Here is a 60,948-nt window from a genome sequence, read left to right as displayed (position 1 = left end):
TTGATGCGGTGAGGTGATGTAGACCCCCCCCCCCCCACCACCCCCGCCGCCCATTTAAAAAAAAAATCGATGCTACTCAGGTGAGCTTTATGGCAGATGACAATCGTCGCGAAATAAAATGCCAAAACCTCAAAACAGTGAGTGTGCTTGCCATTTGAATACACTGTAAAACATTAAAATCTTTAAAATATATTTAAAAAAAAAAACAAGAACAAGCAAGAAACAAAAACTTTCACTCGAGTAAGCAAGCATGCACTGGCGGATTTCGAGGGACAGACCCCTCTCCTATTCTCTTTAGAGAAGTGGACAGGCTTTCGCCTACATCCACTTCGTGGATGTAGGCGAAAGCCTGTCCACTTCTCTAAAGAGAATACTGGATCCACCACTGGCATGGTAAGAAGTGACTAGAGGAGTTCCGAATCGTACACTGTAAACATGGCTGAAAAACTTCAGAAAGGTAAACACGTGTGTCACTGTGTGTGAGATATTATTTTTTCCTGGATTGTTACTGATAAGTTTGTGTTGTTTTAAAATAACGTTATTGATAGTGTTTCCAAAAAAAATAAACAACCTTTAATCGAGTAATTTGAATCCTCACAAAACATCCGATTTCTAATTCGTGATGCTAATATGTTAGTTCGAGTGTCCTCGATTTACTCAATAGAATTTACTATTTAAAGCTTAAATTAATTTCACACAACTTTGAATTGAAGAACACTCTGACTCATCTATAACATTAACATAATTAAATTCCATTCCAACAAGTTGATATTATACAATTATGGACTCTTTCGGTGGTGAATATGGTTTGTTGTTCACCAGAAAAATATCAATATTGACCGAGGCGAAGCCGAGGTCAATATTGATATTTTTCTGGTGAATAACAAACCATATTCACCACCGAAAGAGTCCATAATTGTTTTATTATATAGTCCGGATTTGAATAAATAAGACATTGAAGGCTGCATGACTGTTTGCGTTTGTATAGATTATATAGGGACTATAAATAGACTATATAATAATGTCCATTAATAATGATTATTATATAGTCTATTTATAGTCCCTATATAATCTATACAAAAGCAAACAGTTCATAACACTACATATTCACCGGATTTGAAGCCGTATTCACCGGAGGGTCAGTGAGCGTGCAGCGGCATTGCGACGTCACAATCAAATCCTCAAACAACGTTGTAAACGATTGGTTGCAACGGCCAGAGCCAGCTGTGTATCTGAGCAGGTAAAATGTCAGGCAAGCCTATCGCAAGATTATTTTCCAAACACGTCAATGTCTTACGCACAGCGGAAGAAAAACACAGACGTTATAACTTGTAATCTGGACATTTTTTTTATTTTTCAACGACAGAAGTTCGTAAATGAAAAGAATGTCGTCATGCATTTCAGTCATGAATGTCGTCATGCAGCCTTCAATGTCTTATTTATTCAAATCCGGACTATATAATAAAACAATTATAGACTCTTTCGGTGGTGAATATGGTTTGTTATTCACCAGAAAAATATCAATATTGACCTCGGCTTCGCCTCGGTCAATATTGATATTTTTCTGGTGAATAACAAACCATATTCACCACCGAAAGAGTCCATAATTGTATAATATTGCTAAGGACCACTTCTGTTAATTGTTAATAATTAAAACTATTTGGCACAAAAATATCCTAAGAGGCCAGAGGTTTTTGTCCAATTTATTAATCTCAAGCCGATATTGAAGACAAAGTCCAGTTTTATTTATATGCCCTATTTACTAGAATGTAAGAAAGAAATTAATTTATGTTATATGCCTCATTTTTCTATTTTGTTTATTTCTTTGCTTGATATTTTTTCTGTTTATTTATGATTTTTTTCCCAAATAAATTCACCTACTATTAATATCCATATTTATAGAGGAATTGATGGAGGATTCTGAGGAGGGTGAAGAATGGGAGGAGTTTGATGAGGACACTGAGGACAGCCAGGTCACATGTCTCTTCTGTTCCCAGAACTTTACTTCAGCCGAGGACACCTTTACACACTGTAGGACATCACATGACCTTGACCTTATCAGGTGGAGCAGGCAACATGGAGTAGACTGTATTCAGTATATCAAAATGATTAATTATATCAGACTCAAGGTTTGTACATTTCTTATTCAAACACTGAATGGTTATCAAGCTTTCTGTTCATAAAGTTGGGGAAAAATCATCCTATCCATTGTTATTTGTGATCGTTAATGCTAATTTAACGGTTGCAGTCTGAGTTTCACTGGCAACACATCAGCAGGGCCAGTAAAACAGATATGTGTGATTGCCACTGTTAAATCAGCATTAACGGTCGAAAATAACAAAGGATAAGATAGTTATTCCCATTCTAATACAATAAAAATATATTTTTGTTTGATGTTTACCCCTTATTTTATTGTGTTTCTTTATCTGAAATATGTCTTGAAGGTTTGTGTTTTTATGTCGACTCATTCTATTATGTCATCACAATCAAAAGCTTTCACTGTGGTTTAATTATACTCTTTTAACTGCCTAAAACATCAGGCAGGTCATTAGCCAATCAAATTGGGGGTTACAACACAGCTGCATTAGAATGTAGATTCTTTGTACCAGTTGATATAAAAACAAACCAGATGAGTATACATGTATAATCATGATAACAATGGAGAAGGAAGTCACATGTATTCTCAGTTTTTAAATGAATTATGATTTACAGTTTTTACATTTTGAAACTTTTTTTAAAATTTAATGTTGAACACAAGCCAGAGTCAGATATTTTGCATAGATATATACTTTAAATTTAAATGTATCCCAAGTATTAAAGAATGCTATGTAAAATAATGTAAATTAGTGACAAAAGGTAGTTAATAAAGTCATTAAACTTTAAAGTGACATAGATTACACAAGGATTGAGATTGAACTGTTTTTAACATGTTTAATGACCTATTCCTTTCATTCCAAATTTATAGAAACCTTCACCAGAAGATGTCAAATCCTCATTCACACAAGGTAGCCTGCCCTGGGAGAACAATGATTTTATGAACCCTGCAGATCCCGAGGATTTATTACTGCAGTATGGTAAGAAATTTCATTGAAAGATTTAAGAACCCTTGAACCAACATCATGAAAACAGCTGTGCATTGTTTCACTTAAAAACCTTCATATAAAAAGTTGTGTACCAATGCTGATCTTGAAAAATGCTGTCAGTTTTGGTTTAGGACAATGATCTCATTATTTTTCTTAACTTTTCATATATTGTAGTTTTTGTGGTATCTCCCAAATTTTGTTTTGTAAAGCTAATTATGTGTGATATACTATGTATATTTTTTTCAAAAAGTTAATTGTCTTTTTTTCCCTCATAGACATTGAAGATGAAGAAGATGGTGGCACATGTGGAGTTATGGGCCCTGGAGGAAGTATAACTTTTGATGGGCCTCCATTAAATATAGAAAAATTGACTAATCAGAAGGCTGCTCAGAACAGTTCTTCATCAGAGATGAATGGTGTCAGCCAGTCAGAATTGGAGTCCACTTGTGCTCGTCTTAAAGACTCTGAATGTCGAATCAAACATTTAGAGGAAGAGTTGAGCAGAGTTCTGGGAGACTTTGAGAAAGTGAAGTGAGTTTGATGGAATAAGCCAACAAAAATATCACTTGTGTACACTTAGATCAACTATATGGCTCTTACAATATCATATAGTGTTTGTTTGAAAGAAGACTCAAGTACTTATAAGAAATGTAATCCACTTTTCTCAGTTGTCAAAAGTTACAGGTAAACAGAGGATATTTTTGTCTGTAGAGACAGCAAAGGTAAAACTGAAAAGTATACACTTTTATAATTAATATTTACTATGATAGACATCAGACCCGATTTTAGGGAAAGAAAAAAATTGTGCATTTGTTTATTATCTAAACATTAGAGATAACTCAATTTTTAGAAAAGTCACTCAAGATCTGCTGATGTCACAACCAACCCAGCCAATTAAATCAGAGAATGCTGTACAGATGTTGACAGAGGATGAAGACGATGTTTACTTTGGATCTTATGCACATTTCAGCATCCATCAGGAGATGTTAAAGGTACATAAAGATAACATTCATTTTATGCATTTAAAAATATTTTTAAATTACATAAATGTAATTTAAAAATTAGAATGTATATGTACACTCATCATGCCCGTAAATGTTTATATACAAGCATCCTCAGAAAGTTACCAATAATTTAATGATTCCAAGGGTAGTACGTACCGTACATGCATTAAATAGGATGGCAAAGTTTTAATAAATTTTTTATCTCAGGTAAGAGATTCATCTTCAAGTATTTATTTATTTATTGTATTTCTTTTTTTTTTTTTTACATTTTTAAGTAAAAAAACACTTGATATTAAATCAAATCATAAGTAGTGTTACACATGTATGTTTGTCAGTCTATTATATGGATTAAAAATTTTCTAAATCATCCCTCTCATCAACATTTACAGCCACATGCATTATCCATTATCATGATTTTGTTTCTACGCAGGACAAAGTGAGAACAGAAAGCTACAGGGATTTTATGTACAAGAATCCTGACTTGTTTAAGGACAAAGTTGTGTTAGATGTCGGCTGTGGAACTGGTATTCTCTCCATGTTTGCTGCTAAGGCTGGGGCCCGAAAGGTCATTGGGGTCGACCAATCAGAAATTGTTTATCAGGCAATGGACATCGTTAGGTTTGTTTGCCTTTTTGTAAAATGTAGGATGATAGCCTCCAAGAAATACTGTTCGCTTGGAAATTTTCATGACCAATTTATTTTCCTCATAGAGTGAATTCAACAGAAACAAAGTTATCTCTCTTATTATGTCTGGGTGATGTTAAAATGGTGCAAAATCGGGTGATAAGTCAAAAATAGCACTGGTGGATATAAATTTGGGCTCTGTTTCTTTGTGGAGACATAAATGTATAAAGTTGCAAAAGATTCCAATCACACTGCGTTATGTAAAAAACTGCTGTTGTAATGGCTTTTTTTTTTTGCCAGAATATAAGCCCAGTACATGTACATGTATTTCATTACATGTACACTTGAATTCAAATCTTCATGCATCTGTTCAATTTTCTTTTGAGTTTGTGTATTGAACTAATCCATGTTCTATATGCATAAATAGCTGATAATTTAAATTTCCATGTTGCTTGTCAAAATGTTTGAATGTAATACATTTGTATGTACTAGATTCTTTTATGACTTGCAGAGAAAATGGGTTAGAAAACATTGTGACTTTAATCAAAGGACGGATTGAAGACGTGGATTTGCCTGTGGATAAAGTGGATATTATCATCTCCGAGTGGATGGGTTACTTTCTCTTGTTCGAGTCCATGTTGGATTCTGTACTTTATGCCAGGGATAAGTATCTACAGCCAAATGGAGTAGGTAAATACACAACACCACTATAAAATCCTAAGCATATGAATACGGCTTATAGGCCATCTAGTACCTGGAAAGTCTTTCACTATTTCCTGTAGTCAACATGAGCAAGACAATCTCTGAAATTCTGCTCTAGATTTTATAAATAACATAATTGTGAAAGTTAAACAGTTAATTTAATAATAAGATAATTAAGTTAATTTAGTAAAAGTTTATATTTTTCAGTCCACCCAGATAGATGTACGATTGTGTTAGCAGCTCTAGATGACCCTGACCTTCACACAAATCATGTGACCTACTGGGATGATGTGTATGGATTTAAAATGACTTGTATGAAATCTGAAGTGATCAAAGAAGCTAGCGTGCAGATTGTCAAGGCAGAGAAAATTCTGTCTGACCATGTGATCGTCAAGGTTTGTTAACATTTATTGGACCAGTTGTTTTTATTTGAACTTTCCGTAGGACAAGTACAATGATTATTTTGAGTATTGTTCAGAATCATGAGATGATATGCATGTATAGCCTTCACTTTTGAAGATAGGTAATACTTAGTTTATAAACTTAACTTTGTGAAAATTTCCTGATTTTTCTGATGCAAAATTTACGTGTCTGTCACTGTCTTAGAGGTTGACATTACAAAAGAGTATTAAGCATTTCACTGCACACAGAAAGTCTAAACTATAGATGAAATTATATCAAATGGAAAGTTTTAACTTATCACAGTCTTATTAAGAGGTGTCTATCTTTTTTTAAGTAATGGATACATGCCGAATACTGTTCTGTATGTAAAATTATCAGACTGTTTGAGACCTGTTAGGACCAAAAACAGTCTGATAATTTTACATACAGAATTGTATGAGGCATGAGAGTTACTCCCCTTGCTAAATGTTGTTAATCAAGAAATCCTTGTATACAAGGCATGACGTCACAGCAATGTTTTAAGTATAAATATTGCATGTTTGTGATCTATAAGACTATAACATATATTAACAGTTACTCACTTTGGAATAAAATTTTCACATTTGACATTCAGTCTCATTAGTCGTCAATGAGTTCAGTTAAAGGTCATGTAAATTTTTAACAGTAAGGAATTTAAACCCATTACAATATATCTCTATACATATTTTGAGCACAGTATTGTTGTTACTGTTTGTTTTGGTATGACCTACATGTAACTGTAAAAATTCATATTTTTGATTTTAGTGCTCAAATTATCTCAGTAATTTGCAAAGATATTTTACATATGTATGTACATGTATTTTATGTTTAAAAATATCAATCATTGTTATTGTAGGACTTAGACACCTGCACATGTTCCATATCAGATCTACAGTTTTCACAAGACTTCACTCTCACAGTTTCTGGGGAGGGCCAAATAAATGCTGTAGTTGGCTACTTTGACATTTTCTTTCATAAAGGTTGTTCTAACAAGGTGAGATGGCTTATTGTGAAATGTTCAAAGCTTTGTTTTAGATAAAGAACAACAGAGTTCAATAAGTGCATAAACAGATTACTACATGTATATCAATACATGTATAACCAGATGTAGGACTTTTATAATAAAAGATCCTGGTCACTGCACCAATTGTTTCAGGATAGGAGAAATATGTGACAGACCAGACCTCGATTTGAACCAGGGCTTCCTGAATCTCTAGACAGGTGCTCTAGACTACCAATTGAGCTATCTGGCCATCAGCGTTTGAACCTGTCTGACCTCTACCCGTTTGTCTTCTTATGCCATGTTAATATGTGTGACAATTGAATTAATTCATTTACTGTTTTATGCAGTTAGATGTGTAAGCAGTGTTTGGTTAGCCATTGTTGTTATTTTTCTCTTATCTCAGAGGTTAGCAACAAAAATATATAAAGATGTCACTTAAAAATTCAATAATTATTTATGCCTGTATCTTGATTTATGTTGTATGGCTTGACCGTATGGTGATGTGTATTGTACGTTATATTGGTAGCATTTGATACTCAGCCCTAATTGCAGTAGATCACAGACATCCATAATTTCAGGTGATGTTTTCCACTGGGCCACAGGCCACATCCACTCACTGGAAACAAACAATATTCCTTCTAGAGAAACCATTGAAAGTTACTACAGGTAGGTATTAAATAAACTTGAATGCATCTCAAAGATGTTGATTATATTTGAAATATATGACAGTAGTGATACAATGTAAATACTTAATACACAATATTTCCTTCGTGGCCATGTTTATATGTATTAGAAGACATAAACTTTGTCTTCTGACACATTTTCCATCAGTACTAAAATCATGTATCTGGCATGAAGGTACTGTAAGCACACTTTTTTCTACAGGGTCATAATTTAGCGGAATCACAATTTTTAGCTCAACTGAGCCGAAGGCTCAAGTGAGCTTTTCTGATCACATTTTGTCTGTAGTCCGTCTGTCCATCTGTCTGTCTAGCTGTCCGTCTGTAAACTTTTCACATTTTCGACTTCTTCTCCAGAACCACTGGGCCAATTTCAACCAAACTTGCCACAAAGTATCCTTGGGTAAAGGGGATTCAAGTTTGTTCAAATGAAGGGCCACGCATTCTTCCAAGGGGAGATAATTAAGAATTCGTGAAAAATTAATGGCATCATTAAAAAATCTTCTTCTCAAGAACCACTGTGCTTGAAAATATTAAACTTATGTGAAAGCATCCTCAGGTAGTGTAGATTCAAGTTTGTTCAAATCATGACCCCCGGGGGTCGGGTGGGGCCACAATGGGCGATCAAAGTTTTACATAGGAATATATAGGAAAAATCTTTAAAAATCTTCTACTCAAGAACAGCAAAGCCATGATTGGTCATATTTACAAGGAAGCATCCTCAGGTAGTGTAGATTCAAGTTTGTTCAAATCATGACCCCCGGGGATAGGGTGGGGCCACAATGGGCGATCAAAGTTTTACATAGGAATATATAGGAAAAATCTTTAAAAATCTTCTACTCAAGAACAGCAAAGCCATGATTGGTCATATTTACAAGGAAGCATCCTCAGGTAGTGTAGATTCAAGTTTGTTCAAATCATGACCCCCGGGGATAGGGTGGGGCCACAATGGGTGATCAAAGTTTTACATAGGAATATATAGGAAAAATCTTTAAAAATCTTCTTCTCAAGAACAGCAAAGCCATGATTGGTCATATTTACATGGAAGCATCCTCAGGTAGTGTAGATTCAAATTTGTTCAAATCATGACCCCCGGGGATAGGGTGGGGCCACAATGGGTGATCAAAGTTTTACGTAGGAACACATAGTAAAAATCTTTAAAAAAAACTATTTCTTAAGAACAGCAAAGCCATGATTGGTCATATTTATATGGAAGCATTCTTAGATAGTGTACATTCAAGTTTGTTCAAAATGACCCCTGGGGGTCGGATGGGGCCACAATGGGTGATCAAAGTTTTACATAGGAATACATAGGTAAAATCTTTAAAAATCTTCTACTCAAGAACAGCAAAGCCATGATTGGTCATATTTAAATGGAAGAATCCTCAGATAATGTAGATTCAAATTTGTTCAATTCATGACCCCCCCCCCCCCCAACCACTTTTATATTTAAACTTTTCAACCTTTCAAGACTGAACTGATTTCTGCTTTTTCCTAGCCATAGTGCTCAGGTGAGCGATGTGGCCCCTGGGCCTCTTGTTCATTCTGTTTATTTGGGGTAAAAAATTACGCTGATTTCTTGGATTGCCATTTTATTTTTTAAATGTACTTAATTAAAGTATGCTGTGACAAATTTCCAAGAAAATTTATGATGACTTGCTTAATGTAAATTAATCCCGTGCGAAAAAATGTTCGTCTACAGTATATAGCTTCTCCAAATAAAAAAAAATTCCATTTTTTTTTCTTTTTTTTCAAATAGGGCAACAGGTCAAAGGTCACATTGTTTGCAAAAAGAACAGACGGGACCCGAGGTCACTTGTAATATCATTGACTTTAGATAGTGTCACTCAGAATTTCTTAATGCAATAAATAAAAAAAAAATGTGTGTGTGTTTTTTCATTAACACTCAGTGGCACAGCCTCACTACAATGTTTCATCTTTTTACGTGATAATAAAACTTTTTTTAAAGAAAGTTTTGTCTATAATAATTAAGGCCAAAACAAAAATTACTCTATAGTTTCTCTGACACCGCCACATCAGGTCAAACACTGCCGTATTGATCAATTTTATTGACCTGTTGAAAAGGGAAATAACTCAATTTTCTTTCAAGTTGAAAAAGAGAATTGAGTTATGCCCTTTTTCATACATGCTAGAAAGACGTTTTTTATTACATATACATGTACAATATTTATCTTCTTTAAACGGTATTTTATGAATAAACGTTTTATAAAAATGTTGGAAATAACATTAGTTAAAGCTGAGTACATATTGCATCCAAAATAGGAGTACAAAAAAGTAAGAATCAGTTGACATCATTTTGTTGAACCAAGATTCCTGCTTCACAAAAAAAAACCAACCTGCCTCATTGCATTTTTGGCCCGAGAAACTAAAGATTAATTTTTTTCGGCCTATGCATGGATACACACGCAGAAGGAGAGGATGTGTTGGTCACATAAAGACTTGAACCCAAGCGCCATTCTAAACTGGACCATTGGACTGGAAGAAAATTTTATTTTAGTTACCCTGGCAACACCATACATTGAAATCAAAATTGATGTACAACTGAACTTTTTTTTTTTTATCTTGAACACCGATACTAGTATCTCAAATGCCAGGAATATGTCAAAGTAGTTGGCAATCCCAGCCACTTTTTCTTTTATGATTTTTACCTTGGTTATCTTGAATTCTCAGATTCTTGGTCCTATCAAGTTCGAGATAACGAGGTTTGACCGTACATATACATGTAACTGTATTGTTAGCTTAGTCTACTAGTGAACCAAGTTTTATGGAAATCAGACTAATACTGTTGGGGGTTTTGAAAGAATTTCTCCAAAATTTTTATTTATAGTAACCACAGCAACACTGTTTGTCAAAATCAAAAACCAGTAAATAGAATTATCTATCTTGTATCCCATGGCAGATCTCCATGTAAAAAGGTCAGAATTCAAGATCAAGGCAGATATTCGTGTAAATTCCTTTTCTGGAGAAGGTATTTTCTGCCCTTAAACCAGTGTGGTTCATATTTCACCTTGGTTAAATGGTAGGCAGTGTTAACCTAATGAAGATTTTTACTAGAAAAAAAAAACAATTTGCAATTTTTTTCCTCCTTTACAATGAAGCAAGAACTTTTCTGTGTACAAAAAGGATCACCTCCTCAATGATATCTAGTTTGCATTGGAACCCCTTAAACAAAGAAATAAAATCATCAAGAAAAACTCTGTATGTAATCAAGAGTATTGTTTTATTATAAAGGTAGCAGATATCAACAGTAAGTAATAATTTATATGTACAGTAACAATAGAGACCAACAGGAAAAAAACGTAATAAATATTACAATAGGATTTCCTCATTTCTGTAATAAATTGTAACATTTTTTTTTATTTATGATGAAGTAGAATGACCAAATTTCTACTTTGCAGAATGAATTTGGAAATTCTTACAGTTAAAAATTCAAAAAACTTGCAAAGAACAAGAAAGGATATATGTACATGTATACATGTATGCACTTTCAATTTCCATCGCATTTCAAGCTATCAAACTCTACCTCATATCTTCTCATTTACAACTATATATATGTACAACTTCAAACGGACGTTTTTGTCGCCATCATTTGCTTGTAAATTTAAAAAGTCAATGAAAGCAAAATAAGCATTCTTTTCTATACAATACTGGCCCAAATCTGGCCTACAAATGCTAGTGTTGAGCAAAGTTTCATTTTCTACATGTTATCAATTATACAATAAACACAGCACATGGAAATGGATTTAATGTAACATCTAGAAACATATTCAATAACGATAAAATATTACCCATAGTAACAGATATCAACAGGTATAAACAAAACTCAGTAAATAATTAACAGGAAGTATATAAGGTTTCAGATCTGGTGCAGGTATATGAAGCTTACCAAATAATATAAATATCAGTAAAATATTCCCCAACTGTGAATAAAAATCATTACCTTTATTACATATTTAACATAGAATTCAAAGACCGTTTGAGACAAATCAACCCTGTGGAGTCCACAATAAATAATTAATACCATAGAGTTATAACATAACATCAAATTTAATTCTACAAACCAATATATTGAAAGTGAATATTTTAAATACATGCAAGTATAATACAGAGAAAAATACTGAGAGATATACCATCATTCTGCACTGCCAATCTTTCATTTAATCTTTTAATTGTACCATACTATCCCATGGCCTTATATTACAAACATCCTTAATATCTAGACTATTTTGTTGTCTGCATATGAAATATATTATGCTTTTAATCTTTCATTGCACAAATCTAATGTAAACTTTAAACAGTCATTCAACTTTCACTTTTCCTGCACACTCAGAAATTTGAATAAAGCAATGTTTTCTCATGACATCAAAAAAAAATCATCAGTAAGACTGGAGTTCCATGTTCACATTTGAAATATATATCATACAGTATTTTCCTCTCCCCCCACCCCATCCCCCCAAAAAAGCAACTGAAGATAAAATATATAACTCTTACAGCATACTGATCTTGAACAAGTGAATGAGATTCTCACAAAGCAAACATCACTTTTGCTTAACATGCTACATTTGCAGAAGAAATATTGAATGAATTTTTTTTTAAAGTGCTATCTAATATTTGCGGTTTTCCATCCTGGATCATAGTAAAAGGACACAGTCTATCCAAATATTGGGTCTGCGATGTTGTCTATTATTTGCCTTTGTCATATGATTGAAGGCTATCCAGATATTGGGTTGGTGATAATGTCTAATATTTGCGTTTGTCCATGTTGGGTCGTAACATGAGGGCACAGTCTATCCAGATATTGGGTCGGTCTAGCATGGCCTGCCACAATGAAATCTCCTCTCCATGGGCATCCATCCAATCTACTGGCTTTCCATAACTTTTACCTGAAATGTCACCGATACTTCCAATACAAAAAAGAAGAATGACTTTGAAATATAAATATATATTATTTTAAAAACACAGGTTAAACAATGTTGTAATCTAAAATGGGCTTTGTATTTGTTTAAGTATGACCCTGACATAATTTTCTTTGAACTTGATCAAATCCCTATCTTATATATTAAGACAATGATTATAATGTCAGATGTTGTAGAAGGACATATGATGCATAAAAATATTAAAATTTAAACACTTTTAACCTCCCCCCCCCCCCCCCCATACATACACACACACAAAGCAACAAAGACCAACTCACCAACACCAAGATTAAATCTGAGTCCCCCAAGGAACTCATTACTGCTCAGTTTATCATGGTCCCATACAGTGAGTTCCAGGCACCTTTCCTTGAGATCAGATTTGGACACATCATCAAACACAAATGTGTGATTCCACATGGGATTACAGTTGCGTTTGACTACAGAAGTCTTCTGTTTCAAGCCTTTCTGTTTGTCTGGCAGCAAGTACCTGTTTCAAATCATGAAGTTAATTAATTTTGATCATAAATACTCTTGAAGCCTTGCTTCTTTTACTTCATTAAAAGACAGAAGTCTTGCATCACCTCATTATCTCGAACACCGATATCTGGAATACCATGGATATGTTAAAGTAATATAATTGAAGTCCCAACCACTTAATACAGAAGTATTTTGAGATAACAAAGTTTGACTGTACATATCTTTCCACCTTGTTAAAAAAGCTACTCACCCCTTAACAAAAGGATCAGAAAAGCCACTGCTTCTGACTGCACTCAGGTTCCTGGCCTCTTTAATAAGGACATGAAGTTGACCCTTTGGACCTCCAACCTCTGACCTTCCCCTCTTGATCTTCTTCTTGGAAGGGGAGGTCACTGTGTCCTCTTTCTTGACTTTTTCTGGAGGGACAAACTTCATGCTTAAGAATAGATCTCCCTTGTAGGTTAAATTGGCAGTTGGCTGTGACTCGATCTACAAAATACAGGGGATGCTATAAAATTTACTTTTGACTTATAGAGAAAAGAAAACAAGCATTATTACGTTCATTTAAATATCTTAGAAAAACAATTTTGTATTTAAATTTAATTTATCAAATTGATTAACCCAATAAAATCAAAATTCACTTTCATCAAGATATCAAAGAGTGCAATTAAAGCAATTTTGAATTTTGTTTTACTCCAATATCTCCCCCCCCCCCCCCCCTTTTACCCTGCAATGACCTTAAAATGAAGATTATTAATACTTTTTTTGTTGCCTATTAAATGCAACAAAGAGCAGCTGTATTTTAAATCATATTGCATCAACAAACAGAACACCATGAAATTGAACTGAGAATAAAAGTACAATGTATTCCTCATGGAATGATTATTTCCAATATGTTATGCAATTCAACAACCTCTATTATGTCAACTGAGAATATTTTTTTGCAATAGGAAGCATGCAGATGTCAATTTCTCTTTTCTGTAATTACACAATGAAATCTATGGAGATGATGCATTTCACAGTATTTCATTTGAGCAAAGTATATAATTATGCTACAGTTCACAATCAAAAGCATTGTTACGTAATAATTCTCAAAGTGGTATTGTCTCATTATATTTTAATGAAACACAAAGCTTTAACCACAGGCTTGACTGAAACAGGCTAAAAAGCAATTAACAAAAGCATGCAGTAGATGAAAAATACAGTTTTTATCACAATCATGCAAAACTTGACGATATGAAAGAAGAAAGTTTTTATCCAAAAGAGGAGTTTCCTTTTTACTCTGTAATTGTTCTGTGTCTTTTGTTTTCAAACAAATGCATAATTCATAACATTGTTCAAAACAAGCATAGTACCAGCAATGGCCTTTTTCCTTTCTACAATCAGTCATTGTTTCAATTTTTATAAAAGTTGTGTTTTGGATGAGGTAATTTTGAAAGAATACATCAACCAATGTTCTTATATAATTCTGAATTGATCAGAGGTTATAGAATGAAAATCTGCATATATTTAACACCCCCCCCCCCCCCTCTCAAAAAAAAAGAAAAAAACACACAAGCAAATATTATAAATTATATTGGTTTTTCTTAAAAGTTACATTTGATTCTTTATTCCTGATTTTATCAAGTTTAAATCCCCTTATAAACAGATTATTTTGATATATTAATTTTTTTGGAGGCACTAGTTTTCACAGGATTTATTCATTATACACTTTCATATTCATATACATGTACCATTTCCAAATAATTTTAATTTATTCTCCCTCCCCTCCCTATCCCCCAGAATACCTGATGATACTAGATGTATCCATGCATGTCTTAGTCCTACCATTAAAATTATAGTTTTTTTGAAATTTTCTGTAAAGGAAATATCATTGTGTCATTACCAAATATACATACCCTCTCTTGAAGTGGGTACCACTTGGCAGAAGAATCAGAGAACCGAAAGTAATCAAAGTTGATGGTGACCTCTCCCAGGAAGTCATTGCGTCCAAACCGGTCATTGTGCCAGACTGTGACCCAGAGAGTACGGTTCTCAAGTTCACTCTTTGAAATCAAGTACTGAAAAAAAGGCAAAAAAATGTCATACATTCATGACATGAACTTTCAAAATCATCAACTATGTAACTTAATATGCAATATTTTCATGGCATCATATTTATTAATAAGCAGAAATTTGATAAAGCTAAATTCATCCAACTGAAGCTGTTTGTAATTTTACTTAAATGCTTGATAAAATGAGAATAATTTTCAAAGAACTAAAAAGCTGAATACCCTCAAAGTCTGCTCAAATACTGGGTGTAAGGTGTTCTTCATAATTCGTGTCTTCCTTTTTCCTCCTCGGGTTTTGTCAGGAAGAAGGTAAGTTTTGACATATCTGGAATTTTTTTTTTTAAATGTGTTAAATTTTAATTCAACAACTTTCTTCTTCTGAATCAATTAAATGCTTTTTTTTTCATATTTGCATCATAGCAGTCATGAAAGATAGCCTTTTTCTAAGCAAGTGCATAGATTTATTTCACATATTTAGGTACATTGCTTATACGTTTCAGAAGAAACAGATTACTTAACCTAGCTTTGCTTGTAAAATTTAATGACAGTTATATGCATGACCACATTTTGATCATTTTCAAATGTCATCAACACCTACAATTTTTCAACATTATAAGATATTTGATTTTTTTTTTCTGTTGTAAAGTATATTCTGACTATAGAAAATCTCAGGTCAAAGAACAGCTATACATTATCTGGATGAATGTACGTACGGATCGGATCTGTTCCTTTTGGTGTCAGCTGGAGCCAGACCCTTACATTGTTTGATCTGGATCTCCAGGGTTCCAGTCCTGTAGTTATATTCCAGACCAAAACATATCTCCCCCGTAACTGGAATTTTCCCATAATCCACCTCTCCTGCATTGCTATAGAAACTGAGGATACTTTCTCGACTATCCTGTAAATATTAATGATTTAAACAATTAGAACATTTCTTTTAGGTTTAAAAATCATATGTATCTGATAGCTCAAGCTATAAAAAATTTAGTCTTAGCCTTGAACAAAAGTCTAACAAACCATCTAAAGACGTTCATGTTCAATGATTTAACATAATTATTCATTCCAAATTTCAAACTCAATTTTTGAAATAAAATCAATTTCAAAAAGCAAACTTTGTTGTATAATTTGCTCATAATGCACTTACAGCTATTGTTGATAGGAGGTTTCCACGACTACTGGCGCTAAGGCAACGATGAGAGGCCACCAGGTCATCAATGTCTGTGTCCTCTGATGAACGCTGAAATGTATAATGGAAAACATTCACATTGGATTACATAACAGTGCAAAAAAAATTGTTTTGTCAAAAACAATAGTATTAAGATCATTATTTATAACTAAATACATGTAAAATTATGCTTGTCACATTTCAGTGTACATTTGTTTAAAAAATTTCAAATAAGTTTATGCTGACTTAAGAAAATAATAATTTACAATCATAATTTCAGTCTTTTCAGATGTGTAAAAAAAAAAAAAAAATCTTTTAAGCAAAATCAATGTCACAGATGTTTGAAAACAGAAATGAAATGTTCTTCCCAATTCTGAATAATTGTGCATCATGCTAAATGAAATGCTAGATACAGTATGGTGACAATACAGTCACTTTAACATATTGAACACCATGGAAAAAGGTAATTTGGGTAATGAAAAACAAATGACTCCTCCTTATGCATCAACATTTAATGATAAAATATCTAATAAAACAAAATCCATTTCAAGGGTACTAAATTTCACTCAGCTAATTACTTTGTGTGACTTAGAAGAGCTAATATTTCGGGGGCTCTCCTGAAAACTGCATGCGGCAAAATCAATATGTTGTCTGACTTAAGTAAATCAACATTGATTAACTATGTCACTGGGCTAATGATTAACTGCAACAAAACAAATTGTGAAGTTTCACAGTGCAGAAATTTAATAAATTTTGTGCAGCCAGAGAAAGGATGTTATAGGACATAACCATAAAACAAAGAAAAAGAAAAAAAAAAACTAATTAAATAAAATCACATGATGTCTCCATTTCTATTTCAATAGGGATATTTAAAGGAGCTGGTGTGCATAGCAGAGATCTAGGCATGATAAACATTTCAGTAACTTCTAAAGTTTCACTGCAGTGTCAAAAACTAGGCCTGAGATTTGTTGGATTCTTCCATTTGTTGATGATGTACTTACGTCAGTAACAGTGGATGATGTACTTACGTCAGTAATGGTGGATGATGTACTTACGTCAGTATCTGTCAATGATGTACTTACATCAGTAACAGTGGATGATGTACTTATGTCAGTAATGGTGGATGATGTACTTATGTCAGTAATGGTGGATGATGTACTTATATATGTCAATAAGTGTGGATGACATACTTTTCGTACACATTTCAGTAACTGTGTATAATGTACTTTCGTCAGTAATGGTGGATGATGTACTTATATACATCAGTAACTGAGGATGACATTCTTTTCGTACATATGTCAGTAACTGTGGATGATGTACTTACGTCAGTAACAGTGGATGATGTACTTACTTCAGTAATGGTGGATGATGTATTTACGTCGTAACATTGGATGATGTATTTACGTCAGTAACAGTGGATGATGGACTTTAATATAAGTCAGTAACTGTGGGTGACATACTTTCCGTACATTTGTCAGTAACTGTGGATGATGTACTTATTTACGTCAGTAATTGTGGATGACGTACTTTTCGTACTTATGTCAGTAACTGTGGATGATGTACTTACGTCAGTAACAGTAGATAAGGTGGATGAAGGCACTGATAGTTGACTGATTGTACTGTCCGTGCGGCGATGTTCAGGGGTGTTTTCTGTAGAAGCACCACTAACATGACCGCTGTCCTCAAAACTCCCCGAACCCTCTGAACTTGCCCTGGGGGACAGTCGGGTGGTTCCTCCCTCTGCTCTCTCTGTGAAAACAAATTCAAGGTTAAAAATACATAATACCAAATGTTTCTTAATGCCTTGTGAAATTTGGATACAGAGTATGATGGACTGTCCTCGAGACAGTATACCGGTAGTTATTAATAAGACTTATTTATTAAAGGAAATGCCTGCCAGTGGATGTTTTCCTTTCTGAGGAATATGCAAATTTATACTGTCAGCAAGGCCAGATAAAACCATGATAATATGAATGTATTTTAAGCTAATGCATGTATTGTATGGCTTTTATTAATAAATACCTCTAGCAATTTCCAAAACATTTACTATACTCATTTGTAAGCAATACTAATAAATAAAATGAAAAATGAATGAAAGTCAAAGTTAATACTGCATCTACATGTATCTAAATTGCCAATACCTTTGCTATCATATTACATATATTACATATAGGCAAATGTCAGAGTGTTACTCATGTATATTATTTCAACTGGTACATAAAACTGGTTCTCATTGTGTTATACAATGTACATTTTATAAGGCACAGTACAGTTTTAGCTAATTGTTTTAAAATGTCTTGATCAAGACAAAACAGACAAAAAAACTGAAAAAAATTAAAAAAAATCCACAGATAACACCAAATGTTGATAAAAAGTGCAAAAAATGCATGCATGTTTTCTAATGTGCCCTTGTTAATAACTGTCAGTGCAAAAGTGAAGTTTTCTACTGTCCACCTCCCAGTAGCAATATAAAATATTTCTACTTCTCCATTGTTCTCCAGAAATCATTAATTTTTCATTGTCTCTCTATACAAGCACTGCACAGAAAACAAATGAAAATGCATATATGTTCTCTATAAATGCAAGTAAAACGAAAATATTTGAATAAAACGTTCTTCATGGTGTCTACAAGGAGTCGATAGGACACCAAGTTTGTAAAAAGAATGCAAGTAGCATCTGAGATATTGTACATGTACTTTTGAAAGTACTTTAAATTATTTAAAACCTCAACTTGTCTTCTAAATTAAATTAGCCAAAAATTTCTCAAGGTTAAAACTTTATCTATACAGTGAAACTTGTCTAATCCGGATGTTGTATAATCCATAATCTTGTCTAATATGATGTATATTTAAGTCCTTTTCAGTAAATTCCTTTATTTAAAATATTGTCTAATCTGGAATATTGTCTAATCCGGCAAACTTTTTCGGAACCGATGGTGTCCCGATTAGACAAGTTTTACTGTATATATTATTAAAAAAGATACAAAATCCATCAAGTTGCTTTTTTTTTTTACTACAATGGAGATTATAAAGGAAAAGCCGTACTTTTTTTTTTTTTAATAATTAATGGAATCTAGAGCATTTAAACTTATAGTCAACAGTTGCCTTCAAATTTTCAAGAAAAAAATTTATTTAGTATGTTAAGCACTGCCTAACACTCATTAATCTTTCTTTTTTATTCAAGAATTTCTTTTTGATTATAGAGAGCTTTTTAGTATCAAAGGATAAGGCAATCAAGAGAAAATCAATGGTTGGGAACTATAAGGAAGTATTTATAAATCATAATTAATACCTTACTTTGTGTGTACACTTATTCAAGATGACAGAAAAAAACAGAAATCAAAACCATTAATACCCATCACCTGCAGTAATTAGCCAACATCACAAAGGTCTTTGAATCTTAGCATCCAAGTCCAAATAAGTTGATTGATTTTTAGGTAAGTCTATCATGTCGACTCTATAAGAAGCTTACGAGTTCGTTGGAATTGGCCATTACATATTGCATAATGAAACTAATACCCTTGTCACAAGTTGCATAATTTTGGCACCATTAATTTGTTTTCTTGGAGGGCTGATAAAAAATTATGATTACGTAGCAATAAATGAAATGTTGCCACCTTTTGCTGCTTTGAAACGTTAAAACTAAAAACTTTGTTGATGTTGCATAATTTTGAGGCTTTCAAGTGGTTAGAAGGGAGAATTCCGAGGCTGCGAAAGTTAGCGTTGAAGTGAAATGATGTGACAAATCAATTTCCTGCATGAACTGCCAAAAGCAATGGTTTAAATTTTAAGAGAGATGTTCAATAAAATATTTGATTAAACTGTGTCTTTGAAAAATGTTCTACTCTATAAAACACCATGCTTTTAGTATATGTTTACAAAGGTCACTTCATTTCACACAACTAATGATGGATAAGGGAGGGTCTACCTGAGCAGTAGCAAGCAGAAAAAAAGTAGGATACCTGAGTGTTCCTCTAGCTGAAGAATGGGGACAAAAGGAACAGTGCTGGGGTAAAAGTCAGCAGATTTCTGACCACCTTCTGATATAGGTAGGGAGAGAGGGGCAAGGGCAGGAGCAGGTGTGGGAACAACCCCCTCAGGATCCTCCATTTCCAGCCACTCTGGACTAGGTATGTCAACAGGAACATCCTCCATTACTTCCCGGGGAACATCTGTCTGCAGCCATTCCTGAACCAACTGTTTACTTTTGGTTCTTTTCCTTACTTTTTCGGTTTGACTGTCTGGAGAAGAGTCCTGCACACTGCTGTCTTCTCTATTATTTTGGCTTTGAATGATCTGTTGTAGCAGGAGGTCCTCACTAGCCTGAGAACCTTCTTCATCTAAACTCATGTCAGCTTCTAGGGAAGACACCAAGTTTTCAGTGGAGGTGATAGACTTCTCAGCTGGAGATTCAGAGGTTTGTAAGGTCATCAATGCAATCTTGCTAGAAGTCAGCAACATCTTGCTTAGACTGCTTTCTGTATTAAGTACCTCTCTGTTTTTCTCTTTTTCAAGCACAGGAGATCTTTGCAAATCATTGCTTGTATCTTCCTCATTCATATCTTTAACATCAGTCACTTCTTCTTTAACATGGTCAGTTGATGACTGTTCATTTAAACTTGAGTCTAAAATTATCACATTGTTATTCATCAAAGTATCCATTTCCTTCTCTGCTTCTATTTTGATACTCATTTTACCAGTGTTTTCCGTGAGTATTATAATTTCATCTATTCCCTCTGAACCATCAACAATTTTCTCATCCGAAATCTTTTGACTGTCAACATGCACTTTCTCGACATTACTTTCTGCACATTCTGTTGATAATGCAGTATCTTCTTCTTCTTCAATATCATGCAAATACACTTCTACATCTTCATTGCTATTGTCACTGCTATTATTCTCTTCTTGAATAACACTAAGTGCATCTGATTCTGTGCTTAGAGAATCATTTGATGTAGCAAATGCTTTACGAAGGAATGCTCTATTCTGTGCATATGTTTGTTTGTGTGGTGACTCTTGGACACTTCCAAACACTTGCTGAAACTCATCTTTAAGTGTGTCATCTTCAAATCTCCACAGAAATGACAGATCTTCATTTTCCTTTGCTTTTTGTATTTTTTGTTTGAAACCTTCCGATTCCTGACCATTTTGATCCTGGCCTGGTGGGCTATCATCAACAGAGAACCTGAAATCATGGTGCTCTCCAAATTCCTTTTGGAAGCTTCTCGTATTATCTTCCACAATGTCCACACTGTCCTCCACATTTTCTGCAATCTCCTCAAGGTCTTTGTTGCTGCCAGTACTAGGCCTATGAGATTTTTTTCTTTTCTTTCGAACAGGTTTTCTTTTTGGTTCACTAGTTTCTAGATCAGAAATAGCTTTGTTGAAGATTTCATCAAAGTCCTCTTCAGTTGTTCCAACATTTTCTGAGCTTTCATTTGTCCAAACACTGTCATTTACAAAAGCAAAAGTATAGGTTTGTGGTTTGGTTCCAATCTTGCTGTCAGACAAAGGTGTCAGAGGAGAAAGATCAAAACTTTCAATTGACTCAAACCTATTCTTTCTGTCATCAATGGAGGATAACCTAAAATTTTGAAAAAGCGAAGACTCAAGCAATGAATCAAAGCTGTCATGTTTACCAGAATCATCCAGGACAATGTTTTCGTTGATAACCTCATGGTTTCTCTCCTGAACATCATCACAGTCTTGTAATCTGTTTGCTAAAATACCCTCTTCATCAGGACCTGGAACACTGTCCTCCTGTTCAATAGAATTTTTACTCCTCTTTGATGAAATATCTGTTTTCTGATTGGTTTGAAAATCTGTCTCTTGACTGGTTTTGCAAGCTGTTTTCTGACTGGTCGGAAGATCCATTTTTTGATTGGTTGCAAGATTTGTTTTCAGATTGGTTTGAAGATCCATTTCCTGGTTGGAATCAGTGGAGTCAGACTCCAGGTCATCTGGGTTGAACACGATTAACTTCCTTGACACTTCAGGTTCAGTTATAGTTTCTCTAGGTTTTGTTTTACTTGACCTTGAATTCCTAGAATTTATTTCTTCTTTAGTGTTAATGTCCATCATTTGTACATGGTGTACATATTCTTGTTTTGATTTCACACATTTTTCTTCACCTTCACCGACAGACTGTTCACGAACACCTGCACTTTTATGTCTCTCCTTTTTCTGTGGTCTGGGTGATTTCTTTCTTCCTGGAGGGCCCAGGTCTGACTGAGGCTGTGTCAGAATGGATCTGGAGACTTTCGCTAAATCGCTGATATCATAAACTTCAGGGTTCAAGTGACAGTCTCTCTCAATGTCAAACAATGATAAATCTGAAGACACATTGGCAGGAACTTCACAATCAGAGGTGTCAGATATTCTCACAAATTGATGATTTTCAAATACCTTTGGGGATACATTTTGGGGAGGTAGTTGGGGTGACTTAGAGGGGGGAAAATTTTTAGATGGGTCTAAAGGAGAGTTGCCCAATTGCCCCTCTCTCACCAAACCTACAGCAGTGTGATCACACCCAGGAGGTGGACCTATGAAATGAAATGAAAACATGCACACATTCACACATAATATTTAGAAAAGTTAAACCTGAGGAAGCTAATAAATAATAATAAATCAAAATGTAGGAAATATATTCATTACATGCACTTCTCTAAAAGTTAACTTCTGAACTCTATATAAATTTCTTTGTGTTACAGACTACATCAGGGACATTAATAGTTATGGATGCATCAGCTTAATATTTAAGATCACTTCACATCATGTAGAAAAATCAAAATTGAAAAAAGCAAACACTTATTAACCAAACAGCATGAACAGTGAAATAGTATAATAGTGAACACAACACCCATTTGAAACCAAAAAGACTTACTTTTTGTCTTTCTTTTCTCTACGAAATTTTTGGACATCCGTCGAAATCGAACTTTGGATAGTTCTTCTACCACATAATCCTCAGCACCACTACTGCTCTCACGAACATGAGAGGATTCTGTACCACTGTAATCCGCAGTACTCATCCGAGACGTAGAATCCGTATCGGAAGATTCTCTGCTGACATGACTGTCCCTCTTTTTCACAGGTAAAGGTGAATTAGCATGAGATGAAGGAATACTGTCAAAAGAATATGGGGAAGGGGATCTCCCTGGCATATACTTCTTTGTATCTGTATGTTGAGAATTACTCTGGTGGTTTTGATTGGGAGTTAATGAAGGATTGGTTGTTTTCATTGCCATTACAATTTCTGTAGCAGTCTGCTTCAGTGTACCTTTGGGTGATTTGTTTTTCACAAAATCCTCCACTGAATTTGCTTTCACTTCATTTGTTTTACTTACTGACAGTGTTGGCGAGTTTGATTCATCAGACTGTACATCTACTTTAATCTGTGTCTCTGTGCTACTTTTCGAAAACGGAACATCATCCGACACAAGTGTCTGATCTGAATCATCAGACAAGTTCCTCTGTAGTTTTTTATCCTTTGAAACATTACTTTTGCTGGTATCTGTCCCAGAGCTTGATACAGGAATATTTTTACTGACACTATCAACACTATCCACTTTCCTGTTGGGTGAAGACTTTCGGACTTCCTTTTGGTTTTTCTCTGTGTCAGTTGACACAGAAGAGTCTGAATCAGAATCCGATTCCTCATACTTTTTGGATGTCACTTTCCTCACTGTTGAGTGAGTTTTACTTGAAAGCTCTTTGGTTTTGGGCACTCTAAAGGCATCAAATAATTGATTAAGTTTCCTCTGATCTGATTCCTGTGGGAATTCAACCCGGTCTTTTTTTTCTTTCCCCTCTGATTGCACAGTTCCGTTGGATATAGCTTTCCCATTTCTGATTTCCTCCTTTGCTGCACTGGAGTCCAGTATTTCACTGTCACTACTTGCTCCTGAAATATACACAATGAATTGTTAACAAAAATCCAAACGAATTAAAACAGTGTGATAATTTCTTTTGATCATCTCTATGATTAAGAATAAACTTCATACGTAGATACACCTAATAAAAATACTTTTATTAAATGCAGGGGTTGAAATACACAGTGGCCCAACACCTGGGGCTAATCACTTTAAGACTCGGGCTAGCTAATTTAAATGTAATGATAGTCCGTCGGACTAGCAGAATGGAAAAAAAAATCTAATCAGTTTACTTTCTCTTTTCTGTGTCGACTGGTTTCTTTTGACCGAGAACTCGTTTAATTTGTTTCTGTCACCAAAGCGTTTGAAACTTTAACTTAATTGCTATGTTTTCATTTTGCATAAAAAAAGTTGTTGGGCTAGTTAGTTTGCGAATTGGGCAAGTAAATTTTTACTATCAGTAGCCTCTGGGCTAGTGGGATTTGCAGGAAAATTTCAACCCTGAAATATATGTTAAAATAGTTTAGAAATGTAAAGACTGAACTGATCTTAAAATAAAATTCAAAGATCTGGAAAACAAGATATACTAAAGACAACATATTGTATAAAATATCAGTTGTTATAATAATGTGTATAACTTTACTATATTTGTGATTCTGATATAATTCAAATGAATTTTTTCCACCATCCTATGTTCCCATATCTGCCTCTGCATCACGCAGTCATAAATATAATCAAACTAAGAAATATACACAATACAGGAAGAATGCTGATGACACCTGTCAAGGAAATAACAATACTGGTGCCAAAAGAATGTTTGTTACAGAGTCATCACCATAGGCCAGGGGGAAAGCTAGGCCCCTGAAAAATGATCAATAACAGGACAGAAGACTCCAGGGTTCTTAATTATGTGCTTTGGATGTCCTCATTGACAGTAAAATATAAGCGTTGCTTTGGCAGCTGTCTGGCCGACAAACAATGCATTTATCATTGCATTTACAGAAATCATTAGTAGTAAGCAATATTCCATTGTAAAGTCAATCTCTTGGTGATCATCAAAAGTTGTCCATTGTCATTCAGTGTCTCTATAGTTTTTTTTTCCTTTCTTTTATATATCTTTTCTTTTCAAAAGGGATTTTGATAATGATAGAATTTTGTCTAACAAAACTTTATACATCAAACCACAGACTCAGTTGGGAAAAAGACAAGAAAAAAAAAAACAATAAGCAATGTATATATACATGGCTCAATTCCATTAATTTGCAAACTAAAAAAAAATGTTACTCCTGAATGGCTCTCTTTGGATATTTTAATTGATCAAATCACATAGCTGTGAATTGTTCATCAAGTTCTATCCATTAAAATCCCCCCTTTTTTTTTGTGTGTGTGTGTGTGTGTGTGTGTGGGGGGGGGGGGGGGGGGGGGATTAATGTCTTGGGAAATTATAAACACGATATTGATTTTTTTCAATGTAAGATGCATCACATAAACACTGACCAATTGCTTTGATGCACCTTGACATTAGGTTCATCTAAAATTGCAGTAATAATACCCATCTTATGAAACAATTAAAACATGCTTTCCTCTGAAATCAATCAAATGTCAAAAAAGCATATGTATATAAAATTCTTGTGAAACAAAAATTCACGGTCAATTTTCTATGTTGCAAACAGTCTAATCATGAAGCATTGAGAGCAAACAAAATTATACTGTCATTAACATCATTATCAATATTTGATGAACACCTGATTAAATATGCAAATTAAACGGAGTCCACATTGGACCTGTTATTGACGAGTTTCTCGCAATTGATTTAACTAAATTTACCTTGTGTCTCCTCCGTTTTGGAAGCATGCAAATGACCAAACTGTCGGAAGCAGCACAGAAAACGTTGCAAGAATAAATTCTCGGTTTTCAACATGCCTTTTTCTTATTAATATAATTTCACCCAATGACAATGAATTATTGCAGAGAAATTCACTCTTGATAAAACATGTTGAATTCAATATATTAAGTTAGATTAAAACTTCAACAAAAAAAAAACAATTCCATTATATAGAAGACAGCTAGATTCCAAGTTCAGGGTATAAATTATCCATCTCTTAGATATCAATTTTTCCCCTTCATCGGTCTATATAATTCCCATCTGTAATACAATGTACTTCATACAGAACATATTATTACAGTCAGTCAAGGATCAACTGCTTTCCACATCAAGACACACACCAGGCTACATATTGACATCCTCAAATGGAAAGAGAGCAATTCAATTCCTATAGAGTTTGTTCACAATGTCATATCCACAGCACATATGATGTGATAGTACTAAAACTACCAATGTTGAACAGTGATAGGTTTTTAACATACTTAATATATACATATTTGTTTCTCCAAGAAAGAAACTGCACATTTATATATATGTACAGAAAATAAATTAAGGCATGACCTTCAGCTAATACTTACAAAGAGAGAAACCATGCAGTCACACAGAACCATTACTGTCGACAGTCGGTTCAAAGACTCTATTTTCATCATGGATGAACAATTGAATACTTAATGAACAGTCAACTTTTTTCTCTCTTCACTCAAACCTTAACAAAGCTCTGTTCATTTATTATCTATTTCTGCCACATTTCAAATCACAAGATGACTGATAACTATGGCAATTTTACTTTATATATCAACTTTAAAGATTGAATTAACAATTGCATGTGTTGTCTCTGTTTCTTCACTTGGAGCATGATTTATTAAGTTTTAAAAATAAGAAATTAACCCAAAAAAAAAGGCTTGTTAACAAAATCTATCTGTATTTTAAATTTAATTGTTGTCCTTTGTAAATTTCCCTAACAGATTCTTAATTGATAAAAAACAAATGTATTGAGAATTAAAGTTTACTAATCCAAAGTCTACATGACTGATTGATTACTGAATAATTGATTGAGTGATCAATTGATTAAATCATTCATTTATTTAATATGTTCTTATTCACTTATTTATTCAGATTTTATCTTATTTTCTTTAATTTGTTACTCAAAAACTTAATCCAGTTCAAATAGCTATTCAATTACATGAGACAAGTACATCCACTTTGGTTTTGATTTAATATGTCGATAAAAATCAGGTCAAGGTCAAACAATGTATCTTAAGTGTAAAGGTACATGTTACTATGGAAATTCATTTTTTACACATATGAACATATCCTTTTTAAAACAAGATGTGTATGTGAAGTACTTATGCCCCGCATGACAGCTCATTGCCATTAAGATTAAAATTTCTTAAGTACAAGTCAAACTCAAAGGTCAAGAGGTCAAACTTCTTGTACCCAATGAAAGGTCTTGTCACAAGGAATACATAAGAAATATAAAAGCTCTAGCTAGCACCAAACCATTCGAGAGTTATGGCTAAGATTATAGTTTGGTAAAAATTTTGCAAAAGTGGGCCAAACTCCAAGGTCAAGAGGTCAAATATGTTGGTACCCAAAGAATGAACTTCCAACATTCAAGAACTCAATGCAAATCTTCTGGAAATTGGGTCTTTTTTTATCTTGAAATGATGATCATAAAACCTGTCTCTTATCTGTACAAATTCACAGAAAAGTGCTATTTGAGAATGTTGACAAACATGTCTGTTCCCATGGCAACCAAATTCAATAAGTAAACAGAAAGCCAGCAGAGAGCACCATTCATTTTGAAAGGAAGTAATTTCTAACGCCATCCAGAATTCTCATTTGGCGGCTAAAAAACAATAATTATTTAATGTGTAACAATTGTGCAATTTTTTATTGATTTCTGTCTTTTGAGACGAGCCATTATCTTGACTCTTCTGACCGCAGACTTGGAGCTTTTCCCTTAAGCAAACAAATTTTTGCAGGCTTTCAATCCTAGGACTCTAGTAATACCATGTGGAAGCGATACTTCTTAGTGTGTGTTAGCATTACTTTAATTGGTTCAGATCAATTTTCATTGGACCTGACCTATAACTTACTTGATCCCGAACTCAATGTGCTGTAGTCTCACTGATCTAAATATTATGTTAGGCTAAGACAAAGTATATGAAGTGTATTATTCCTGTATAAAATTGGTTAAAGCACTTAAAGAGCCCAAGGACGTAAAGAAGATGAATTAGAAATAAATCTCTTATTAATATTTATTTCATTTAAATGACAATTTATGAAAAAGGAAGAGAAGATGTCATGAATGGAATTGATCAACAAAATATGACACAAATTTTAAATTTGTGAAGACTCCTCTTTGATTATTTTAGTTAACATCTACTCCCTCCCCGACCCATAACCTCTTACCACCCTGCAACTTCCATATCTTGACTCTTCATGAAGATGCAGTGTATGGCATGTTTTAGATACACATGTCTTTATGTTGCTACATAAAAAAGGTTATACTGAAATTGGAAAATGGTTCATTAATGAATCACTCAGGTCCTTTAAAATGTATACACACACATGCAACAGACAACTGTATGAATCTAAAGGCAAGAGGTTCCAAATCCATGAAATCTGAGGCCAAATTAAGGTCCCCAGACTGTACATGGGTCAATACCTTAAAGGTCAACTAATGGATCCTAATTACATGCAAATTGCATAATGAACTGAGTAAAATTTATGAACATAAGATTTATGCACAAATGAAATCCACAACACTTATCACATGACAACATTTATGTACCTTGGGTAGAGGCTGAGGCAGCCTCCAAAATGAGCATTCGGAACCTTTCCAGCATTATCCCTGTCAGCAACACATAAATGTTACTGCTAGGACTGTCAAAAACAAATGGTACATTTTAAGATCATAGTGAAATGTCATTATTGACTGAATATTTTAAGATATATAGAAATAAATGAGCAATTAGCCACATAATAATAATCAGATTGTAATATCCGTTACACTTTTTCCATGCACAGCTGAAAAATATACCCTTTAAAGTATTTTCCAACAAGCAATCAAAAAAAAAGCTTCTTAATTGAAAGTTATTTAACAATCAATGATGACACAAAAGTGAATGGTATCATCCCAACATAATCCGACATATTGATAAACGGTATCTGCTTAATAAAACCCTCACATGCAAACAAATGTATTGGAAAAATGACAAAACCCCTCGGCTAATAAATACTATCTGTAAAGGATATAATTTATGAAGTACAATGCAGTCTCACTGCTGTATAATTTACTCTTGTGGTTCACAGAAAGTTGAGTGATCATCATTCCAAACCAAGACAAATCAGGTCACATTTTCCACCACAAGATTGAGCTAGAAAAATACCTTTGCTGCATTTTTTTAAAAAATTGATCTTGATAGGATTACCTTTTTTTAATGAAATAAAAGATGGACATATTGCATGGTATTTTATTTTTCTTGTCCAAATGGCCTTGGATGAAGACCATGCCACACCCCATGTCAAAAGCAATCTTTGTGTCATGTATTGGTTTAATTTCCAAATTAAATCTCACTGTTACAGTTATGATAAGAATTTGTATCTATGACCTTCAACTGCCCAAATGACCTTGGATAATCATGACATACCATAAACTCATAAGGAATATGACTGATATGCAATCATCCTATAGATCTCTTTTTTGAGTTGTGGACCAAACAAAAATTTTACATTTTTATTCAAAAGACCTTGACCTACTCATATGACCTTGAGTCAATGTTAAAAAAAATATCCACTAGAACTTTTGGTTCAAAACAAAATGTAATTTTTAAACCAATTTTATTTCAGTCATGACCAAATTAAGCTGGTCTTGCTGGCATGACCGCAGTTTTCCACAGCTCTGAAGGTTTAACATGACTTATTTATACCATATTGAATATGGCTAAAAATATTTTCCTTTTTTTTTTACTGTTGGCAGCTACATACAGGATTGATATGGAGTTGTCATTTATTCAGAAGAAACATGCTAATATTGAACAATTTTCCAGTCCAAAAATGAGAAGGATCTTATTATGAAAAGACCATTCTAAAAGCTGTTCATGTTTTACCAATGCATCAAAAATCCTTTTTTTTAAGAGCTAGGTAAGTTTCAGTTCCTCATAACGTTCAAGACAAAATTTTCCTACAAGGGACAAGTGCACTTAAGCAATACTCAATGGGCCCTTTTCAGTGCCATATTACTTTAGAATATATTACTCAATCGTTCTCATTTGGTAATAGTTAAACACAAGTGGTCATTTCTAATTAAAATCACGTTAAAACACGTTAAAACATCACCTAAATCAGCATGGATTTGAAACAAATGAAGTTTTTGAAATGCCTATAGATACCCCAAATCCGGAAAAGTCATATCGAACCTATTTTTAGTTTCGTTTATTTAAATCAAGGGGAGGAGACATTTAAATCGAACACTTGAACAATCTGATGGTGGATCATTGACAGGTGCATTTGCTGAATGATACTTCTTTTATCTGAGAAACAAGAGGCCCAACGGCCTTAACGGTTACCTGAGTATGACACAATAATTTAAAGGATGCATAGAGTATAAAATGAACTGAAAGGTGAAGCTTTGTTGCCCAAAAGCAAGAAAAATAGGGTGATCATGATCAACAAAATAATTGGTCTTAATATTCATTAACAGTTCATAAATTAGGTTCTAATCTGTTCCCCATTTATCACTATCACCATACAGTATATTAACAAATCATCAATGCTTCTGTACTATTTTAATCCCTTGTTGAACTCTCTTACATTGGCCTCTCTTGGTCTTTGATGAACATTTAATAAGACAAGTTATTTTTGTCTCATTTTTATTTATCTATTATTTACAAGTCTACCTGATCATTAAAACTATGAAAGTACTTTTTGTATTATAAAATAAAAATTCTTGCATAATTCTCTTATTCTATTAACCTTTCAAGTACATTATTTACAGTGATTAACTATCACAAGTAAATGGCAAAGGGGAATAACTCCTCTCAGTAGAATACAAATTAATAGAGCCCTGGCCTGGACCAAAACACTTGACCAAATGGCCCTGATGTTCAAAAATCTGGTAAAAATACCCTTCCTCATTAAAACTTTTACTCTTTTTGCCTCTGATATGCCCAGGTGCAGAGAAGATTTTTAAAGCATTAATGCATTTTCACTCTATAATAAATAGAGCCCCGCCCAAACATCAGAACCTCTGATCCAGGGATCATGAAATTCACAATTTTGAAAGAGGCATCCTTGCTTATCATAACTATGCATTTGTTTAAATGATACCCAGTAGTAGAGAAGAAGATTTTCAAAGAAATAATGCACTTTCACTATATGATCTATATAGCCCCGCCCTAGCACCAGAACCCCTGACTCTGGGACTATGAATTTCACAATTTTGGTAGAGTCACTCTTGCTTATCATAACTATGTATTTAATTTGTTTAAATAACACCCAGGAGTAGAGAAGAAGATTTTCAAAGAATTAATGCACTTTCACTATATGATCTATATAGCCCCGCCCTAGCACCAGAACCCCTGACCCTGGGACTATGAATTTCATAATTTTGGTAGAGTCACTCTTGCTTATCATAACTATGTATTCAATTTGTTTCAATAATACCCAGTAGTAGAGAAGAAGATTTTCAAAGAAATAATGCACTTTCACTATATGATCTATATAGCCCCGCCCTAGCACCAGAACTCCTGACCCTGGGGTCATGAATTTCACAATTTTGGTAGACGGTTCAATGCTTATTACAATCATGCCAACAGTTTGACTGCTTGATGTCCAGGAGTAAAGAAGAAGATTTTTAAAGATTGCATTAATTTTGATGGTTTTGGCCCCACTCCTCTGGCCCCAGGGGGGGCAGGGGCCACGAATTTCAAAATTTTTGTTCCCCTTCACCCATAGATGCTATATGCCAAAATTGGTTGAAATTGGTTTGCTGGTTCCAGAGAAGAAGCTGAAAATGTTCAAAAGTTTACGACCGACGGACAAAGCACGACATCGGACGAAAAGAGATAGCAATAGGTCACCTGAGTGACTCAGGTGACCTAAAAACTATGAAAGTATGTTTGGTATCGTACATAAAGCATTATTGTATAATTCTTTAACACCTTTCTCAAAACAAAATAATTTAGTAGTTCTATAAGAAAAGAAAGTACTGAAAGAAATCAAGTGATTGAAATTGATCGCTAGTAAATTAAACAGGGATAATTCCAGCACTGTTCTAATCAAAATTTATTAATCAGAGTACAATTTTTTTTATGAAATCTGAAAAACACCGAATATTCGAATCTTAAATTCATATTCGAATATCAACTCATCGAATGAATATTCCAATGTTCGAATATTCGTTGACATCCCTAGTTAACACACATCGCACGATGCACGCTGACGGACAAAAACGGATAGCAATAGGTCACCTGAGTGACTCAGGTGACCTAAAAAATCGAATGAAGTTGTATAGATGCCTGTATCCATAGTGATCAAACTAAGAAATTTGCACGCTTGCATTTGAAATTATACAATATGTATTTACATTAGTTCCTTTAAATTTTAAAATGCTAAAAGCATAATTAGGTGGCTTTTAATACCGGTACCATTGTCTTGCATGAATTTTAAAATGTTTGACGCTTTTATTTATGATGACATTTTAACGACACTAAACTCTGCTAACCCTCCTGTGTCCCTAAAACCAAATACATACAAACTTCTCTATGCGGCACGACTTCGATATGATACAAAAACGGCTATCTTTCACAGTGAGCATCTTTTAGGAATGTTTACCTGGGTAGAACTCACGTGACAACCTGTATTTTAAATAATTTATTCCATGGGTGGGTTCAACATAGGTCATACAGGTAAATAGCTCTCGCTTGCTATAGGAAAAACATTGAACTTTTCACACATTTTTAATATTTTAAGTACAATCCTAATCTTGTACAAATTTCCTACTTTCACACAAGTTTTATAAATGTATAATTCGTTTTTTATCAATTACACAAGTTTGTACAACGTTAGGTTGATAGTAAACAAAAACTTTGAATAGGTTGATAGTAAACAAAAACTTTGAAATGGATGACCGTCCTCGATTTACTATGGAAAATCACGAATGTTGGCTGACCCCTACCACATTGTACACCTTCGCTCTTTGTATATTCATGAATTTCAGCGATAAAATATGTTGAATCTTATGGTTTAGATATCAATTAATGATCTGAGATGGAAAATTATGCTTAATTTGATACTTCATTTTTTCACATTTTACCAGGGCCCATAAGTGCACTCGTTCTTTGTAGTAAATATGACAAAAATAAAGAGTTTTAAGCATTCACATGATATTTGTTGATAAATGAACTTCAGAATTGCTGCTGAACAGACAATTAGCAAATTGCTTCATGTCCCTCACTCAGCAATGTGGTGGCCATATTAAAAACAGCTATGTCTCAAAGAACTGTGTTTTATGGTTTGGTTTTATTATTATTTTTAAATCAAATTCAATACTGAATCTATACATAATATTGAAAAAATTCTAGTTATTACTGCAGACTTATAAATTATTAAAACATCTGGATGGATATACCCTAGTGTCTGGACCATAATACACCACTCTGACTTGGTAATATATATGTATACAGTACACCTTACTGTCAGTCTTAATTCAGTGTGATTTTTAAGGGAAAGTAAATCTATGTCAGTAAACCTAACTTATAGATTATTCACTGCCCAGTTCTCAACTTGTCAAGCGCTATTAATCTAGAGCATATTGATCCCCTGCTAGTTTACTACTGTATATCATTTTTCATTCACAATAACTTTATTTTCTCATAAACACACGAGACTGTGTGCTCATGAAAATTTCATTCTCGCCTTTAATAGTATTATAATTTAAGATTATATAGAAAAATGAGCAGAACTTGCGAAAATTTTATCTAGCTTATGAATACAATATTACATTACAATCCTGCAAAAGTAATGTGTCGTGAAAATTTGGTGCTTTAATTACATTAGTTTGATCTCTGCCTTAACATTTTACCATGAGTTTTCAATTGTAGATACCTTTAATTTTAACATTTTTTTCTTTTTTACAATTTACAATGATTGAGTCACTATAATTGGAGCCAATGAAAGGTCCTATTCCCAATTCTAAAAAGGTAGTACCTTTTTTTCCCAATTGAATGTGATCCTTACCAACAACACCATCCCCCCAACTCCAATTAAAGAACACATATTTGGATATATAATAACTGACCTTGTTACTCATTTTCCAGTGTATTGCAAAATGAAAACAAATCAATAACAAAACAAACAGAAATCAAAAATATGATGAGTTTTAATGTTGGATAATTTTCCCGATGTTCCCTAAACTGTCGCTAATTTACCCAATTTTACCAGCCCTATCCCCATGCAGTACCAAAAAGTGGTGTAAGGGCACTGAGCCTGAAATGATTATATAAAGATCAAATATATTTATAAGGGCTCCATTTGAATGAATCCCTCTCCAACCCCAACCCCCCACCCCCCCAAAAAAAGGAGCAAAACAAAATGCCTCTATCTATCTTACAATACAAATACTTACCATAAAATGTCACAAACAGTCCACTTCAGAGAATTAGTATTAAAATCATTAGAACAAATCAAACTCTGCATTCAGTAATATTTTCAAATAAATAATTCATTTTTTTTCCCCTCTACCAAATCCCCACAGAAAATTGCAGAATTCATTCACTCAATGAGAACACAACCCAAATCCTATAGGCACAGGGTTAATGCGCTTAAGCTTCCCGAGATCTGGAAATACATCTTTGGTCCAATGTGTATTATACCGTGTCCTTGATCATCTGAGTAATATCAAATGTCCAGGCCAACTACCCATGTTCACAGTGCCTAATTACAGATATTCCAATATTATCACCAATATACATTACCCTAGAGAGATGAACTTCAGAGCAGGTAATTCAAGTCCCCCTATTATGCACATGAAAGCAGACTAGCTAGTTCATTCACCAATCAGCTTTATACTTTCTTCTTTGACAAGAATAAAAAGCTCGAATTCCTTTTTTACTTCAAAGCTATTGGTTTTCACATGCCAACTTGGCATAAGAATTTTATTTCCATATCCATTCCATAGAATGCTTTCAGAGTCAGCTAGATCACTCACTTATCCACTTAAATTTTCTGTTTTCCTCAGAGCTTACAGCAAGACATTCTTTCCCTCAACAAAATTTTCACATGAAACACCAGGCATTAATAAAAATCTATACTTTTTGCATCACTGTTGCTTCAAATGAATTGGGTATATTCCCATCCCTCATGAGAACATTTCTCTCATTCACAAGCATTAAGTGCTAACCAAAAAAGAGAAAAGCTTTTCAACAAAAACTTGAAAACAACAATAACTCTATTTTGTAGACCTTAATGTAATGGGGGTTTTCCCTAGAAAAAAAAGAGTGATCAAAATCCATATTAAGTACACCAAACGTGAAACATAACACAAATCAATATACACATAACACCAATGCAAACCCCCCATAGATGGTCTACTTAAATAGCTACTCCACATAGACTACTGAAATATGCACCTATATATTAACAGTCTTTCCTTACCAATAAATTCTTAATTAAGCGTATATCTGCCACAGTACTGATCAACATTAAGACCAAGTAATATTCCCATGCTGAGGACTCGCTGAAGCAGACTGAGGTTATGATAACTGGAACAATGAATTTCTGAGCCCTTCAGAGCAAGAAGACCTAGTAAAATCAATTATAAGCTTTTCTTTCTCCATTATTGTTACATCAAATTAGACAGGGCTCCTATGTGCCTGCACTCAGGTTATTAAAGCACACTTTTGGGCCAATTAGCAAAAATTTACATGCTCGATCAACATCACATCAAACAGCTTTGATGCTAGGCTGCATATGCTATCTTTTGTTAAGTTTTATCATTATAGACTTTTTCTACCTCCCTTTACCTGGTAAGAATAATCAAATATTCATATGCATGTTTCAACTCACAGATCATCTGAACAATATTGAAATGTTACAAGTTCTAAATCTAACATAAATATTGAATTTGTTTCAATAATTTATAGTACGGTGTATCCCTACTATTACTGTGACATATTTGTAAATATTTGTTACAATCGAAATTAAGCCTTCACCAACACTGATATTAGGAAAATGAATCAATGATGATGGATTATTTACTCTGACAAAATAACACACACTGATGGATCATTTATCTAAATATTTTATATTTTAGAAGCTTATTACATTATTCATGCATGAAGGATTTTCATGAAGTTCAATACTTTTGAAAATTAACCTTAATGAAAACTAGAAATATGTCCATAGGATATGAATCCCCCCCCCCCCCCCCCTCGAGGGTATATCAGTAATGCAACATGAAAATTTGTATTAGTGTATAGAGTTTGATGAGAATATCTTGAATAGTTTCTTTAGAATTGAAATTAAAAAAAAATTGGCTATAGGTGATAAATTCTCACCAAATTAATATTATGTATAAGTGCATAAGCTCACATAAAAATATCTTAAATTGTGTAAATGGTTTCTTTAAAACTATGCAAAATGCAAATTTATGAAAAGTAAGGTCAAGGTTACAGGAAAGTTTGAGGTAAAAAAAAAGTTTATGATGCAGTTGAATAGCTCTCACTAAAACATATCAGCATATTAAATTTGATAAAAATATCTTGAATGGTTTAATTTTGAGCTAAACACTAATTTGAGAAAAGTGAGGTCAAGGTCAAAAAAGGTCAAGGTAAAAAAAAAATGTTGATAAAGTTGGAAAGGCTACATCAGTATGTATTAGCAAATGATGTTTGATAAAAATAACATGAATGGTTTCTTTAAAACTGAGCATATTAAATTTGATAAAAATATCTTGAATGGTTTATTTTGAGCTTAACACTAATTTGAGAAAAGTGAGGTGAAGATCAAAGGAAAGTTAAAGGTCAAAAAATGTTGATGCAGTTGAATAGCTCTTATCAATATGTATCAGCATATGAAGTTTGCTAAAAATATTTTGAACATTTTCTTTGAAACTGAGCTTTGAAATGAGCAAAACGCAAAGCATGATGGAAGGCCAGATGGAGGGACAGAAAGACAGAAGGACGGAAGATGGACATGACAAACTCTATATGCCCCGGCCATATTCATGGCGGGGCATAAAAATTACAATATTCTATCTAAACCCCTCCTCCCCTCCCCCCCTTCCCAAAAAAATGGTTAACAGTAAAAACCTTATACACAGTTTTCAACAATTTGCACGTATCCATTTATGAAAAATTACATATACCTGAGATTAATCAATAAAAAAAAACTAGTATCAAATCCCTAAAATATCATAAACCATGCATATTTCACAAGCAAAGTATAAATGTCAGCCCCCCCCCCCCTTTCCACCATTTTTTTCCCCCATAAACTCTTTAGACTTCAGACAATCAAATCAAAAGCTTATCTGATAACATCACCATGCCAAAGAAACTTCATGGATGATCCATTCCAGACAAGATGAATTTTTATTGCTGATAATGAAAAGTTGTTTATAACTTGTCTTCACACAAGAAAAATTGACACTAAGCTTTATGCAGACCAATTCAGTAATTGAAAATCAATTGCGTCTGGATTCAGAGCCAGATGACAGCAGACCTGTTGTAAATTTTGCATTGACTTCTTTCTGCCATGTATAAGAATATTTATCATGACTATACTGTAGATTGCTCATTTTACTTGAGTACTAAATATCAAGAATTGACTCTTTAGACGTCAAATCGTGAAAACATAAATTCATGACTCAATGGTTGATCAAGAGATTTTACATGGATTTTAGCATCATAAAAATAAAAGCGAGTAGTTTTATTTCGCAAGTGATGCTTCTCGGGAAAATACACAATAATTCTTTGTGCATATTTAGGAATCTACTGTTTAGTATTTCAAGAATTGAAAAATATTCCATTTTTATTCAATTTTTTTTCATATGCATATATAATTTACTAAGCATGTTTCAATCGATCATCATCATTTCTTTCAGCTTTAGGCAGTTTTTCTCATCTGTTTATAACTTAGACAATATACATAAGATTTTTCTTTAACAAAGATCTTTTTTTTTTTTGCATTTCTAGTGAGGGACTGTTCAGATTGTTAGAATATGACATTAATATTTTACAAGAGAATGAGTTATCTCTTAATTTCCCACTTTATTTACCATTAGACATCTTAACTTTATTACTAGATCAGTAATAGAGGACATTTGTGAGGTATATAATTTGTATCAATCAAGAAATTCTTTGGAAAAAAAAATGATCAAAGCCAGCAAGTGCACACAGAACTTTCTTGTAGAGTTTGAAGAGACATGCTGCTTAATAAGTCAAACAAAACCAACATCGTATATAAAAACATTTGTCGTAACTTATTGAGACCAGCCAGGGGACTTCTCTGGTTAAAAGAATGGCAGAAATTATCAATTCATGAACTTTTTTTCTTAACAGAACAGCCAAAAGTTATGTACAACAGGAATTTTCTTGTAGAACTGTGCACTTTAATATAAGAGGGATAACTCTTTCTCTGCTTGGTTTACAGCACTGTTTGATGGTTCACATCACTGTTAGTTGGTTGTAACACTGTTAGTAGGAAGCAGCAGCCTTACCTTTGAACACAGACATTTTGTGGATGGAGGCTTTGACCAGATCTGCCCCTGATGGCCATCGAGACAGCTGACCAGAACTCAAGTCTCCCGTAAAAAATTTCAGCTGCCTACAAATGGATCTTGAAACTTTATGTTTGATGTAACTTGGGAATATGTATTAATTTTATATATCTACAGATAATATCTTCACCATTTGTTTATCAAATTTGGCTTTTATATACTAATTATGATGTACTCAGACAAAGATTCAGTACTGTTTCATGTGATAAGGTATTACAGTGGCTTCCATTTTATCGGATAGCGGTTTAACGAATATTTCGGCTATTTCAATATAATATCAGAGCACAAAACCATTTCTTATATATTTATTAATAATTTCACCTGATATTCTGATGAGAAAATATTGGACTTTCGTTTTATCCGATACAAAAATTTGGACTATCATAGTGTTTTTTGATAATCAGCACTTTGTTCACACCTCCAACTTCGTATGTGAAGCCTTTGTTTACACAGTTTGACACCAATTACCTTGACTGGCTTGAGTACGACAATGAAGGGGATTAGTTACGGCTGGACGCACACAGGCACCTTACCTGTGTCAATAGTGGGCATAGTAAATAGATATGTTTTGATTACAGTTGTGGTGATCAGGTTCGATGATGCACTTGTTAATTATGACAATTATTTGTATTATTTCAGCGTGAAATTTTAATTATTGAACTGATTAGCTTGTGTATGACAATTTGCTTGGATAATGAAATAAGCCTATTCAATCGTTTAACTTGGTCAATTGGCTTAATATTTATTCATTTTTCAGTGCAAAATTTATGGTAAAAATCACAAATGGCCCATTCTATAAAAATACGTCTCAAAATTCATACCATCTTTCTCCACATGGCTCTCAAAATCTCTCTTCAGCAGACAAGAACGAGACTGGTAAACTCACACACAGTATAAAATACGTAACCGTATTAAAGAAACAAATAAAAACAACAATTATATATATTTAATATTTTTGTTTATTTTTAATTTACACTCTATCCAGGGAAAAATAGTTTACGGTTATTAGTCAAGCATTTAGTCTACTTCCGTTTCCAAAATGGCGACCATCGAAGAAGGAATGTAAACATGTGCTGAAGAAAGATGGCAATAACTATCAAAGAATATATTCTATATTCAATTTATTTGAAAAAAAATTTCATATTAAATTCATAAGTAAGTGAAATAAATTATTTTTAGTAAAGTCATTAAGTAAACATGTCAAAAGAAAAAACGAAAGTGCAAGCTTGAAATTCGCTACGATGTATTATCAATACATGTAGCTCTATACATCTATCTTTGGACTCGGTATGGAGCAATCGGCTATTCTAATTTTCGGCTATTCGGATAAAACTAGGCTGACAACTTGACTATTCGATAAAACGGGAACCACTGTACCAATGAATTCCTCGATCTGTATATATTGTATACATAACATCGAGAATATTGCTCTTTTTTTTTTTTTTTAATCACGCTCAACAGCTGACAAACCTTTGTTTATAACACAGTACACAGAGCCACTGTCCCCTGAACATATTTTCTTTACACATATTGCACACTCGGAAGCGACATTTGGGACAAAGGTCACCACGATTGAAGAACATCCCGAGCTCCGCATGACAACGTGCACACATCTTAGAGAGATCATCACCAGCTCGAAGCACGCTCTTCATACGAATAGCCTGGATCTCTGCCTTCAGCTGACTACAAAAGTGTGCACAAAATTGATATCATTTTGAAATCATAGGAGTCTGATTAAAACTTAGAATTGCTAGAGTTATCTTTCCTGTTGCAAAAAGTCTTCTATATTAGATTTAAGTAATTACTTAGTGTCTCAACATTTTCAAGATCAGAAAATGCTGTTGTACAAGTATTTCCACTTTCAGAAATATGGAGGAAGGGCCATATATGTCTGATGAGTGTACTAGACAAAAAGTATCTTTCATTCCAGATTCCGCCATTTCCAGTAATTAAACATTAATTAACTTTCGTACAAATTACAGTGCCATGCATGAGATAACAAGCAGTCCCTTGCTCCTCCTGAACAAATGAATCGAAATCTTAAAATGCATGCAATTTATATTCTCATTCTGAAATCAACACTTTCGAGTTTCTCTTCAAAATATGAAAATTTATACTTAATTATCTCTATATCCAGGCCATTAAGCAAAAAATAAAATTTTCCACTTTTCATATCCTAAATCAAAATTTTTTTCAAGTCATACGTATACAATATTCAGTAAATAAATATTAAGCAATTACAGTCATGCATTATCATGACAGAAATGCATGCACAGGACAATTTTTACAAGGAATAAACATTTTTAAAAAAATGTACATTGTATACTAATTTTGTACTTTAATTATAATCTTTTATTTTCTGAGCTGCAACAACTTTCAAGTCTTTCACCTAGATCTCAAGAAATTCTCAAAATTTTGTTAAACCTTTTTAATATCGCAAATAAATATTTCATTAATTTAAAAGTTCAAAGTTTATGATGAATCAGATACGGAAGGATGCATCAAGTGCCACGTAGTAACCCATGTAACCCTAACACGTAAGTTCAAGGTTTATGAGAGTGCTTTCAACCCAGTGCATAAAAGTCCTTTAGGTATGAAGGACAATAATATGTGTTAAAATCATTTAAAGCCTATCTGTTTAAAATATGGGTGAAAAGTACAAATTTAATCCTAAAATTGTCATACAAACAATTTCCTGCAGGCAATAAACAACAATTTGTTTTCAAACCCTAGAAAGCTTTTGGACAAACTGTCTGATATCATGTACAATGTGAAATATTTATGTTGTAGTCACAGTAATATTACTTTCTTTTTTTAATATGTGATGTTACATGTAACCAAGCCTTAATTCATAAAACTGACAGTATATATATGATGCGTTTTTGTATCCTGTACAATATTTAGTCTTAATTAAGAAGAAAATTTTACATGATAGACATGCAGAAATAGCAGTCCTAGTGTCATAATCATATGGCATTTTAAACTGAATTTTCTGGAAAGTGTCTTGCTAAATTTGTATGCTAAAAAATTAATATGATAGTATCATTTACTAATATTTACTAGGTTTATCTGTATATTAACAGATATGGATGTAACTCCCCTCTCTCTCTCCCCCCCCCCCCCCTCCCCACTCCACGTAAGTTTGAAACTGTTTATAAACATGCAATATATCAATATGATAATGAATAACAAATGAATGCAATATTTTTGAGACTGTCAACATTGTTGCTTAATTATCATAGATATTACACAAGATTTGACACATTTTTACCAATAATTGAGTCGACACACTTGTATGTGTATCAGCTGTGACAGCCATCATGACACAGATGTTTCTACATCATACATCCACCTATAATCATGCATTAGTGTAAACTGATATCATATTGGTTGATAACAAAGAGGTTTAATACTTTTAAAAAAACATTTTTTTTTTCAAAAATGCCTTTTATCATGTTTATAGATGCAGTTTTATAAATTGTACTGGTTAACTTCCCCCATCCCCCCCCCCCCCCCCCCCCTCCAAAGTCATGATTTGAATTATTACAGTACTGTTCAGCTAGCTGAGACTGTATTGTTCAGCTGAGACTGAACAATCATGATAACATGTATATAGCTGATGCAAACTACTTTTTGGTAGCTACATGTAAGTTCCTCTAAATTTGACAAACATTTGACCTCCTTGTAAATTTAAATTCTTAGCTGGTATATTTCATAACCAGACAAAAATTATTCCTGGTGAGGATTGACTCTAGGAATATATGGATTCATCTCGAATGAAATGAAATTGATCTATAATTCTATATACATCACAGTGCAAAGCCATGCTAAAAAATTCCATAAAAATTCATTAACAAATTCATACGAACAGTTAAGGGAGCTACGCACCAGATTTTCTTGTCCTCGGATTGGCGGACCATCTCGTCCTTCTGGAGGACACCGAGGATCGTCTCCTTCTCCTCCTGAGACAAATTGTCCAGATTTAGAAGATCTTCCATGATTGGAGGAAAAACAATCCCCTTCAGGGATTTCAGCCAATTGTGATCTGCGTTACTACATACTTTTGAAAATTTATAAATATCCAGTAGGATGAAATGTTCAATTATTCTTGTATGGAAACAGTTAACACAGGGACCGTATGCCTTAGAATCAGCAGCTAGGTTTTGTCACCAAATGACATTTGCATTCCTGAAAGATAAATAACATAAAAATTAATATATTTTCTTGACTTTTCCATTATTTACACCTGTTTTTTAAACATAAAATTTGTGTTTATAGTTCAATTTTAAACATCCAATACCTTAACGGTAAACACAGAACCAAAACAGGAGATTTGGGAGTGTCATGCAGTTGACAACTTTTCACCTAAATCTATTCACTTGTTGTTCACAACAATCCTGAACAGACCAATTTAATTAATGTTAGCCTTAATGAGGTGTTCACATTGGTAATGAAGTATGAATTACATAATAATATTAATTAAGTACAACTACTAATAATTAAAGGTCCTAATCACTCATAATGTTTTAATTAGTTATTTAGTTTCAAAGAAACACTATATAATCCATTTATTTCTCTGCCTTCAATGAATTAAATTCCACCCATCCAGTTGCGAATGTGCTTTTAAGTTCCACCCTTTCAGTTTACTTGGCACTTATTGTGCAATTCAGAATAATGGGTCACTGACACTTGAATGACATTTAACTGGAATTTCATCTCAAATCTCCATTTTGATGACAACAATGTAGAAAACCTCCTGTAGTTCTCTGTGATCATATTTAGTACTTACAGAGAAATCTTTTAAAATTTAAAATTAAAAAGTCACTCCACATTCTGCACGTGTCACTGCAGAAGTGATTCTGTAGGAGTTAGTGCATGTATAAACTGATCACATACATACATGTACATGTTATGTTTAGGTATTACATATACATCTGCAGCTAACCTCTCTTGGACCAATGTATTACATTTGAACTTCGATATCTCACTAATATCTCGAATACCTGGGGGATATGTTGAAGTGAGTTGGCAGTCTAAACCAATTTAAATTTCTTGTTTTTTTACCCCTGCTACATCAAATCCTCAGAAATATCTTGAAGTTTAATTAAGCCTGCATATCCTGTGAGTTTGAGAAAATGCTGTTTACCTGTATTTGAAACATTTTTGATTTTTTTTTTTGTCCAATATGCGTAAAATGTGTTGATCGATTTTTGCATATCAAGTAAAAAAAAAATCTTTAACTATTTTCAGATCATCGCATGTGAACAACTCTCCCATTAGGACAAAATGATATGTGACAATTTATTGAAAAAATACAGTTATACTTCTTAAGTTTATCATTATATCTAAGACTTTTCTAACAGTAACTGTATCTAATAACTAGTCAAAGTTGAAATCATCATGATCATTGTAGTCACATAATTATTATCATAAAACTCTACAAAGCTTCTTAGTGTAATGTAAAAATTTCAATACTAAATCCTCATGTCACCTTATCTACAGGTGCACAGGTGATCTATACAAACATATAAACACATACCTCTAAAGCATTGCACCACCCACACAACAGTGCATCAAAATGCACTTTACACCGAAAAACACCACTTAATCGAGTCGATCTCCATATAAAGGTATATTCTACTGTTTGAAACGTTTCTTTACACCACGTCTTGGGACAGAAATATAAACAGATCAATAAATTTTCTGTCCAACAGATCTAGAGTCAGACTTTTTTTCAGATGTAATCGCATTCTATAATGTCAGTCACCACCTGTTGTGTATATCGCCTTTGGGTCAGTGTGTATCGATACACATTTCCCACTACTGTAACAGTTGAACTTAAGTACCACACAGCCTGGCTGTGGTACAGGAATGTACGGATGGGGACCCTGAATTCATATCATCTGATGTGTCAATGACTTTTAATTAACTTGTGTCCCAGTAACCTATACACAATACAGATATAATTCACTGAAAAAATAGTGACAACACTGCAGAATATGCCAGCTACTGGCAACATCATGCAACTTCTGAAAGCTGATTGACAAACTCTAAAAACTGCATGAAACTTCTTTTTTTTATGTAAGATGAAGCTACAGTTTTTTGAATGAAATATGATGTAATGAAACAGTTATCAAGCTCAAAAGTCCATTGGAATAATACAGATTGGGAGCAGCACAAACACAGACCTCTAAAAACATCAGTCTCAGGTGGGGTCAGGTATCATGGAGGAGTAAGCATCCCCAGTCGACCAGTCACACCCACTCTTTGTCATGATAGGGCAAACGAAAAATCCGTAGACAATTCAGGGTGAAAACAATGGCCTAACAATATGCATGACAAACACCTGTCACCATTTGACACAATAATAGATTGTATATGCTAGCCTATATGTTATATGACTTTTATAAACACAGCAGTGTTGCGCAATCTGAACAAAATCATGAAACTGTATAGAGATGACAGTACAGATAAAACAAAAATAAAGATATGTGAAGGTATAACTGATTCTTCCTATCATTTAAATAGCATTCATTTTTTTAAACTCAAAAAAAAAAATGTTCTTACCTCCAAAAACTTATGAATTCAGTAGTCCAAGCTTTCTCCCACCACAGAAATTTAAACCAACTAGGCCACGCAAGCAGTTTGACACATTTTTAAAACTCCTTTTCACTTATGAAATCGTATCCTATTATCTGAAATGAATTCAAATCTAACTTTACAAATTTTGCAATATTTCTGCCCTCACAAAATCTGTCATGCAAACACCCATGACAGACTTCACAGACAAAAATCCTTTTAGGACAGGTAAACACCAACCTTATAGGTAAACAGGTGGGATTTTCAATGGATAGACTGTATCTAAAAATAGCCTGTATTGTCACACCTGTCCAGTGACCCAAAGCAGTTACCTGCAAAATCAGGGAAAAGATCATCTACAGAGGGTACCTATCAGTAAATTTAATCTCAAACTTGAATAAGTACATGTATATACATGGTTTACCTTTAAATACTCTATCTAATATACACTTCATATGCTCTGTTATCAAGAATATTTGGAATGCAATACATTTAAGAATTATCTCATGCTTATAAAGTTAAAGGTGGCTTTTACATTAATCCACTCATAGGTTCTGCATTAAATACCTGAGATCATACATTTACAGATTCATTGAAGCACAACACTGATAAAAAGTTCTATTCATTTACAAAAGTAAGTCAGCTGATTTAGAAAAAAAAAATCAGATACATTTGCCGATGTGGAGATGCAGAAATACATACACTTTACTATGTAGAAAAATCCTGCATTAAAAGCTCAACAACAGAATATTGCTGTGAATTTAATGCATGCACTGACTCTTGAAAAAAATTGGAACAAATAAATTATAAAGATGATAATTAAAACCCCAATAAACTTTTTGAATCAAAAAATATTGTAAGATTTATACATGTATACCTGCAGTACATTGAAGTTAGGCAAGTGCTCCTGTCCTTAAAATCAAACACACTATTCATCCATCCCTTTAAATCTGAAATAAAATTCAAGATGAATATCCACAAACTGACAATATCATTTATTTGGTATGTTCTACTTGAGTGCCTGTAACACAACATGTAGATCAAAACCACAATAATCATGCACTTGCAAAATTCCTTTTCTCCTAATTCCCAATGAAAACACCTTCAAGGGGAGATTACCTCATCTAATCTAATCTTTTCTTTTTTTCCATCACAGTCAAAAACAGTGACACTAAAGAATTGAGTATAAAGGACTTGTCCTTAAGCAGGTATGGTTTGTTAGTGTGGGTGGAGCTTATATAAACCTTAGGCATTTAAATTCAATAGCAATTCTAACCTACCTGTCAGAGATTCTGTTCAAATTTATTTAAGGTTTAATACAATTTTTTTCAGTGATGCACATTGATGTATATCATGACATATAGTACAATTAAGTTCCAGTAATTTATTTACTCAGTATCTATTTTTTTCCCACCAATTTGCATCACAATCAAGAGATACCTCTTCCCTTTTCCTAGTGAACACAGTCAAAATTAGAGGAAACTCAATTTAAATTTATTGATAATTTGTTGATGACATTTGTAATTTGTTGGAAAATAATGGCTGCCGCATCTCCTTGATCTTTGCGATAACCCTAGTAGAATTTACGTCATTGTTCTAAACTCAGTCTCAGATATCAAAATTCAGTCAAAGACATAATAACAAAATTTTTACTTTAAGCTGTTTCATTTAATACATGTATAATATATCCATATTACTAAAACAAAAAACAAATTTATGAGTTTATTTAATGAATCTTCAATCATATCAAAATTTCTTCAATTCCTTTCATGAATAACATTTTAAATTCAGGTAAACAATTATTTGCTCAACAGATAGGGAAAAAAAGAATTCACACAATATAGTATTGTAAACAATATTGATGAATTTTGAACTCTGAGCTACATGTAGGTGTTGAACAAAATGTCACAACTGTGATGTACATGTACTGTTCAGGTCTATTGCATTCAAATAGTTTCATTATTTCATTCAAAACATTTCCCGTGTGGCCCAGTGGTTTGAGCGTTTGTCCTAGTGTCGTGGAATAAGGAGTTGATCCTTTGGTTCGAATCCCACTGCGGAACGTGGAGAGAGGAGATTGTATAATCGAGGTCCAGTGTCACAGTAGGTGCTGGCACAAAAAAGATCCCTCACTGCTCAATTGCCCCAAGTGCCGAGTATGGGTCTAAAATTTGCAGCCCTCCACCAGCAAGTGGTGGCATCTCATTACAATATGAGTGAAAAATTCTTGAAAGGGACGTTAAACAAACAAACAAACAAACAAAACAATCATTCAAGGTCTTCAGTGTTCTTGAATACCATATGGTAATGTGTTTGATAATTAACCTTTTTATGCGCCCAGATCGATAGATCGGGGGCGCATATTGTTTTTGTCCTGTCTGTCTGTTTGTCTGTCTGTTGTCAACTTTAACCTTCACCATAACTTTTGAACCATGAGAGAGAGAGACTTCATATTTGGTATGCATACTCCACTCATTAAGTTCTTTCAAATGACACCAAGGTCAATGACCTTGTGACCTTGACTGTGACCTATATGCTAAAAATAGCTTTTTCGAACTTTGTTGCCGCCGGGTGCATAGTGTTTCACAAACACATCTTGTTTGAAGATGTTTATGGTATTAATTTACATAATATATAGTTACTAATTAAATTCCTGTTCACCCTTTATCACCCACCCCACCCCCTTCCCATAATTAGATACGTTTGTTTTTACTGTGAGGATTGGTAAAGCTAAATGTTCCAAGAGACAATATTTGTTTAACAAGGATATTTCTATTTATAAAATTTGATATTTCTTCTGCTGTCTTTTTCCTCTTGCAAAGATTTTTATATTAAGAAAAAAAAATCCTCTACATCAAGGATATGTAATATCCACATTTAATATGTACACGTAATCAAAATTCAAATTCAACCAATCAGATCTTTTTCTAGATAATTAATGCTTACTAAACTCTTCCGCTTGTAAACATGTTGATCTTTACGATATCAATAAAATCTTCAAAGGCTATTTAACATAAATATTAAATTTCTACATCCTTTTTTGCAAGCTTTTCCTGATCATAAAAAAAAATATATATTAGCATTTTCACCTTTTTTCCTCTTTTAAAAAAAAAAGCAGTGGCAATTTAATATTACAGTGAATATCATTTGGGAGTAGCTTTTAGAAAAAAAATTCACAGAAAATTCTGTGTTAGTAACCATGGAAAGAGAGTTCATTATAAACAAAATTATGTAACTTTAATTAGTGAAGTCTACTTGTTCATCAAGTTAATTTTATTGAAATTTGACCAAAACTGTAGGAGGAGTAGCCTTTTTGAAAGAATTTCACAGAATTTTCTATCTAGTAACCATGGCAACACCATTGACTGAAATCAAAAATCATTAAAAAGAATTATGTATCTTAGTGTAGTCTGCTTGTGTACCAAGTTACACTGAAATTGTACCGAAACTGTAGGACTAAGAAGGAGTAGCCTTTTTGAAAAATTAATTGTTTACAGACAGACAACAGATGTAAGGATGATGGACATTTTACTATATCACAGAGGCTCCTCTGGTCTCTGATAATTAGTTCTAAAAACACAGAAAACAGAAATTCTTTTAAATATTACTGATTAACAAAAATACTTATATCCTTTTCAGATATTCATGCAAATTCTATCTAGACAGGGTTATAGAAGTACTAGTACCAGTGGCAGAAATATTCATGTATACATGTATGAAAGAATTTTTATCACCATTATAACCAAGGTCAAGATAAGGGTAATATCAATGAAACTTTTTTTTCACAATTTTACATTTAATTTACTGTTTTTATATAGATTGCCGCTAGCCTTTTAACAATTAACAAGTCTTGATCTTAATGGTGAAATTTCTTAATGGTGACACACAGGTGAAAACTAAACAATTAACACTAATATGTTTACACATTTTATAGCAGGGTAGGAGTGCCAAAGGCCATATATACAGCTACTGAAATTGGATCCTTTGTACTTTTGAAAGTATGTAAAGCACATAACCAACAAAAACAATCAAGCATTAAATTCCCATGTGTTAAAACCATAAAGAAGTATGAATTCAAGGTCCAAACATTCTATTTAACAAGTCTAATATGCATACAATTTTGAGAATAATTATGGAAATGATTGGTACTATATATGTTAGTTATGTAAAATCAAAGACTGAACACAACCATACATTAAATTGGAAAAAAGTGCACTTAGGCCAGGTAAAATTAATCTTTAGATTCTCATCCCCGCCCGCCCCTCTCAAAGTGCCCCGCCCCGTTGTTTTTTATTTTGCTTTTTGGGTGCCAAACGTATTATTTTCATGTATTTTTATTCCGCAAGAATCTGGGTCAAAATTTAAGAGTTATCTCCCGTCTGTATTAAAAGTCGCGTGGCGCTATTTATAGCCAAAAAACTATGTGAAGAATGGAGAAAAATCGGCAATAAAAGCAGTTTAAATATATGTAAGGAAAAGATAATTTGTCAGTAGAGAGAAGGCAGAAAAGCAAAAATAACATAAACACATCTAGATACCATCACTGGCATGGGCAAGTTTTTAAAGAGATTTTAACCAAGTAAAAACAGACGAAGAAAATACACATGGTCAAGACTCAAGTTTTAAATAACGATCTCCGGTTGTATGTGATTTTGCATTAAAAAAAAATAAAACATCGTCCAAAGACTTTAGAGAATAATAGTGCTAAGGAAATGTTAAATCTTAAAACTGTTCAGGCCTAGGCTTTTCAGTAGACTAGAATATTTTACAGATTTACACAATCCTGTTTTGCAAATATGATATATTTTAATGTCGAACATGTCAAGTCTCAAGAACGATTGAATGTATCAGGACAGTGTAAATCTGTGATATCTGTATATCACATAGAACAGGAGTTGTTGGTAAAACTATAAGGTATTTGGGAAAAGGCCGATGAGAAAACATGCATATGCAATTTATTAGGATCAGCACCTCATTTTTTTGGCGTGTGCCGTATCCGTGTACTTGATAATTTGTTAATAAAACTAACGTTATATATAATTAATTTTCTATAACAAGAATCTTCTGTAGATATTTAAAAGAATATGAAAACAATAAAATCTATTCATATTGGCATTAACATATGCTAAATTTACGTGTACGAATGTTTTGTTGATACTTTCATCTATAAAAAATAAAAAATAAAATCCGCCCACCCGCCCCAATTTTTTAGCAAATTAGGATGAGAATCTAAATTTTAAATTTATATGGCCTTACTGATGAAAGATATCCCTAAAATTAAATATGCTTCAATTCAATTTACCCTTTCATGCCTTTTAAATATGTCCAAAAGAGATGGAGGAAGAGTTAATATTTCAACACCAGCTACATTCAACCATAAAAATTATCGGACTTTTCAGACCTAAATGTACAAACTGGAAAAAAAATAGACAGTTAATTAAGTCTAATACCTAATACTTCAATGTTCAGAGAAATGAACACAATAAAACTGCATGAAAGTCATTTAATAAAAAAAAAAAAACAGTTTTTTTTTACAATCATGATAATGAATAAAATGACTCAAGTTCTGCATATATATGCATCATGTGCATAATGATATGCATAAATAACTTCTAGAATATACAACCAGCTATATATTTGTCTACCTATGGGTTACAATATTAAAGTTAATAACATCCAAAATACTTTTGAGTACTCAATACTTAAGTTTGTGAGAAAGCAATTTTCAGTTGTGTATTGTATATATATATATATATATATCTTTGCATATGTGACTTTGCCATACATTGCCATATGAAGTAATCTGATACACAAACAACTTTACATTTGTATTATTTCAAATTCTTACCTCCATTATCTTTAGAACACTATCCTTGTTGAGGTGCCTCTGCAGTCATATTTCCAAACAACTTTCTACAATGAAAATGCAAAAAAATTCAGAATTTATATACGTGTTGCATATAACAATTTAAACAATTCATTTGATCATGTATATAATGATCAACAGTGCAGTCTGCATACATACATGATTATTCAATTGCTTTAATTGTGAAGTGTTAGCTGCTAGCGACACAAATTGTGCCTGCAATTACATATTACCGGTATGTACATTAATGCATTGACCTTTTTTTCATGCAGTGTGCATATACATATACAAATGTTTGCTTTTCCATGGAACCACAATCACAGCTGTTCAAAGTATTTAATTTTTATTCACTTGATTGCTCATTTCTGAAATTGGTTTTGATTGCATAAATGAAATTTCAACTCCCATTATCTACCTTATTACAACTAGGATATTAGAAAATTCTACGTACATTACAGTTTCTCACATGTAATATATCATGCTTTAAAAAAGCATAACCAGCATATTCTATATTGATGAAAATTACCTTTAAAGTTTTATTTCTTTTTAATCTTTCTATAAATGCATTCTTATTATAATAAATACCCAAGAGAAAAACAGGGGGAAAAGGTCAATTTTTCGACATCGTTTCCACCATGAAAATTACAAAATTAATCATGCTAATACAAAACAGACTTAATAGTAACAACAGGCAGCTAAATTATGTGATTCTGCAGATATACTCAACATACTAAAAAACAACATTTATGAAAAATACTGACCTCTTTTTTAAACATATATATAGGCCTTCTATATATTCTTATCAACTGAAAAAACCAAATTGTGCATACTTAAATACGGAAGCCGGTAGGTGCCAGGTAGAAAAATATTTTATCTGGCGGCCGCCAGATAAGTTTCTGGCGGCCGCCAAATAATTATCTGGCGGCCGCCAGATAAATAACTGGTGGCCGCCAGAAACCTATCTGGCGGCCGCCAGAAACTTATCTGGCGGCCGCCATATAATTTTCTGGCGGCCGCCAGATAAAAAGATCTGGCGGCCGCCAGATAACTTATCTGGCGGCCGCCAGAAACCTATATGGCGGCCGCCAGAAATTATCTGGCGGCCGCCAAATAATTATCTGGCGGCCGCCAGATAACTTATCTGGCGGCCGCCAGAAAGTTATCTGGCGGCCGCCACATAATTTCTGGCGGCCGCCAGATAATTATTTGGCGGCAGCCAGATAATTTCTGGCGGCCGCCAAATAACTTTCTGGCGGCCGCCAGATAACTTATCTGGCGGCCGCCAGATCTTTTTATCTGGCGGCCGCCAGAAAATTATTTGGCGGCCGCCAGATAAGTTTCTGGCGGCCGCCAGTTATTTATGTGGCGGCAGCCAGATAATTATTTGGCGGCCGCCAGAAAGTTATCTGGCGGCCACCAGATAAAATATTTTTTCTACCTGGCACCAACCGACTTCCGTACTTAAATACACCCAAGTGTGCAATTTTTCAACGATAAATTTTATTTAAGATATGAATTTAATAGCTACCATGGCAAGTTATACTGTATAACCTGAGTTGGGACAGTTTATGCTTTATAAACCATGAGGCGTTTTTATATATATAAAAAAAAAAGCGTATACTGTTCCAACCTGGTTAAACAGGTATAACTTGGATAGCTATTAAATTGATCCTTATAATTTTATTTTCCATCTTTAAGTGTTTTTGAAATAAGACAATTTTTCCTTAAAAAATGCCTTCAAATTGTACATATATCAAATGCAACATGAAATGGATTGATACGTTTTTGACGTAAGTGATAGTGACGTAGGCAACACAACGATAGAAACTAATTTTTTTATCCAATCAAATGACGCGCTACAACCAAAATTAAATCAAACTTTCCACTCATATGAAGGGCCTTGACAATGTCACTTTGGTTAATTTAGGAATGACTCTAATTCTTGGCCAAATTATTCAAGTATAACCTGGTTTGGGTCAGTTTACGCTTTATAATCCGCGAAGCGGATAATTTGGCCAAGAATTAGAGTCATTCCTTATAATTTAATTATAAAATCATTAAACAACTGTGGTTGTAAAATTTCGTTGCTTTTTATTAGTTCAAATTTGCCGCTCAATAATACAACCGTAGTAACGGAAGTGATGGGAAGCGAGGGGAGGTAAAAACTGATACATAGTCCTAGCAGCCATGTTGTTTGATTACATGTGGTAAGATCCGAGTTACTGTTCGAAGTAAAAGGTACATTTATTAAATCTGGAATTTTCCATGAATCCCGAGGACTAGAAATGAGATGATTGCATGGATACAGACGATTCAGCTGGTTGTCAGGGGGGGGGGGGGGGGTGTCCCCATACCAAACCAGGTTATACAGAAATAATTTGTGTTCCTTTTTGGATATTAACCAATCAGAGGCTAGAATACAAACAAAATTAAATTATATTAGATTAAACACAAAAAGCTTTTTACCAGATTTCTTGAGGCAATGAATATCCAACCTCAATTTTTCAAATAAAAAAAACAAAACAAAACAATTAAACAAAAAACAAAAAAAAACATCAGAAGGCTGTCCTTTGAGTTGCCTGAGAATTCCAGAACTTGTACATGTTGTATGTAATCAGTGTAAGGACTGCAAGCATAATTCTTTGCATGTTTTGTGAAATATTGCCTTTATGGAAAATGCATAGGCACTTTAACAGATGACATACATGTAATCATACGGATACAAAGTGTTAATTAGGCAGAATAAATTCTTTCCATGGTTATACATACATCAAAACAGTTGTATATGTAATATTGTACAGTTATATCCACAAAATCCAGTCATGTAATCTACCTGTAGGCAAATATATTGAATCAAGCAAGAGGAAATGTGTTTATCTGACTGGTGCACTGTGACATTCCCACAAAACATCAATATTTAACAATGGGTCTAGGTCCAGCTGTTGCCACTTGTTGCCTGTAGAATGTGTTAAATACATGAGGGAAGTTTGATGATTCAAGTGTGGGTTAATAGCATGCAAAGAAAGATTAAGTAATGAATACTTCACTTGTTGTTTATTCCTTAAAATGTGGAATAATAGTTAATGAGGTTAAAATAAACGTAAAATAAATGTCATTTTTTGATATGACAGAAAATTACTCTTTGTTCTATTTCTACGCTATCTTTCTCAATTGAATGCATATACTGGAACCATTCCAAATGAGTAGAAAAAATCACTGGGCTGTATTATTTAAAAAAAAGTTTTAAAACGTGTCCGCTACTTTTGTTGTTACAGCCTAAAGTCTACTGTACTTAAACAATTTCCAGTCATACTTGTAAATTTATTAAAGTTATTATGGCTGCATATTTTCAACACCATACATGTATAATTACAAACACTTATAAAAATATACAGTTGAACTTCAGTATCTCGAACACGGATATCTCGAATACCATGGATATGTCGAAGTGATTTTTAAGTCCCCATCCCTTATTCCTTGAGTATTATATATAAGGATATCTCTCAGTTTTTTCTCGGTCCCATGGAGTTCGAGATAACAAAGTCTGACTGTATATATCAGGGCTCTAATTGGCGACTAATTTAGTCGCCATGGCTCCTAAAAATTTTGATTGGCACCTAAAATTTCTCTGTAAGTTGCCAAATTGGCGACCAGTTTAAATTAAGTTGGCGATCATTAAATTCCAAAACTCTAAATATTTTCAACATTTTTTTTCTGAAGAGGAGAAAAAAATCTTTATGATTGCAATAGACCCCCTCCCCTTCCTGGGACTAACCCAATGAATCCGTATATCTAAATTGGCACCTAAGAAAAATTTGCCTGGCAACTAAAAATTTGCACTGACGACTAAATTTTTTTTATTAGGAGCCGGCTGGCGCCTAAATTTTAGAGGTCACATAGAGGCCTGTATATAACACTGCCAGCTAGGTGCGAAAAGAGCACTCATCTTGGACGAGTGAAAATCAACTGAGGACAAGTAGATATGTCATAATCTGCTTGTTACTGGTGAAGAGTAAAATTTTTGGTATCACATGATAATTTTCTTCTCTTTATATCCCCAGTGATAACGACAAGCAAATGAAACAAAGTGCTTCCTGATTCGACAAGATCTGGACTTAGAGTCTGAATTAAAATATTCATTTATATATAAAGTTAATGTCTATCCCTGTGATTTATTTCTCACCCTAAATTGCCCATCCTTTTGTGAATTAGTATGCTTGATGTAAAAAGTTACTTTTGGCGGATGGCTTTGTCTAGATGTCTCCGATGCAATACGTGAGACGACACATTTCATAACAAGCTCCCCTGCTTAGACGCCATTGTTTCTAATTACTGAAATATTTATAGACACTGGTAAGATACTATATCTCACATTGCGAGTCGTAATCTTCCTGTATACAATCTCTTGAAGACTACCGAAGGCGAAGCTACCTGACTCAGCATCGAGTTGACACTTTGCCGCAAGCGGTTCAAAACAAAGCATTTGACTGGTCTTTCAAAATTGGCGCAAAGAGTTGAAGATACATCGAACCCGATCTACTGCAATGCGAGTCAAACAATGCTCACAGTCTATGCAGTAATCAAAGATCTTCGAAATCAAACTTTGCTTGATGATCATGAAAAAGTTTTCACATGATGACTTCGTTTACTCTAAGCATAATTGAAAGGGCATTTTTAGATATCTCTTTAGAAATGTCGAGAGAAAAAAAAAAGCAGGCTCGTAGGAGAAATGTCAGTTGGGGAAGGGGGGGGGGGCAAATGAACAGAAATTAGAAATTCCTGGACAAACGAAACGGCTGCATCATTAAAGACTTAATTTTTTTAGGGGCACACCTGTAGTCTGTTAATTTTCAACAGTTATTAATGTTGGGAAAATACCCTCCAGAAGAGTTTATTTTTTCAGTTCTGAAATAAACTTTCAAAATTTTCGGTAATGCAATGCAGTCTCTAGGTTACTTAGACTGAGGAGTTTAACTGATTGTTTATTATTATTATTTTCGTGAATAAATTCTTTTTCAAATATAAATGTATTGATCTAAAGATAATCGAGACTTGGGAACAGCTCAGAACAATAAGCACTTTTTTAAGAGGAAATTGTCCTTCATGGTATATATCACAGGAAAAGTTTTCACATCTGTTTCAAATTAATTTTAACATGCGATATAATTATTTGGCAGCATGTGAGATCTATCTAATTTCATATTTACTGGACCAGGTATATATATAATAGGGATATAATTTATAAGCTAGTAAAGTATCTTTAATTTGAATTTTTGAATGTCCTCGACAAAAGGGTTTGTTATACTGTATGACTTCAAAATGACAAAGATTTAATTTTTAAAATATCTTTTATCTCTTTTATAAATCTTTTATATAATTCAAAATGCAATTTTGATATTAAACTTGAAAAGAAAGAATTAATTTCGAATCTGATGTTGGCATCTCGAACTCAATAGGGCCGAGAAAAAAAAATTAATACAAAAAGAAAAAAGGACTCCCAACTCGATCACTTCTTCAAATCATGGTATTCGAGATAGAGATGTTCGAGATACTGAAATTAGCTGTACCTGCAAAACATTTAGTTCTCTTTATCTTTTACAGGATGACGCTCTTGATAGTTTATCTCCTTTTTATGCTGAGTTTTGTCCAAGCAAAAGAAAAAAGGTTGCAGCGTGAGAAATTAAAAGACATTGTGGATGACATAACCAGTTTGTCCACTGCGTGTAAGGCTGTAGGATACGTAAAAACCAACTGTGTAATCTCTAAAAGTAAGTAACACGTTAACCGATTACTCGGTCGGAACGATGGTAATAGTTAGAAAATCTGTAATCTGTTAGTCAAAAAATTAATCATAGTACATGTATATGTACATTTGAACGCAATTTTCTTGAAATTCAATTAAAAAAAAACTGTATGATCGCGAATAAGTCAGTGTTCTCACACATCTATCTAATAAGCTGATTTGGATTGAGATTGTGATCGAGTAATTGGTCATTTTACGAAGTGTTAAAGCTGAACATGATTCGTAAAAGTAAGAGTAATCTGTCTATACTAGCGCACGGTGAGATGACGCTAGGCTTTGTTTCAACACAATATGAACAAAAGCAATACAATGCATGTATAAAATTATACAAAAATAAAATGAATAAATCATGCTGATTTATGCTGAAAAAACTATGTATGGAAACCTGTAAGTCCGCAGCAATATTACTTAGATCTAGAACGACGTCGTGGTAATTATCATTTTTGCTTCACCATTTCTTCATCAATGTAGACAATCTGCTTTGCTTAGTCACAAAATGAAAAGGAAGGGGGGGGGGTGTTGTTAATCATGTAAAATACATGTATTTGACAAGCCAAAAAAAAAACAAACTAAGAAACAAAAAACAAAAACAAACAAACAAAAAATAACGAGAGAGAGAGAGAAAGAGAGAGAGCTTGAGCTTGCTTTGATAACCATAATCCAACTACGAGTATTAGCCATTATTTTCGGGATGTACAATGTATTTAAAAAGAAGCCTATGGAACACAACGCCCACCTGAGTAACTATGGCCCCTCTGTTCTCTAGCAGCAGATTTCTTCCTAATATATTCCTGTGTAAAATTAAGATAATATATGGTGGCCTCGCCCTACCCCCATCCCATCTACCCCCTGGTGTCATGATTTGCACAATATCTTGATGTTTGAAGGATAATAAAAATTATCGGGAAACTATTATGTATAGTTTCAGTTTCAGGAAATTGTGTTGATTTTAATTCTAATCATTATGGTTGTAGCAGAAATGACAGATGTAACATTGAATCTGGGGATGCTTCCATACATGAATAATGATGGCTTTGCTGTTCTAAGAAGAATTTTTCCTATATATTATTATGTAAAACTTTCATTGCCCATTGTGGCCCCATCCTACATGTACCCCTGGGGGTCGATCATGATTTGAACAAATTAGAATCTACACTACCTGAAGATGTTTCAGGATAAAAATAACTAACGATCGCTCAGCTATTTTTGAGAAAAAGAATTTTAAAGATTTTTCTATGTATTCCTATGAAAAACTTTGGTCGCCTATAGGGCCCTACCCTACTCCCGGGGGTCATGATTTGGACAAGCTTGAGTCTACACTCTATAATGCGGAAGCTTTCATCTTAATATGACTAATCATGACATGGCTGTTCTTGAGAAGAAGTATTATAAAATTTACCCTAGGTATTCCTATGTAAAACTTTGATCGCCCCTAGTGACCCCATCCTACCCCCGGAGTCATGATTTGAATTAAGAAACCTGAATCTACACTACCTGAGGATGTTTCCATATAAATATGACTAATAGGAAGAGGGCGTGACCCTTCATATGAACAAACTTGAGTCCCTTTTACCCAAGGATACTTTAATTGTGCCAAGCTTGGTTGAAATTGGCCCAGTAGTTCTTGAGAAGAAGATGAAAATGTAAAAAGCTTACGACGAGACAGACAACGAACAAATTTCGATCAGAAAAGCTCACTTGAGCCTTTGGCTCCGGTTAGCTAAAATGCTGAAAGAGAGTACATAATGATACTCTCGCCCGCCACCTCTTCATAAGTTTTAATGCGGACAGTGGTAGCCCTCTGTTACTACGCTTATGATGGTGTCTCCGCTATCCCCTTATGGGGAAAAAAACATTTCTGAATCTCAGAAAATCACACTGTGATTGTATATTATATATAATATATTATATGTTGCATTAAAGCCTGCAATATGTTGCCTATAATATTTTAATTTTAGCGGCATAGAAATTTAAGGAAATCAATGTTTTTTAAGTTTTGTGTGAGTTCTTGGTGTGTAAGTCACACAGACTTGTCACGTAGGCATATTTCATGAAGCGCGCTAGTGCTTCATGAAAAATATGCCTACATGCTAGTTTGTGTGATTTACACACCAATAATTCACACTAAACTTAAAACATTCCTTAAATTTACATTTTACAAGTTTAAAAGCACCAATAATATACTCAATATTTGAATTTCTTGCTGCCCTATATTGTCAAATTTTTATTTACGTCACTGTAGCCTCTTTGTGACGTCACTTTAACGCGAGTTTCACCGTGTATATTTCTACGCGCGAATATACACAAAAATACTTCAAATAAATTTCACATTTGGCTTAGTAAAAAAAAAAAAAAACCACACACAGTAAATGTAAATATTGATATATAAAAGTGTATAAGTCATCCAAAAACATGTCAAAATTGTGTCATTCATCAAAGATATTTGCCATAAATAAATTTCCACACTTTGAAGCAAGCATATTTGGCAATAATATATAATAGGAAAAATATCGCGTCCTATTGTAACAACATGATGAGGCGTTCAATAATTAATGTGCAAATGTGTTCGCCTTAGAGTTGCTATACTTATCAAAATATTATTATTGACAGCGAGATAGTTCAAGACTTAATCATGATTATTGCCAAACCCCCCAACTCCGTCACTACCCTAACTCCGTCACTTTCGGGAAACTTCGCGCTGTTTGTAAACGAGTGCGATTGTGACGTCGTTTTTTACATGATGAAAATCTACAATCAAATGCAGAGATATAGTCAAGTTCAAAAATGCCTAAAAAATAAATAACAATTACACTTGATCTATTGCATCTATCATATTTTATGTGAAATCAGTAAGCACATTTTCCTTTATGCGCTATTCCATCGATACCTCCGACACGTGCGTCGATATGCTCATTTTTACATGTCAATCATATTTATGAAGGTCTTTGCTAAAGTATTAATATGACATACCATATTGAATTCGGCTAAAAATATTTTATTTTTCGTCTCAATTTTCCCTAATATACTAGACGTTGGAGATAACGTAGCGTGACGTTATTACATATAAAATACTATAGGATTAAACGTTCTTTTTAATAAATTTATCGATGTGTTAACTCTTGACATTTTACTCACAAACTAAATAAAAGTGCGAAGCACTTTTATGTTAAGTTTGTGAGTAAAATGTCAAGAGTTTACACATCGATAAATTTTTCAAAAAGAATGTTTAATTCTTATAATTCCAATTACGAAGTTTAAAATTATTTCTCCTTGGAGCCTCCATACAATCCGTTATTTCTGTATACATCGTAGGAATACATTATGTCGCTATGTGGAAATGAAACGTAATCGAGCACTCTCTACCATCGGCTCATACATTCACCTCTGTCGTTGGCTCGCATATATCACAGTGTTAAGCACAAGAAATAGTGCTTTTGTTTTAATTCATTATAAATAATTCCCTGCCCTAATATTTTGTCTTTTAAGGTAGATATTTCCTAAATAGGTATAGAACTATTAGTATAATTTGAAATAATCCTTGGAATATCATGTTTTCTACTTTATGTCAAAAATTTTGACTCGAGCCCATTGCAGAGGTGTCTGAAAGAGGAACGAACGACAACTCTGCATAGGAGATTGGTAATCGAGATGAACATCGATAAAGTTTAACTTAAATATTATCAAAACAAACTTATAAAAACTCTACGAGTATTGTTTAAGTCAACGAATATCGTAAAAACAGGTAGACTTTAGAAGAATTCGTCCTTGACCATGTTGACACTAACGACGGACGCTCTAAAATGAAAGTAGCATATCGACGACACCCTTGATTTGCTCTGGTTTGTTTAAAGACGGGACAGAATATAGGATGTAGAAATATGAATTTGATGCTGATAAGGCAAGATTCTGAGGTACGTTTCTCTTTCCTATCAGCTACCGAGAACTGAGCTGATTTGCTTAGCATTTAGGAACGACTATAATATCCTATGAGAGATTTAAATCGTGATCTGACAGTGACATA

General features: G+C 33.6%; 2 protein-coding genes across 4 annotated transcripts; one reads left to right on the top strand and one right to left on the bottom strand.

Annotated features, from left to right (window-relative positions):
• The first annotated feature begins 392 nt into the window (after nucleotides 1–392).
• LOC133178552 (protein arginine N-methyltransferase 3-like) lies at nucleotides 393–9,399 on the top strand. The gene is made up of 11 exons (XM_061313258.1): nucleotides 393–457; nucleotides 1,903–2,129; nucleotides 2,966–3,074; nucleotides 3,359–3,614; nucleotides 3,934–4,075; nucleotides 4,518–4,705; nucleotides 5,223–5,401; nucleotides 5,621–5,808; nucleotides 6,690–6,827; nucleotides 7,415–7,502; nucleotides 9,276–9,399. Exons 1-11 carry the CDS (start codon nucleotides 436–438, stop codon nucleotides 9,383–9,385), a joined length of 1,647 nt encoding a protein of 548 aa, XP_061169242.1. The 5' UTR covers nucleotides 393–435; the 3' UTR covers nucleotides 9,386–9,399.
• A 1,374-nt stretch (nucleotides 9,400–10,773) lies between these two features.
• Nucleotides 10,774–46,210, bottom strand: LOC133178550 (protein piccolo-like). Of its 3 annotated transcripts, XM_061313255.1 has the most exons (16): nucleotides 46,136–46,210; nucleotides 45,499–45,590; nucleotides 45,247–45,374; nucleotides 42,568–42,867; nucleotides 40,150–40,362; nucleotides 38,620–38,726; nucleotides 23,029–24,045; nucleotides 20,108–22,687; nucleotides 17,714–17,895; nucleotides 16,126–16,218; nucleotides 15,695–15,879; nucleotides 15,204–15,306; nucleotides 14,829–14,990; nucleotides 13,181–13,419; nucleotides 12,732–12,940; nucleotides 10,774–12,420 (listed from the first exon to the last, which is right to left on the bottom strand). In XM_061313255.1, exons 4-16 carry the CDS (start codon nucleotides 42,675–42,677, stop codon nucleotides 12,278–12,280), a joined length of 5,343 nt encoding a protein of 1,780 aa, XP_061169239.1. In that variant the 5' UTR covers nucleotides 42,678–42,867; nucleotides 45,247–45,374; nucleotides 45,499–45,590; nucleotides 46,136–46,210; the 3' UTR covers nucleotides 10,774–12,277. The 3 variants fall into 3 exon arrangements, with proteins under 3 accessions (XP_061169239.1, XP_061169240.1, XP_061169241.1); XM_061313257.1 differs by lacking the exons at nucleotides 10,774–12,420; nucleotides 12,732–12,940; nucleotides 13,181–13,419 and adding an exon at nucleotides 13,708–14,306; XM_061313256.1 differs by lacking the exons at nucleotides 42,568–42,867; nucleotides 45,247–45,374; nucleotides 45,499–45,590; nucleotides 46,136–46,210 and adding an exon at nucleotides 28,696–28,787 and having other exon boundaries at nucleotides 40,150–40,286.
• Nucleotides 46,211–60,948: the final 14,738 nt, after the last annotated feature.

Source organism: Saccostrea echinata, unplaced genomic scaffold (genome assembly GCF_033153115.1).
Source record: "Saccostrea echinata isolate AGI-Se365-2 ecotype Australia unplaced genomic scaffold, CSIRO_AGI_Sech_v1 ptg000003l, whole genome shotgun sequence".
NCBI classification, from domain to species: Eukaryota; Metazoa; Mollusca; class Bivalvia; order Ostreida; family Ostreidae; genus Saccostrea; species Saccostrea echinata.
Note: the sequence above shows the minus strand (reverse complement) of the source record. Positions and strands in the feature narration are given on the sequence as shown.

Coding starts and splice junctions, on each gene's coding strand:
- LOC133178552 (XM_061313258.1), top strand. CDS start 436: ATGGCTGAAAAACTTCAGAAAG. Junction 458..1,902: donor GGCTGAAAAACTTCAGAAAG/GTAAACACGTGT, acceptor CCATATTTATAG/AGGAATTGATGGAGGATTCT. Junction 4,706..5,222: donor CAGGCAATGGACATCGTTAG/GTTTGTTTGCCT, acceptor TATGACTTGCAG/AGAAAATGGGTTAGAAAACA.
- LOC133178550 (XM_061313255.1), bottom strand. CDS start 42,677: ATGGAAGATCTTCTAAATCTGGACAATTTGTCTCAGGAGGAGAAGGAG. Junction 17,896..20,107: donor TCAGCTAGAGGAACACTCAG/GTATCCTACTTT, acceptor TTGTTTTCACAG/AGAGAGCAGAGGGAGGAACC. Junction 15,880..16,125: donor ACCTCCTATCAACAATAGCT/GTAAGTGCATTA, acceptor TAATATTTACAG/GATAGTCGAGAAAGTATCCT.